Source organism: Arachis stenosperma, chromosome 10 (assembly GCF_014773155.1).
Source record: "Arachis stenosperma cultivar V10309 chromosome 10, arast.V10309.gnm1.PFL2, whole genome shotgun sequence".
NCBI lineage: Eukaryota > Viridiplantae > Streptophyta > Magnoliopsida > Fabales > Fabaceae > Arachis > Arachis stenosperma.
This window is the reverse complement of record NC_080386.1, coordinates 131,636,911-131,690,245: the sequence shown is the minus strand read 5'-3', so window position 1 is coordinate 131,690,245 and position 53,335 is coordinate 131,636,911. Positions and strand designations below refer to the sequence as shown.

Below are 53,335 nucleotides of genomic sequence, written 5' to 3'. Positions count from 1 at the left end.
TTAATTTTATATAAAATATTAATGATAAAATTAAAAATTTTTAAAGATAAATTAAAAAAAAATAAAAAAATGTTAAAAACAAAATTAAATATTAAAAATAAAAAATATCAAACGTTAAAAAAATATATTTTTTATTTTTTATTTAATTATTAGAGCGGTATGGGTTCGGAATATATGTATGTATATATGTATATTATGAATGTACGTAATCTGGTCTTTATGAACTTCTGGTCTGTACTGACCATGATACATTGATATGTATTTGCTGTATCAAGACTCAGTACATTGATGATGTATGTATACTTGTATATATTAAGTCCAACAGGCATGTGATTCATTTATTTATGGATCCGATGTGTACCTTATCTAATATTGCATTTTCTTTTTCAAGTTTACATTGTATGTGGATTATTACTTATGTTATTAATGCATGGAAGTTGGAAGATGGTGATTTTTTTTATTTCCTAACAAAAATAATTGATATTTATTAGAATTTAATTTTTATATATTGCTAGTATAAAATAACATACTAGCAAATAATATACTAATATCTTTATACAAATGACATATTTATTCTTCGTATAAATAAAATATTATTTTTCGTTGGCAAGGAGGGCATACTGGGATAGATGATGGACGGTTGGTTGTGGTGAAAATGGAATTTGGATTGGAAAAGGGTATAATTAGATCAAAGTAAAATTAGATAAAAATAGTAAATTTAAGATAAAAGTAAAATAAGATGGTTAATAAATTTAAAACACCATCCGTCATCCACGTTGTTTACACATTTCATTATTCATCTAACGAAATTGATTAACTTTTTCAACTGTTTTAAATTTTAGCCACTTAATATGAAAGTAAGAAAATGAAAAAGAAAAAAAATTAATATGAAAATTTCGCTTTATGTTTTTATAAAATAGAACTTAGTTTTAACAAGAAAAATAAGTTTATATTGTATTATAATAAAAATTTATTTTTGATGTATTGTTATTATAAAATAGTTTTATTTATGTATTTAATTAAATAATATTATTCATATCCTGAGTTAATACTATGGTCCAGGCATAGATAAACTAAAAAGGTTGAATCTAAATGTTGGCCTTCACCATCTAATCGACCTCTACTTAAAAGGTTGGACTTGACATAGACGCCCCCAAAAGAGGTCGGATAAGAGATAAACTGACAAATAAGTGTGTGTTTGGATTAGAGTTGGCCAAACTGAAGTTTGAATAAAAGTGATTTTGTAAAATTGATTTTGGATAAAAGTGAGTTTGTGCCAACATGATTTTTGTTTGGCAATTTTATTCTAAAATTGATTTTGATAAAATGAAATTGTTTGGATAATATTAGTTAAAATCACTTTTAGATAGATAATTAGTTAATTATTAAAAAAATATAATATTAAATTATAATATTATTTTTTAATATATTTAATCCTTTTTTATATTTTTTTAGTATATATTTTATATAATATTTTTTATAAAATTTTATTTTAGTTTATTATAATTTTTTAATAAAAATTAATATTTATTTATTAAATTAAAAATAAGATATAAAATAATATATTTTAGTACTTTTTATGAGTACTCTCAATAATTTTATTTTGTTTACTATTTTAGATTCTAATTTTTTATTAATTATGTTTTTATTATTATTTATAATTAATTTTTTATTTAATTTATCATTTTCAATAGGAACAATAATACATATTATAACATATTAGAATAATAAACAATGAACAAAAATTATAATAATAAATTTTACAATGTCAAACAAAAAAATATTCTATAATTTTATTAGTAATCTTAGTATTCTTTTATTTATTATTAATTATTACTTATGATTCCATTGTTGTGTATGATTAATTTTTTTATTTACTTTATTATTTTTAATAAGATCAATAATTCATATTATAATAGAATTAAAATAACAAAATTAATAAAACAACTAAAATATAAAAAAAACTAAAAATTGAAAAAAAATTTAAAATATTTGAAATGACTTGAAACAAATATGAAAACTTTTTTAAAAAATACCAATAATGAAACAAATATGAAAACGCTTTTGGAAAACACCAATAATAATAATAATAATAAAATGTGAACTCACGTTGAAGTGAACGCAGAAGCAACAATTTTTTGCTTTTAGTAAACGTGCTTTTAAGTTGCAAAATCACTTCTGCGTTTAAAAGAAAAAGATTGTCAAACATTAAAATACAGCGTTCAAAGAACTTCAACGCACTTTTATCCTCTCAAACGGGTTTGCCAAACACACCCTAACACTTATTTAAATAAGTAATTGTCCCCAAAATCTCTCAATCCATTTCTAGAAGTCATATCTCAACAACCCTAAGATAAAGGGACGATTATCCATCTTTAGAAGTGGAACTACCCCAACGGTGATTATTGGATCACCATTATAAATACACTGACCTGCTAAACTCCTTGCTAACTTAGGCATCTAAGTGTCTTTGCAGGTATCATTTCCTCATTCTTTCACATACCCAACTCGGACGGTGGCTCTCGGACGCGTACAAGTCGGAGGCCACCTCTCATTGGCGTTTGAGCCAATCTTACAAGCGCAATCCACCTATCTCAGGTTACTTACGTAATAAATAGGGTAACATATTAAATTGGTCTCCTACGTTTGGACGTAATCCTGTTTTGGTCTTTAAGATTTAAAGTGTCTTATTTGAATTCAAAAAAGTTTCATTTAGTTTCAACTTAGTCCCACGATGAGATCAAAGTTAAATAATTAGCAGAATACATGACAGCAGTACAAGAACAAGGTCAATAATTTGGAGAATAAGTACAAGCTCCAGAGGCACAAAATCAACCGTGTATACATCAATACATTTATTTATCATTCTTCTTACAATTTAAATAACATATTTTTTATAAAACTAAAGAATATGATAAATAAATCCACAGTTAATTTTGTGCTTCTAGAGTTTGTACTTGTTCTACAGATTATCGATCTTGTTTTTGTACTGCTGTTATATAGGACATTCCATTAATTATTTAACTTTGATTTTACGGTGGAACTACATTAAAGCTAAATGAAATATTTTTGGATTCAAATATGACACTTTAAACCTTAAGGACGAAAACAGAATTACGTCCAAACATAAATGACCAATTTAATACTTTATCCTAATAAATATCATATCAAAAAAATAATTATTTTTATATTAACTACGTAAATAATTATTTAAAAAATAAACATTATTATATAATTTTGTAAAATATTTTATATTATTAATATATCAAAATTAATCTCATATCATATAAATTAAGATAAATATTAAAATATATGAATACTAATATACTATTAGATTCCTAGCTTGCTACTTGATACTTATATAAGATGATATATCCATAAAAAAAAATGAAACAATATGATCTTTTTATTGTATTCAACCCTTTGTTGGTTGAGTACATTAACCTTTTGTTTTTTTAATGTTCCCAAATGAAAACAGATTGTACTAACCTAACCTAACCCTTTTTTGGTTGTATACATTAACCCTGGTTGATCTGTGTGGTTCAGACTCCACCGAATTTGACCAAGTTAATAAAGTTCAAACTTCAAATCAAATCAACTATTTAGGTGCATGTATATATAATGCATGGTACGGCACTTCAATGACAGGGACAGCAACATGATCTGATCGAAAGTGACGAATAAATGACAATTTGAATTAACTTTAATTTACTCTTCAAAGAAAAAACAAAGCTGTACTGTGTAAAACTACTACCCATCAATTTGATTTTAATTGTTGTAAAAATATTAATATTAATTGTCATATAATCATCTTAGGTTCACAATAAAATTTAATTATAAAATTAATTTTATATAAAATATAAAAAAATAAATAAAATAATATATATTTATACACCAAATATGAAGACTAATTTAGTAATTAAGCTTATTTATATACACATAACTTATTAACCTTAATTCCTTATGATATTTTTTAACAGATGTTTTTTTATAATAAATATGTCATGGATTTTAATTGTATATGTAGAATTATGTTAAATTGTATATATTGAATTATATTAATTTTTTGTTAATTTTTTATTTTTTTATAATATCCATATAGATACATGCAGATATCTTCCTTTTTTACAGAGATAATTAAATGCGGACCCATAACAAGTATAAGACATGAATAGAAGACAATTTTTTAAATGAGGATGGAGAGCAAGAAAAAAAATACCCGCCTTCACATTTATCCATTGTCATCCTTAGCTTTGGACCATATTAATTCACGCCCAAACTTTCTTCCACAACTCAAGCAATATCTTGAAATAATAATTTTTTTTTAAAAAAAAAAGTACCTGTATATATTTGCATTGATGATGTTTTGGTGCAAGTAGGTAAAAATTTTAAGAATATTAACAATATGATATAGGAATGGGAACAGTACAAATATAAGAAATAATTATGCATTAAATTTGAATAGTCACCAAATATGCGTTAACGTTGTTCGAAGTTGAATTTCGGTAAAGAAATAATGCAAAAATTATTTGGATAATTCTATCTTAGCCAACTTTGCCACATGATTTTTCTTGGCATAATTTTATCCTAATCAGTCACACTAATCACACTCTTCTTAATATGTAATTTCATATGAATCATGTAATTTTGTTTGTTTCCATGTGACAAACAACCCGTGTGAAACTGTACTATAGAAGAACATATCAACCTTATATATATATATATATAGTATTTACTCATTTTTCTTCTAAAAAATTTTGAATTAGACACTTTAGTTCTCAATTAAAATTAATTATTCGATTGGTTCTTAATAATTAACTCCGTCATCAGTTACTTAAGTCCTTTACTCCATCAACTCTAACGAAGGATAAAATAGTACGTAACAACTCTAACGGGGAATAAAATAATCCCTACTCTTCTATTTAGAAATGATACCGTTTTCTTCTTATTTCTATCGTATCTCGCATAATCCTAATAATCTAACACTACAACTTCAAGCTACACACTCTGCAACTTTAATGTTCATAAGAAAAAAAAATCTTCAACTTTTTATCAACCAATTCATACTCAGGAAAACTAATGACTATGTCTCTCAAGTATTTGTCGTCTTCGATGGATCACATGAATCTAGACAGCAAATCCGATTTGTTAAAATCTGTCGCCGTCGTCGTCATCATCTCCCTCCTCCTATACCCTATCATCTCCATAGCCACATTGTCCACCACTCCAATCGTTTTCTTCAGTTTCTTCTCCGAATCAATGTTCAGTAATCGCTTCAATTTCATATGAGCAGCAATGGCGACATTACTCACTGTACTAATAGCCTGGATACGAGGTTGAATTTGTCTGCCAGTTTGGACTCCAGGACCAGGAGAAAAAGAATGAAGCACTCATAATCCATTTGAAATGAGAATTTGCATATGATATGATGTTGAAGGAGAATTTTCTCATGATATCCTAATATCCAATAATCTATATTGCTTGTCGGATAATGGAGTAAGGCGTGTCCTTGAGATAGTTGTGGAACTTTTTCTTAAGGATGTGGTAGACGTTGTCAGGGTTGGAGGTGATGCTGTTATCGAGGACATGGAAGTTGATACTTCTGATGGGTGTAGTGCGAAAGAGGTTGGTGTACCAATCACAGAGATTTGAAAAAGTGTGTAGTTTATGACATGTTGAGATAGGTATGACACGTGTGACAAGTACACCATGGCTTGATGCCTTGATTATGGAGTTGAAGAGGAGGAAGGAGAAGATGGAAAAGAAGACTGTGAAAGTGAAGAATGAGAGTATGAATGTTAGGGTTATGTAAAATACGATGGAAATTAGGGGAGAATGTCGTGGTAACCATTTTATCCCTCGTTAAAGTTGTCATAGACTATTTTATTTTTCGTCAGAATTGACAGAATAAAAGACCTAAATAACTAACAGATTTAATTATTAAGGACCAATTGAATACTTAATTTTACTTGAAGATTAAAATATCTTATTCAAAATTTGTTGAAGCCCAAAATAGATAAATTATATATATATATATATATATATATATATATATATATATATATATATATATATATTCACATAGTTTTTGCAATTATATATACCTAAAATAAGTTTTTAAATTAGTTATTCTTGAAAGATATATATTAAAATACATAAATACACGATAATTTATTTGATATGAGAGTTTTTTTTTTTAAATAGGCCTTATTTTTTTCATTTGTTTTATTTTCTTTTTGTATTAGATTTTTTAGACACAAAATTTATAAATCATATTATAAAATCATTAATTTTAAAAATTTAAATTAATAAAAAAATAATATTAATAATTATATCTCAAACAGAAATTAATTTTCAGTATATAGATGACATTATTTTTGTTTTGCCAACATTACATTAAAAAGAACATGTGCATGACAGAATTGAAGGAAAAAAATTGATGAGATAGTTAAGTGATGCCCACATAGTTGGCCAAATTTGTTGTGATTTCTAAACCAACCCACCACACTCCCTCTTTCCAGTTAAAGGATAGATAGTGGAATGATGAGAATTCGAGATTTACCCAAAAAGAACAGGCAGCCAATATATGTTGAGTTATCCAATAAATTAAATGATAAAGTGCATAGGGTATAAAAGCATCACATTATTATTCTTTCGACTTATAAGCTAAGACATATATATTATATTGAATTATTGATAGAATATATCAAAGTTCATATATTTTTTGTTATTTATTTATTACATATATATAATGTATAATGTTATGTATGACATGATTTTAATCTCAATATATATAGTAAATTTTTATAACCATACAAAAGGAAAAGCTAAGGATATAATTAGTTTATACTTTCATTTTTTATTTTTATTTTCAGTGATTTTTATTTTTTATATTTTATAAAAAACTGAAAATAATAAAAACAATATTTTGTTTACTGTTTTTAATTTCATATATTAATACTACAAGAAAATAATATACTTTTTAACATTTTTAATCTAATATTTTAAATGGTAATTAATTGTAAAAATGTTTAAGAATATTTTATTGATTAATATATAATTGTTAAAATAAATTTTTTATTTGTTAACATAAATTTTTTTGGTAATACTTATTTAATTTTTTACTGTCAATAATACCATGTATCAATTATAAAAGGCTTAAAAGCAATATTAAAAAATATTTTTACTTGACAATTGGTAACGGTAAAGATTACTTCATTTTGGACACTTTTTCTAGCAATTAATTAATGACCACCGAAAAACTACCTAAGATATTATTTTTAATGACACTAAAAACTACTCATTTTTGTAGTAATCTTTAGTTCTTTACCTTAAATCTTAACCTTCAAATGCTTAGTAATTTTAGTCTTTCCGCCAATATAATAGAACAAGATATTTTACAGGTAGAACTTTACAATTATTTTTAACTTTATTAGATTGATGAAGTTCCAAGCTATTAATTTAGTGAAATGTATATGAAAATTCAGATTTTCTTTAAGTTGTGTTAGGTAATAATAATGAGTAATGCTAGGGGCCAGCAATTTTTGTGATTGTTAGCCATCAACTAGCCATCAATGATGATTTGATGGTGTGAGATTTCATCCAATGGCTCACATTCCTCTACTGGTTACATGCTGGCCAAAATTCAATAAAACTGCTAGCCCCCTAGACTTTTTCAATAATAATATCACCGTCCTCAATTTTGGTGGGCTCTTATTTAATCCCCAAACTATTTTTTTTTTCTTTAGATTGGAGGTGATATTCAATTATAACTGTATTTTTATTCTTTTAGAAAAATGTTTAAGAGAAAATAAAAATTAATTTAAAATAGTCTAATTTTTTTATATAATTATATTAATTAATTAAATATTATTAAAATAAATAAAATAATTTTATATTATTGTCTTTTTAAAATGATTCTAATGAAGAATTTATGTAGAATAAAAATATTATATATATACAAAAATCAATTATTAAATTTATTATTAAATATTTTATAAAAATATATTATTTTACATAAATATTTTTAATATTTATTATTAAATACATTACATGATAAAATTCACTTAGAAAAATATAACAAGAACCAACTCTTCTCTAAAATTAAAGCATAACCATAATCAATACTAATATTGTCTAATAACACTAAATATTTAAATCAATACAAATAACATAATATTATGCATTGATTAGTCTAAAATCTTATACATTTTAAATATAAAACATTTAACTTATAATCTTATAATAACTAATAACACAAAATATGAAGCTTTACAATACTTAAATTCCACATAAGAATAGCTATCATCCATCACTAATACACAAAATATTAATTGTGTAGCCACTAGTCCGATTTTAGGTGACCCAAGTCATGGCCCAAATCCGACCCGAAATAATGATCGAGTCTATTTTAAGACCCTTACCCGACCCTAAACCCAGTAAAATTATACCAAATTAGCCCCTAAAATGTTCGGAGCCGAATTGGGTCTTCGGGTCGGATCGAAAATATATATATTATGCGAATATCGAAAATTAGTTATTATATATTTATGTATAAATATATATAATTTATATTGATAAATATTTTTTTTTCTTTAGAATACAAAAATCTTAAACGTGTATCATGTCACATAGAAAAGAAATTAGTTCACATGACTACTCTAATCCAAACCAACTCTGACAACAACAATTACTAACACTTATGACTTCTATCTCCCTCAGTACAACTCTCTTTAACTTTCTCCACCACCATGTCACACTTTCACAAACTCAAACACACTCTTTTTTCCTTATTTATAGAGAATAACACACACATACCCATCATAAAATCTCCAATACCCCCTCTATGCAACAATAGTAATGCTCAAGTATACTCACCCATTCTTCAACTTCTTGATTTCTAATATAATGAACAATCTTTTATATCTCTCGCTTTTAGCGGGAGCCGCGGCTTCCGCTTATTACTACGGTTCTGGCGAAGAGTCGCTGAACCGTAGTAGGCATTCTTTAATAACTTCCTTTTGTTTAGCGGCGGCTTTCACGTACCACTATGTTGTGAGGAGAACAAGATATGTTTTTTTGGTAGACTTCGCGTGCTTCAAACCAGGCCTGTCTTGTCTTTGCACCACCGAGATGATTCTAGAACGTGCCAAGCACGTGGGTTTTCTCTCAGAAGAGAGCCTCAAGTTGGTTGCAAAGATTTTAGACAGGTCTGGTTTGGGGCCGAAGACGTATCTACCGGAGGGAGTGTTGCATATTCCACCGAAGCTCACTTTTGATGAAGCCAGGAAGGAAACTGATACGGTGCTTTTTGGAGCTGTTGATGAGTTGCTTGAGAAAACTGGTGTTCAGAGTAAGGACATTGGGATTCTTGTTGTGAATTGTTGTTTGTTCAATCCTACTCCGTCTTTGTCAGACACCATTGTTAATCACTACAAGCTTAGAGGAAACATTCTCACCTATGATCTCAGTGGTATGGGCTGCAGTGCTGGTGTTCTTGCTGTGGATTTTGCCAAACAACTCCTTCAGGTTTGGATACTTACATACAGTTATTTTCATATGAAATTGATAGTTATAAAGTGTAAACTCATGTGCAACTGATTTCATGTGAAGTTGATAGTTGAAAGTTGTTAGATGATTTGAATGATTTGACTAAATTTTCATCTAACGGTTTTCTATTATCAACTTCACGTAAAATCGACTGGACTTGAATTTTCACTTAATTATAAAATTGAATCAAAGTAAAAACTCACATGCAGATGCAGATGTTTTTATATAAAATTGATATTTAAAAATTATTAAATAATTAATAAGTTTAATTAAATCGTCATTTAATTGATTCTTAAATATTAATTTCATATTAATATAACTATATATGAGTCTTCATTTTTAGTTAAATAAATTATATTATTTAACATTTTTAATTATAAATTTCACGTAAAAGACATAAGAATTTTAACTTAACTTTGATACTACTCCATGTGAAAATAGTATTAAAATTCACTAAATAATTTGATGTTTGATTAACACTAACACATGCTCTCATTTTAACTACCATCTTTGCTTAATTATCTTCTGTGTGAATATAGTCTACCAACTTTATTATTTCATGCATCTTCATGGATTGTTTCCATTATTTTCTCACTCAGATGCCATGCATCATAATTGGATATGATGAAATAAAAGGTTGATAAAGTGAAGTATATAAATTTTACTTGTTTTATGTTCTTTTATTTCTTTTTAGTTTTTAGAGTTTGATGATTTGATACTATATGCATTAAACGTTAAGAAAGTTTCAGTAGTATATATATAACACTACCTGAATGCATGCACTCATTAATTCATGCCCATGCCACAAATTAAACTAGTAATTATGTATGGGCTAGGGTACACAAAAATGATTATAAATATTAACAGAGTTATTTTATATTCTTATATGATGAGTGATTGATTAGCGTGTGTGACAAATTTTTTGTGCCTGTGTAACATGATTAAAACTAAAAAAAAAAATAGAATAATAAAATTCTATTATATTAAAAAATGATAGAAATATGTTAATCGTAACTTTTTTTATACATCTTAGTGCATGTTTTTTTTCTTTTTTAAAAATATAAGTATGAAAATAATGAGAAAAATAAAATACAATAAGTATATATACTTTTCTTGTAAAAGTAAAATACGCATTTTAAATTTATCAAAAATAGGTTTTATCATTTTTCATGATGTTATATATATAGACTCCATTCTATATAATTTTTTAATAAAATAATTAACCACCAAAATAATCAAATATTTTATATTCAAATAATCTAACCATTAAGAGACAATAGCAGAATAATAATATATTTGAAAACAACACAATCAAACATTTTACACCAAACATTAAGCATTACTATATTTTCATACTCTTATTTGTATTTTGATTATAAATATAATCTAGTTTAATTATATTATTTTATAAAGTGCTAATCAAATTTTAATTTATAAAATTTTATTATAAATATAAATATGCGACCATTTCACATTTCAATATTAATATACAAATAATTTATTTATAAATAATTTTTTATATTTATGTAACATAGTTGATAAACTACAGGACAAAATAGGTGCTCATAATAAATACACCTATTCTATATGTGTGTCATATATACAACAATACAACATGACTTGACCCACTAAAGCGACACTTTAATGCAATAAAAAATAAAAAATATGAAGCACAAAATTATGTTTAAGAAAAATATTACAGACCATATCCGAGGTTTCCCCTTACCAAATTCCGTCGGAACCAATAAAATATTTGTACAATATGTACAATAAATTATTTATTTGGCTTAATATGAGTTAAAAAATGAACATTCAGGATAAAATATTACTAATTTTTCAAATACAATACATTCATACTATTTAAAATAACCATTCGGATATCAAAGATAATAAACATATAATATCCTACTGAATCGAACATTCCTAAACCGTCATTATATACATTATACAAATACTCCATTAGCTCCATATACTTTCCCTTACCGTTTATGTAATAAAACCAAAAAAAAAAAACCAAGATTTAAGTGTTTATAGAGATATTTACACCCCAAAACAAAAGTTTAGATATTTATAAATACCAAACCATGTGTTTGTCCCTTAAATTTGGTGGGTGTTCTTAATTATCTTGTACTAGATTTAGTGAGGGAAAAGGCTTGCTATATTGAATGTAGGTCTATCACCGTAGACTATATTACTTTATAGGTAGGAAGTACAGTGAACTCAGATTCTACAGAAAAATATATATAGTGTAATGCATTAATTGAATCTTGTATCTATCACAACAACATATTAACTATTGTTACACATTTAATGCCTAATGGCTACAACTGTTACAATACTCAACACAAAACAAAGCTTCATCATAGACACATGCAAATAGTAGTGTTTTAAGTTGGTGTAATGATGACTCATGCCTAGAACTCTTGTCCATTCTACCTTCCAAATTTATTAAGATTCAAGAGATTTCAAATCAGTCAATTGCTTCTATACAAAAATAATAAAATGCATGTGGATCGTACAATTTAAAAGTGGAAAACAAACAATTACACTTTAAAGATTTGGTGGTTGTTTTTCACTTTTCGATGATAGCTAGCGTTAATTAACATTTTTCAATGCAAAAGAAAATAAAAGTAAATAATATTTTAGATAAAACACTTAAGTCTTCTAGAAAATAGAGTAAAAAATGAGAATCTAGACTTAAATAAGATCCTACGAGATTTAACTAAGGAAAAATATAAGTGAACAATGAAAATATTAAATAATATAAATAATAGATATATCGAATATTTATTTTATTAATGTATGGATGGTTATTTTAATATTAAAATTTAGAAAGTTAATTTAAAAATGTAGTGTGTTTTTATTTGATTGGTGATTGTTCATATTATTCAATAAAATTATTGCCTCCTAACATTTTCCTTTAACTAATAACCTTAACTAATTTCCTTTATTTTTTAAACGGTGATAATGTGGTCATATATATGATTAACTATCTATTTTTGTTAAAAATTAAATTCGTTTTTTTATCACAAAAATTAATATTTTTCTATTCACTATATATTTAAACCAACATTAATCAATACTTTATTCTTTTATTAACAATATAATTATGTTATATATACATAAAAAAATTACTATTAATTAATTATTAGTATAAAATATATATTTAAAATAATTCAAACAATATGTGTATTTTATACCTAGTTGATACATATAGTTAAATTTTAATATTTTTTATTCAGTTACTAATAAATTATAACTCAAATAACATATTCTTTTCTTTTCACCTAAAAGTTTTGAGTTCGAATAGTTCTCTTGACTTAACAGATTAAACAACTAACAGAAAATGTAACAGGTACATCCAAATTCATATGCATTGGTGCTGAGCACAGAAAATGAAACTTCAAGCATTTACAGAGGCAACAACCCTTCAATGATGCTAACCAACTGCCTCTTCCGAATGGGTGGCTCGGCAGCTCTGCTCTCGAGCCACCCTTCGGATCGCTGCCGTTCAAAATACCAGCTGATCCACACGCTTCGCACGCACGTCGGCGCCGACGACAACAGCTACAAATGTGTCTTTCAGGAAGAAGACGAGGCTCATAAAATCGGCGTTTCTCTCTCGAAAGAACTCATGAATGTGGCCAGGGACGCTCTCAAGATCCACATCACTTCCCTCGGCCCGGTTGTTCTCCCGATCTCGGAGAAAGTGAAGTTCGTCGTCAACTTCGTTAAACGCAAGTTTCTCAAGATCATGATTGAGGCTTACGTCCCCAATTTCACGTTAGCTTTCGATCACTTTTGCATCCACACAGGTAACTCCTCCAATTCTATTAAGTTTAGGGTTTTAAAGATTTAATCCAAGTTTAATTGGAATTATAACGGTAAAAATTCAATTGCAGTCAATTTTACATAAAATTTAATTTGATTAATTTGACTAAACTTTCATCTAATAGTTCACAATATAAAAAGAATTTGTGTATTATTGAGGGTATTCGAGTTGTCTATTTAAGTTATCTCGAATGATACAATATAAAAGGGTATTTATAGATATTAAAAAAATCGTAATAATAAAGACGTAATCTCCTATAATAAATATTTAAATATATTAAATAATACTAATTGATCCTATTTATATTCTAACAACGTGAAATTGACTCCATCTGAATTTATACCTTATATAATATATAATAAAATATAAAGATGTTTTTTGGATTTGTTACTGGTGCAGGTGGGAGAGCTGTTCTTGATAGGATGCAAAAGAGTCTTGAGCTTGATGATTGGCACATGGAACCTTCTAGAATGACACTTTACAGGTTTGGGAACACATCATCAAGCTCTGTGTGGTATGAATTGGCATACTGTGAGGCCAAAGGAAGAGTGAAGAAAGGTGACAGGGTTTGGCAAATGGCATTTGGATCTGGATTCAAGGTAAACACTGCTGTTTGGGTAGCATTGAAGAATATTGAACCACCTTTGAAGAATACTCCTTGGAGGGATGAAATTGATGATTTTCCAGTCAAACTCAATCCACCAAAGCCCACTAGTAATAACAAATAATAATAATAATACCTTCAAGAATGTTTTATTTATTTGGAATTTATGGTATCTATCTATCTATCTATGCATGGGATATGGTTTAGGACCCCTTACTATCTAGAATTAAATTTACCTTGATTACCCAAATGTGATGCTAGGGACTAATTATGTTATGCCCTGGTAATTAAACTTAGATTAGATGTGTGTGATGTTACTCTCTTTGATATATATATTTCATTTCTTAGGGTCAATGAAATATGCGTGGATATACAAATGTCACCCTAGTTCTCCTGACTTTATATATGAATTATATGGACCAACAACTATTAGAGCAATTATGGCTACTAAAATTAATGATAAAGTTAATTTTGATGAACTAATGTAAAATGTTATTTGTCCAATCATAATGATTTTTTTAGAGGATTATTTATATAATTAATGTAAAAAAGTAGTTATTTTTTTATACGACGTTGTATAATTAGATGCACATATAGAATTATTTTATATTGACAATACATTAAAGTTATATTTATGATTAATAATCAAAATAATTTTTAAAAAATTACAAACATATCAATTTAGTTTTCAAAAGATTAAATATTTTAAATTTATTTCTAAAAGATACAATTGTATATCAAATTAACCGTTCTATAAATAAATTAAATGATAATACGTCACATCATTTTCTAATTAACAAAAATACCAATTTGATTTATCATTATATTTTTAAGTACTAATTTGAGTATAATATAAATCTTTAATAATATTTGTGGTCACACTAGTTTGTAGGAGTAGCTGGAGATAGAGGGCCACAGAGAATAGAAATGCCCTAGGCCCCTATAACACAAGGAGATCACAAACTTTGTTACAAGCCAAGGTTATGATTTGACCTTGGCTAACTAGTTTTCTCCTCTGATCTCTGTTTTGGGGTTTGAATCCATAAAAATTTGGACACACAACAACATCGTACGTAACCCATTAATGATTCTAGTTTTGCTCTTTCCTATGTTGATATAATGTTTTTCTTAAACATTCAATTCTCGTTTTATTCATTCAATGTTAACAGCAGATTAGAGATAGATAAATTGTAACAAAATTAAATTAATATCATTGATATCTTTTTATCTTTGTGGTGTGCAGAAATTAATAGAGGTGTGTTGCGATGGACAGTATCTTGGGTCTCCTCAAACTTAGGATTAAGAAAGGCATTAATCTCGCAGTTCGAGATACTTCTTCTAGTGACCCTTATGTTGTTGTCAACATAGGGGAACAGGTTAGAATCTTGTTATTTCAAGGATCTTTGTTACATGAACACTTTTTTTAATTTTGTTAATTATCATATTTCTACTGCAAAAGCATTAGAATTTTTGGAACTTGAATGCTCTTTAGTTTTGTGCCTGTTTAATTTTTTTGGATTAATAGGAAAATATTCTGAAAATAAAATTATAAATTAGATTGATTTTTTTGTCGGTTAGATAATTATAGGTAATATAGTTATTTTGTGACACATTATTGTCTAATTAACAGACCAATTAAATTTGATTGTAACTCTTTCATGGTGTGATCTCAACACATCATTTCATTACAAGGATAAAAAGAAAACAACTCATATCTCCTATTGAAATTAAGGGTGAGCACAGGTAGCGGGTACTCGATTATCCGTTCGAACTCGATTATGCATTCGAATGCGAATTGAACCAATTAAATTAGTTCTAGAATTAACGGATAATCAGGTCCAACTCGAACTAAATCAATGACTCTCTCTAGTATGGGTCTGGATAACAGTTTTGAGAGTGCAGAATCCAAACCAATCTGTGAACCGACCATGTATTAATTATACATATATATATATATATATATATATATATATATATATATATATATATGTATATATGTTGCCCTTTAATGAAGAATTATGGATTGAAAATTTTGAAAGATTATTCCTTTGAATTAAAATTAGTTCTAATTTCATCCTAAACCCGAACTAATCCGACCCATGCTCACTCCTAATTGAAATGTAGAATCTTCTCACTGAAAATACATGCATTTTATAAGATAACACATTGATTCTTTAATTTGAAATTTGATGTGCAGAAGCTCAAAACTAAGGTCATCAAAGACAACTGTAATCCAGAGTGGAATGAAGAACTGATTCTTTCTATTAAGGATTTTAATACTCCAATAAATTTGGTACGTATTAAGCATAATGTTTTTTTTTTCTTTTTCATGTTTGTCATTATTGGTCATTGCCAATTCGCCATCATCAGGATATCACAACAATAGCATAAATGCATCTTTAGCACTCATAAAGTGGTGGAGATAAAAAAAAAAACAAATAAAAAAATCCGTCTGATCATATTTATTTCAAATATTTAGTTAGTTTAACAAAAACCCATCAAACCACTCTGTATAGTTTTGTCGAACTAATCCAATCTTTAATGGATATCAAGTTAGTTTATATTTTTCATAACTAAAATTGTTTGCACTTAAATCTGTTATTAAAAATAAGGTAATTCTTGAATTACACTAGTTAATGGCTTTAGTTCTGCAATCTGTTTCTTCATGCAGACGATTTACGACAAAGACACCTTATCGTCGGACGACAAAATGGGTGAGGCGATTATAGAACTGAGGCCTTATCTTCAGTGCTTGGTGATGGGGTTGGAGAGGCTTCCAGATGGGTGCGTGGTGAAGAGGATTCAGCCAAATAGGGTTAACTGCCTTGCTGAAGAGAGCTCTTGCATTTGGCAAGATGGGACTATAATCCAAGAGATGATCTTGAGATTGAAAAATGTTGAGTGTGGTGAACTTGTTTGTGAGATGGAGTGGGTTGATGTACCTGGTTGTAAGGGTTTATCAGAGCTACGACCTTAAAGGCTGCGTTTGGATTTTGCTTTTAGGAGAGAAACATAATAATTACAGAAACTCAACGAAGAGAAAGAAAAGACAAATTTTCTCTTCGAAAGACAGAATCTTAATATTTTCTATACTTTATGAGAATAGAAAAAAAAGAGTCTATCTGTCCATTTACATTTCTATTTTAAAGACAAAATCCAAATACACATAGTGTAACTACCCAAACATACTTTTGAGTACGGTTGATCCATTTTTGATTGCCTTTGAGATTTAATTTATTTAAATAATTTCAACAGATAACAGCTAGGCAAGTTTTGGTATCATTAAAAAGTAATTAGTTTGAACTCATTTGATTTCTCAATTCTATGAAATTTGTAATGATCAATTTTATCATAATCCAAGCATAAAAAACTTGAATTGTGAATAATGCCAAATTCTGAACTCCATGCTAATTTTTCATACACCAAAGACCAAACTCTCCCATGGCAAATTTGGATAAGATTCTCGGATATTTAAGAACTAGAATTTCAAACAGAAACAGTTGGGATATGCAATAGTGGTACAGTTACATCTTGTAGTTTTGCACCAATACATACATCAGATACCGAAAACACTGACAAACCTAGGAATTAGTAGTTGTCTTCGGCCGACAGACAGATTAATAATGCCTAGTGATTCTATAACCTAAGGTGCATGTTTTTCACTCGTCTAATGCCACATACATGAAATTTACAAGGCGCCAAGAACAAATTACCGCCGTTTCTCCTAACCTGGAGAGAAAACCTTAAAGATAAAGGGGCTTGGAGGCTGATCTACAACTAGCTTTGAGTGATAGCTAAAACTTCATCAGGCTCACAATCTGTTGCCGAGATTAAGGAAGCTGATTGAATCTTTCCAGCATGATCAAGGCGCATCAAAATAACCCCCCTAACAGATTCAACAAAAACAACCATCGGTAAACCAGCAAGAGCTAGGTAACGGAATAATGATGAGACAGGTAATTTTATTGAAATTTTCCAGTGCCTGATTGGGTAACATACTGGTCACCTGCTCTGGTACAAGGTTAATTTCATGTTGGAACAGGAAGACGCAAAATGTAGCAACTAGACCAAATGCAAAGTCAAAGGAATTATATCTATGTTTTGGTTCACAGTATATTTATTGGCTTGAAGGACACACACACATTGGTACATTACATCCTCGGTGGACCCAAACCAGACATATATATACACTCAGAAACCAGTCAAAGATTCATATATGAAAGAGATCTTTGCTTGTTTTATTTCTTTGGAGGCATATTTGTTTCCCCTAAATATCTTGATTGATTTGTTTATATTAATCTACTCAAGAATTAAACTCCATTCGGAAAATTAAAACAAGCTGCTAATATAATAGAAGAAACCCTTATCTTACCTTGCAAATCGAGACTGTATAGAAATATCCCGGACCTTGATTCTGTTGACTGTACCACTTTGGCTTACAAGAACCACTTGTTCATCACTTTCGCCATCCTCTGATACAGTCATACAGATAATGATACTAAATGAAATCTCACAAGTACACAACTTAAATCACAATAACAGCACCGACATTAAACAAAAATAACTAATGATTGAAACAGGAACCAAGGATGTCATACTAAGTGCAATACTGAGAAAAAATACCTGCTAATGTGAATCCAACCACAAAAACAGCAGCCAAGCGATCCTCAGCAGCAAACTGAATAACCAACAAAGAAACACACGTTTTAAAAGAACAGACAAGTTCGTACTGTTGAAGTTGACAACAGAGTGATGGTTGAATTACCTTGTATCCAATCAAACCAACTCGATTCAAAGGTGAAATCCGGAAACTGCTTAAAGGAACCCGTTTTCCATAGCCACTTTCAGACACAAACAACAACCATGGCCCCTTTTGGCTTTTTGCACTGCAGGCATATATAGTAAGCAAATTAGACAATGACATCCGTGATAAATTACTCCAGCATTGCCTCCACAAAGACTAGTGTTCATATCAGTTCATCAAGGGACATTCAAGAGATAAAGAACAAATAAAAGTATATGATATCTAAGCATTTAAATAATTTGGTGAATAAAGACAGAAAATATAACAAATTGTTACCAAACAACTAGATTACAACCTTTTTTTTAGCTTTATTAACAAGTCTACCCAAGTCAAATAGAAACCTCAAAACACTAGCAGTTATCAAATTCACAAACAATTCAGTGGCTTGGCATTATTACTTGCTCCCAGGAAACTTTGAGGAGTTTTCCATGTCATTCCACAATGCTGCAGGTATGATATCCACACTAGCCATCCTATCCCCTTCTTTCAGTCTCATTGCTAGCGCCCCCCTTGTACTTCTTCCAAGTGTGCGAATCTGAGGTTAAACAATGTAGTTGTGTCAAAACAAAATACTGCTATTCAACAGTTAATTCTGACAGTATTTATTCACATCACATGGGCATAGCCTGTTTGAGAAAGTTACATCACATGTCATTTCTTGAAGAAACAACATATGATTAATGCCAAGCTTTAATTCTCTATAAAGTGAACAAATTCACTGACATGGAGACAATTCCATATAGTATAAGCAATCAATTTCAACAAAAAAGAACAAAAATATACACACACATAAAAACCTAAGATTAATGCAAAGCTTTAAGTAAACAATGTATGATTTGCTTATATGTCAATGTTTACAAAATTCAAAAGTTAGTTCTGCATTTAGTAGAAATAACAAGCAGAAACTTGCCTTGCTGCATAAGCTCAGTATGACCATTCCATTGTGTGAAGCCATCGCCACAACATCATCATTTGTGCAACGACGGACCCACTTCAGCTCATCGCCAGGAACCTTTCAAGTTAAACAATGAATAATACTTAAGGCAATCATGTTAACAACTAATCTAGAAGATCTACAATAGAATTTGGATGAAGAGAACTCAGTCTGGAAATACAAACCAACTGAATTGCAATGATCCCGGTCGACCGGATTGATGAAAAAGCATTCAAGGAAACTTTCTTGATGTAGCCTTGCATGGTGAGCATCAGCAAAAACTGATCTTCAGCAAACTCACTCACAGGAATAATGGACGTTATCCTTCCACCATCAGACAAAGATAATATCTGGCTCAAATGTTAAAACCAAATAACATGTAGTTATTATCACCAACTTGTGCTTCAGATCAGATTTTGACCAACAGTTGATAAAAAATGACAGCAAAATATTAGGATAAGATAATACCATTCAAAGTCTTTTCTCCCAAGCATAGAAATCACAAATGTTTCCCCACTCTCGATAAATTAGGCTAATAATTCTTTATTGGTACGAATGTTAAAATCTTAACCTCAATATCCCGTTTAGCATCCGAACCCTTTTATTGCACCCCCTTAATGTGTATGCCCACTTTTCGTTCTAGCAAATGTTCTCAAGTTTTGTAACTAGGGATCAACTTCCTCCAATAGGAACTCTTAACATACAGTTAATAAAATTGTGACATTAATCCATTCAGTAATACTTTTGCTTTTTTCTTTAAACAAAGTATTGAGCTCACTACAAAATAAATGGGTCAAGTATCTATTATTCATTTGCTTTGTTAGGGAGTTGGAATCAAGTTTTACTACAGCTACATGAGTTCATCCAAATCTTTTTGGCAATTTTAAGATATTTACTAATAATTATATAAAAAAATTATTTATATGCCTCTATTTAAACAATTAAAACTTTTGTAAAAATGGTTCATAACCTGATATTAGAACACAAATGATCATCAATTTAATTTAACCCACGTTGTCCCTTCTTCAATATTTTAAATTTCAAAACACAAACTGAACATGTGCAAATTTCTCACTTCAAGCCCAAAACCAGTACTGAACGGATGCTGTCTCAATTTAAAACCATCTATATGCCTCAACTTAACAGTTTAAACTTCTGAAAGAGTTCATTCATGATATATATAGAACTTCGCCTATGTTGCATTCATGATATATCTGTCCCAAGCCCAGATAAAGGAGAGTTGCGTTAGGTCTTCGACAACTAGCATAAAAACTTAGTCAAATATTCATGACATGAACAATATATATATATATAGAGAGAGAGAGAGAGAGAGAGAGAGAGAGGAGAGAGAGCAATAATATTAATAAATAGATACCTGAACAAGTGGGGTGCCAGCAGCAGTCCGGCTACATTCAGGAACTTTGTATGCACGAGCCGAATATACCGTTCCCTTATCACTGAAATTTAAATTTCACAAGCCATTCCATATTTGAATGCAACTACATCAGCTGAAATACAACGATTTACATACTGACAAGTAAAATAATGAGTACAATTAAGAGAATAAAAAACAAATGATACATAATGAAGTCACTATCATTTTACTCCCTTGACAAAGGGTTAACTAAACAAAGCCTACTTAGGAAGTCTGTAAACTCAGGAAAGCTGTTTAGGGAAGAATGTACATACCAATACAACTAAGTCCAGGTCCTACCCGCATTACAATGAAAAATGAAGTGAATATTTCCATTCGTTATACTATATTAATTACAGATGAAAGTTGATTATGTAATGTGGTTCCTAATTAACAATTTATGCTTCAGTTGTTAGGTTCAGACACAGTTTGATCAGGCTTTTTGTGCTTCTGGATATGCAAGTCTCTTGAAATTACACACAACAAATTTTTAAAAATCTTGGGTCTTCATCCCCTACGCTCTACACCATGTCACCATCTCAAGGGACTAAAAATTAAGCAAGGCAGCATATGTTATATTTGAAAGCATAAGAGGAACACAACCTGAAATAAAGGACATGATCATGTGCCCGACAAACAAGAAAGTCAGACATTGAATCATTCACTCTCAGTTTTCCTACTGATTTGCCAATTGTTCCACGATTTTGTAGGTTAAAAGTGCTTGGCTTCATCCGCTTTAAATAACCCTTTTCACTAAGTGCCTGAAAGTAAGAACATAATATCAGCAGCACATGAATCACTTGGTGACCAGTAAATGAATTAAGTAAAAATTAAGCATTATATTCTTGCTGGCACCTACCAATAGCATATCTTCGTTTGGGATAATATCAATATCTTCAAGTTGACCATTATCTGTGTCCTCCAACGTAGAACGCCTGGGGTTGGCAAACCTATTTTTAAGCTCAATTGCTTCTTGTTCAATAAGCTAAAAGTATGAGAAAAGTCAGATAGACATCTCCAATAAATGATTTCTTTAAACAATTGCAAAAAGCCAACAGTGAGTTGGGAGTAAGTAGAAATAATCTAGAGAGAGAGAGAGGATATGGGTCATTAGAAGGTTTTGAATAAAGTTAAGCCACAAGGAATTGGAGGGAAACCAAAAAGATAAAAGTTCCATTTGTAACTTTTTATTAATAATTAAATGACGTTTATGAGCAATGTAAATTTTTTTTGGGTCAATATACTTAAACCCTCGGGTATCAGTCAACCGAGAGCCAACGACTAACCCTAGCCCCGTCTGAGTTAACATTTCGGTGGGTAGGAGGCTGACCATGAAACTTGCATGCTGTCCTATGGATCGAACCCAGGACATGACGTTTAAGCAACCCAAACAACTATCACTCATGCTAGACCTCAAGGTTTATGAGCAATGTAGATAGTGTCACTAATAGTTTAATGTTTCATGTCTTGACTCCTTAGTCACATTAGAAATAATGAAGTTATGAATATCAGTGTGGAAAGGAATCCGTGGGTTTACAAAATCCCTTTTCAACCATTGGTTTTTACTTGAAAATAATTCAATTCCACAAATTTCCACACAAAACGATCAAGTATCATCATTATCACACAGACTAAATACTCTTAATATGCTAACACAAAAGGTTAATAATCTCCAACATGGCAAAACAATATGTAATGAGACCTATAACTTGAAGTTAAGCCATACCTCCAGTATATTTTTCCTGCTAGATAACAGTTCCTCTAACTTCAAAATTTGTTCCATCAAAGATTTACTTTCAGCCACAAAGTTTCCACTCTGCACAGCACAACTTATTATTCTACCACTACCTTTATCACAAGTATTTTTATAGAAAACTTTTTAAGTAAATTATTCTAGTGTAGCAATTGGTATGATGAGTTCAACAAACCTCACGAAGGGTCAGCCTTCTAAGGCTAATGTCCATAAGAGCTTCAGCTTGCTTCCCAGAGAGGCCGAATTCTGCAAATATATATAAGAGAATTCACATTAAAAAGATGAATGAATGAGCATTTGGAGCCACAGTTTAATGGATTTCAAGAATCAGAGGATAATTTCCAATTGATAATGTCTAGAAGATATACATTTAAAGGAGGAATAAAATCGTGCAAAATAGATAAACATGCTTCAAAATTAAGGAGTTTACCATTACATAGAGCAGCTGCAGCAATTGAGTTACTTGAAGATTCACGAATTATGTGAATCACCCGATCCAGATTATCAAACCCGATAAGAATACCCTGAGTTTTCAGGAAAAATGCTTACTTCCAAGGTGCTCATAGGGGAAAAAATGAAAGTGTAAAACAGACTAAAGCTAGTTCAATCTTCAGGCATCAGATTTTCCAGAAGCATATATTTCCTTAGGCATTTCAAATAACAGAAAATTATAAATATATTAGCAAAATGTATAGAAGAGAAAATGTTGAATGACAATTTGATATCTAGTGATTAGTTTATTTTGTATATTTATCAAATCAAATCCATGGGATCCCATTGCATGGTGTATGGAATAGCAGTGCTTAGAGGGATTTTCCTCTCAAGCAATTCACTAAATCCCCAACATAGTATATAGGAACTACAAAGACACAATCCTTGGAGGACCGACTCCTATCAAGAAAAGTTCCAGCTAACCATGTCATCACTCTCATTGACCAACGATGATGTCTTCATCCAATACAGCATATGCTGGTAATTCTAATGCAACAGCAAATGCTTTCATTGGGAAAACAATACATCTTTGGTGTCACAAAGGTTTCTACAGCTATCACTTTTAAACCAATTGAAACATGAAACACACAAGAATAACTACTCCACTGGTGGTATATGCCTGAAAACTTTATTCTCCCTATGCACATAAAAAACACAAGAAAATGCAACTGTAGACAAACGTTACAAAATCTATCACATACCTCAACAATATGTCTTCTCGCTTGTGCATGGGAAAGCTTAAATCTTGCACGCCTCTCAACAACAGTGCATCTGAAGTCTATGAATGCCTGGAGTGAAGTTAATATTAGGCAATTGGACAAAAATAATTTGCCGAATCTATGGAACAATATCAGAATATAACCAGCAGTTAGCAGCAAGTGATGTTCTTTTATAATATAGTTAGAATTAGTTAAAGCAGGCAACTGTCTTATGCTATATACTACTGCCTGGAAATTATATAGATCACCACCTAGGATCTTTTGTCCCATGAGGCCATGACATTTGAGGAGGACAAGAACAGCAGTTCATCATGACAGAACCAAGCACCTATTTTGTTGAAAAAAACTTGACAGAGAATGTTTGTCTTGAGTAAAACCACATCATCTTCTCAACAAACAGCCAATATCCTCTCTCTCTCTCTCTCTCTCTCTCTCTCTCTCTCTCTCTCTCTCTCTCTCTCTCTCTCTCTCTCTCTCTCTCTTTGTTTCTCTATATAAGTCAGCATCCATGTGGAGACTATTATACTTCATACTAGTTTTGGTCCATGAATACACTATAAGTTCTAAGTCTCCTCCATATATTTGAGTCAAGTTGTAACATTAAACGTAAATACCTCACTTTCTACAAATATCAACGAAAAAGATATGATAAGCACTATTGTGAGGTCAGCTACTGCCAGTACCTACCTGAAGTAATTCCTTCAGCCCCATTTGTTTGGGTTGCCCGTTAAGAATACTACAGAGATAGCAAACGAAAAGCGTTCATATTATGATAAGAAATATAAATGAAACATCATGATAATAACAACATAAGCACGAAGAGAGAAACAATACAACAATGATAACAAAGTCTGGTCTAATGAGTGGACACAACAACATGAATCAAAAACAGTGTATGCTATAATAAACTATGTAAATAGACAAGGTAAAAGATTAAAAAGGGAACCAGCTCCCATCTGTTTTTTTTTTGGGGGGGGGGGGGGGGGGGGGGGGGGGTGGGTGGGTTGTTTTTCCAGTCCCATTAGCAATTGAGCCTACTACTTCCCAAGAAGTCAGCTTTAGTTGTTTTCAGGAAGTCAAATATCTAGCATCACAGAAAAAAAAAAAAAAAGAACACTCAAGACAAGCACTTTTGTTATTGCATGCCCAAACACAAAAAACACTTTATCCAGATGGGCCCTATATCTCCTAGAAGAGAAAATTCCTTTACTAGATAGAGCAATTTGAAATTCCTTATGTCATCCATACTAAGCTTGTTTTCATGTTCACCTTCTGTTGCCCCAAGCTCCGCCCCATATAACATAGCTGGTTTGATAGCAATGTGATAAAAATTACGTAAACTTTGTTGTCAAATATAAAGTCAGTTCTATGTTACTCAAAGACTCCAAAATACCCCGTATAAGTTCTAAGCAGGAATGTTGGAATTAAATTTATATACCAAAGTAACACATATTCTTCATAGTTCCCTTAACTAAAATAGCTGCAATCAACCATCAAAATTCTATCCCAAGGTTCATTGGTTAGAATATTTTAAATGGACAAAATTTGTAAACTAGAACGTACTTACCCCACCATGTTGCAGCTAAATGTAGACTGAAGTGATGTTAAGCGATATAGATTATTCAAAACAATCAAAGGGTCTGCTCCCCGCTTTAGCTGCAAAGTGGATGAATTTAGTCTAACACAGTAATCAATAATATAGTTTTCTCATCTCTTTTTATAGTTTTGTCTGTTCGCAAGCAACATTTGAACAAGTAGAGGCATATATGTTACCTCAATGACTATACGCATTCCAGAGCGATCACTTTCATCCCGAATGTCACTTATCCCATCTAAATTCTGACACAAAAGAACTTCAAAATTAGCATACAAAACATATATGGTAGCTGCTATCCTGTAAATAAGGCCTATGACAACAACCACCCCAACCCCCCCCCCCCCAACCCCCCAACACACAACAGACATGCAAACAAACAAAAATAACAAGTACATGGAAGAAAAAAAGGAGAGAGAGAGAGAGAGAGAGAGAGAGAGAGAGAGAGATGAAGTTCATATACCTAAATTGGAATGACAACGAACTTAAATAAATCAAAGAGTGTAGTGTTCACATGTCTTAACAACAAAAGAATACGATGATAAAAAAATATGCAAGCTTACATAAAATCAAGCAAAATCCTCTTCCTACACTTCAGTTATTATCATGTTCATAATAATTGTATTTATCCACACACCAGGTAACCATTACTTGGCAAAATGGCTATAGAAAAGTGGACAAAACAAAAGAAATGTGGTGTCAAATGGACAAGTGGAAAAAGGCCGGCATCACTCTATATAAAGGGAAAGGCAAACCCTGCAAAGCTTTAAAACATCATCCACAAGTAAATATATTGGTGAATCGACACTAATGACAAGAACTAACCTTGTCATATTAGGTGTAGGCCATATGAATGAAATGGATTCAGTGTCTCATAGATTGTCTAAAACAAATTCATTCATATGATAAATTGACCATAACAAGATTTTGTGGAAATAAGTAAATAAATCATCACTAACTAAAATGCCAATACCTTATTTTCTACGAGTTCAGCAATCTTCTCAACTAAAGCTGCTTTGTTTGTCTGGTAAGGAATCTAATTCCATCATAAATTTCTAATCAGCTTTCACATAAAATAAATCAAGTATTTCAAAAGACAGTATCTAAGATAACTGGGAGAGTCACCTCTTTAATTATTACTGCAGCCCGTTTTGTCTTAGAATCAAGCAATTCAATATCAGTTTTCCCTCTCACAACAACACGTCCTCGGCCAGTACGATAAGCCTCTAAGATCCTTAAGAAAAGCAAACATATATAAAACCATAGATCAAACTATAAAATAATTTTCTGATAGTGCATACATAAAAGGAAGCACAAATGCAATTGAAAAAGCTTGATAAACCTATCAATAAAAAAAAATTAAAACAAAAATAACTAACATAAAAAATCATGATCAATACTAGTTACAAGGGTTTCAAATTTTACAAGCTCCAGTTATAGTGATATAGCCAGATATTCTCAAGGCTCATTGTAGCATACCTATATGAAATTCATTAGTCATAACTTATATTAGATCATCAACATTTCAAATTAAAGAGCACAACAGACAAAGTGCAAAGAGCTTATTATGGCCTGTAAGCCATCTGCATATAATCACCAACATATACGCCGCATCCAATGTAATAGAGTATAGTAAGCACAGGTGCATGAAAAGCATGATAGACTCTGGAGAATATAATATCTCTGCCCATGACAATTGGCAGTTATGACAACTATCACCAACAAACCTTTAGCTTATGATCAGGTGACCCTTTCTACTCAAACTTTTTAATCAAAAGCTTTATTCTCAAAAATTAAAGATGTGTAAAACGTGCACTAAAGTTTGCAATGCAACTTTTTGTCCTACCGTCTAACTTCACAATGTAAATTTTAGGATAAGATTAACTAGAACGTGACTTGGAGTACAGTAAATTCAACCTCTCCTATTAAAAGTTCAGTGCAAATGATGTTTGTGTGAGTTTTATTACTGTGACAGACGGACAGTTTTTTTTTACTTTTAAGTGAACACTAGAAAAAAGGGACAAAAGCAGATAGAGTTGGAAAGTTCAGCAACTATGTTGCATTTTCTTTATAAGTTTTAAGGATTAAAATTTGAGTGCCCTGAATTTGGAGAGGGAGTAAATTAGAACTTTCCCCAAAAAATATCAAATATATAATATAATAAAATATGCACAAAAGAGGCATACTGACAAACATCTTTAAAGCTTAATAAAAGACTCACCCAAGGTTTCCCATAATCAGCCCTCCCGTAGGAAAGTCCGGTCCAGGCATGTATTCAAGCAATTCTTGCAGCTACAAACACCAAATGTAATCGGAAATTTGATTAGAGAAACGTAGAATAGTGAATGAAAAAAGCATATTAATAAAAGGACTGGCAACTGAAAATCTGAACTCCATACAAATACAATAGATATGAAATTGGGTATAGTACAACTAAATCACCATGGAAAGGAGGGAGGGGAGGTAATGTATGGAGAGAAACGTCAAATTGAGGAATTAGATAGAGACTAGAGAGACCAAGTTCGAAAAACATCTAAGGTTATATGTTTTTACTTTCTTTTTCAGCTTTACCATACCTTCTCACTACTTCTTTACTGATATTGAAATCAAATAGGTTTCAGCAGTAGGAGGTATAAAACAATAGCCAAATCCTTTTAAGAATGTATGCTTTTGACAATGAATAGATGATAAATAGATTCCATTATTTCCTTATAGGATATAAAGAAACTCAAGATTTTGACAATGGCACTCACAGTAGCTTCTGGATTGTGTATCAACACGCACAGCACATCTACTAGTTCCCCAAGATTATGAGGAGGGATATTAGTCGCCATGCCAACCTAGTGAACGTAAACATTGACAGCTCTACATGAGAAGATACAATTTATAAGCAACAGTAGCTTTTGTTAATTCAAATAAGCAAAAGGAAACCCAAAATCACCGCAATCCCAGAGGAACCATTCAATAATAACGTTGGAAGTCGAGAGGGAAGAAGTGATGGTTCCTTCTGTGAATTATCAAAATTTGGAACAAAATCAACCTGTAACCAGGAAGAAATAGAGGGAACAAAAAGAAGAGAATCAGTTACACTTTAAATCAGGGGGAAAAACTAAACCATTAATCACAGGGCTAAAGGAACACAAGTGACCGACTGTATCTTGTTCTATATCAGCCAACAACATTGCCTCAGTCAGTTCCTGAAAATTCAGAATAAGAACAATTTAACATACTCCAAAATGTCTGCTAATAATAATTATCAACTGAACACACATGGAGGAAAACTAAACCGACGACAACATAGAGGACAAAAATGCAAGACTAAATGCAATGGATGCTGATTCTTCAACAGTCCTATTGATTAAAAAATTTATTGTAAATTGAAGTATCTGTTCAACAGCCCCTGCAATAGGACTAAAATCATGATATAGGAACAGGATATCTCGAAAAACCCTTTTTTTACAACTCCAATTTAAATTTACTACATACACAGAAAACTGATCTCATATATACTTAAAACTACTAACAGTTGACCACAAACATGGATAAAGATAAGCAACCATTTGCCGACATCAGAATCCCAGATCAAACAATAATTACTATATCTTTACCTATCAGGGGCATCTTTTATGCAGAATGGTTTTCCTTTACCAAGATTAGCTTTCTCATGAATGACATTTAGATGTGTTTGGGATGCAAACTGAACATGCAGAACTTGCAAACCATACCAGGGTACAAATCCATTTTTGTTTAACACCCATTAATGGGAATATCATACCCCCCCCCCCCCCCGGCGGCTAATTGGTGCCAATGGAAATGGCAGAAGCCAAAATGCCCTAGTGGGCAACAGGAGTTGTCGTTTAGGAATGATGAGCGATGACATGGCAGCCCACTAGCAGTGATGACAGTCCGATGTCCAAGTGTTGGCGATCCAAGGCAAACATGGTGATCCAGCAGAGATGGCAATAGTGGTCCGATGACAGCAATGGTTGGACAAAGATGGCAATGGCAATCTGGTAGCCGCAGTAATGTAGTGGCAATCCAACACTACCAGCAACCAACAAGTGATGGCCAATTAATAACAGGGACAATTTTGACACTTTACTTTTGCATAAAGATTCTCTCCCATGCAAAGTGATCATTTCCACAAGGTAAGTGGGAATAAAAATGGATTACTATTTACTCACGAGAATCGTACAAACTCATTTTCACATTCCTCTATACTGCAAAACCATTCCACATATCAAATGCCCCATTGGTAGCTAACAAGTACAAACTTTTATGGATTAAAGAATCTATGTCACACACACACTCTATAGTAAAAATGAAGGTGATAGAATAGTAGAATCTGGATTCAAAAGCCAAATCAATTTTTTAAGACATACTTCCAGTCTGCACTCTGTGTAACGCATAGCAGCAGGAGGGTCAGCATCAACTGACCCAAAATTCCCATGACCTTGAATCAAAGGACAACGTAGCGAGAAATCCTGAAATAAAGAGACGTAAATTACAATAACAAAAGGAGAAGAAAAGAGTGAGTTGGAGAAAATATATTAGCTCACAAAAATATATTAGGAAATAAAATACCTACCAAAATACTAACAGAAAACAGCACTCTCAGTAAAAGGATATTTACAACTTCTGAAGCTCTAGAACTCATAAAGGAAGCCACATCAATAAGTTATATGAGGCTAAAATACATCAAGCCAACATCAAGTATATATAAATCCTATCTCAACATTCAAAGAAAACTTAAAAATGAAAAATTAAATTAGGATAATACATTGATTACTGTTATCTTTTTGTGTAAGAAAGAGAGAAATAGAGAACTTTTTTGAAATGAAGAGAGGAACAAAATACAAAAAATTATCGGAGGGCAAGGGACCCCATTTAAAAGAAGATTAATAGGCAATAATTTAAAAAAGAAAAGATGAAGAAGAGATTTCTAGACTCAAGATATCCAAGAGGGAAATTTTCCTAAGATTATGTGATTTTCACCAAATAGAGGCCAAGTGTGAGCACCCAATCATATCCTAGAAAACTAGCTTCTCAAAATCTGTTGATAAGGTGTGACAATTATGTTCTAACCAAATACACCAAACAGTAGCATATGTAGCAGATGACTACTAAGTACTAACACTTAGCATTCCTCCTCTTCCCAAAACCAGCATTATTTGTCATAATGAATCGATCTACGTTGAAACATGCAAGGACATCTGGAACCCCACATGCAAAATATGATTACTTATGGCTTAGAAACCCATATTATATGATACTATAGATAAACTGCCAACATCCCAGAATACAAATCAAGATGAACAACAAATAGAAGGAAATTAATATTTTACCTGGGCCATTCGCACTAAGGAATCATATACAGCACTGTCTCCATGAGGGTGGAACTTCCCCAATACCTACCATAATAGCATCAAATATTAGGATATCAATCAATTCATGAAAATGACATTACACCTCCCAAATGCACTTCTTTTTTACAAAGAGTTTAACATCTAAAGCTAGGTATTAACCTCTCCAACAACTCTTGCACATTTCTTGAACGGTTTTTTGGATGAAAGGCCAAGCTCATGCATTGCAAATCTGCATTCACAATATTAGCTTGTTTTGCAATCGTATCTCAATAAGAATTGTGAAATTTCACTTTCACAGTTGAAGCTGGACGCAAGACTAGGACTATATGTACTCCCAATTTACTATTAAGCTAACTACTTTGAACTATAATTTCTCAAATTTCTCTAGGTATAAAAATATGCACAAGTTGATTCATTTATTCATCTATTCACATGTAGTTTAGGGAAACCTTTAAAACTACAATCAAAAGCAGTTATTGTTGGTTGTCAATACAGCAATGCCACAGATTTCGTTATTGCCAGACTGCAAACTATAGAGAGAACATGACAGAAACTTCACACGATGAATGAAATATGGAATGATAGGCAAAAGCGGAACATGAAGTACAACAAACATTATTAAAATTCATTGGCCAATGCAACCAAAGATGCATTTCATTGAGAAAATTCAAGACAGGTGCAAATCCATGGACTTTTTCAATCAATATTCGATTTGTATGAAACTAAAAACCACCACCAACAATGAATCTATTTTACCTAAAAACAAACCGAACAACAATAAACAAATAAAAAGTTCAAAGAAAAAAGTAGGCTAATAAATAATATGTTTATTAAAAAAATTTCAGTTTGTAAATTTTCTCCCACAGAAATTAAAGAGACGATACTAACAGAATCCTTCTATGGACGGGTTTCAATCCGTCACGAACATCAGGTAAGGCGCGACCGAGGAGCACTGACATAGCATACGCCATATAAGCTTCAGTTGCCTCTTTGTGAAGCTCCGTCAGCACAATCCTTCCGTCGCTTCCGCTGTCCTTCACCATCACACTCCCATTTCCGTCTTGTGCTGCTGCCGCCGCCTCTTCGCGGCGCCTGGCTTGGACAGGCGCAACGGGCCGCCGCGACAGCCGTCTAGACGAGACGGAGAGGAAGCGGAGGTCGGCGGACGGGGTTTGGCAGAGCCAGGGAAGGCGGGATGGGGCGAAGGGGGAGAGTCTGAGGATGGTGGAGAGTCTGAGAGCGGAGGGAAATGCCATGGCGGAGGAGCTGAGGATAAGGGTTTGGGTTTGGAAGGAAGAAGAAGAAGGTTTCATAGGGTTGTCATTGGGAAGTGTGAAAGGCAAAGAAGGAAAGAGTGGAAGCAGTAAGTGGTAGCAAAACACTCAAACAGTGACTCAGTGACTCAGTGAGCGAGCTAAAAGCCTAAAACCCTCACTGTGAAGAGGGTTTCCGAGTGAGTGTTCTTGCGCGCCAACTCCTGGATTTGGATAATTTGATGCCAAACCAAGCTTCACTTTTTGGTCCAGTGTATGCAATTTGTGTATTTAGGGAGAAAAAAATCATTAATAGTTTTTAATATATGGGCTAAATTTTAATTTCATTTTTAATATTTTAAATAAATTAAATATTTTAATATAGTCATGTTAGTAATTATGTCATTTTCATTGCTAATGGCATGAGAGGACTAAATCCCCATTTTGGTCTTAGACATTCACGCGATTACTCATTTTGATCATCGAAATTTAAAATTACCTATATTGGTCCTCCAGATTCAAGTACGGGCACCAATGTGGTCCCTCGACTATTTTCGGCGATGATAAGGCAAACAAAGCGTTTAGATGACACCTTCCCTATCACGCTGGACACTGCAACGGCTAACTGACGTAGCGAGAGTTGTATTTGTATCCAATTTAGTCCCTGAAACCCTAATTATCTTATTATTTATCTAAATTATAATGACAAAGTTTTAACAAGGTGACTAAATTTGATACAAATACAACCCTCGCTACATCAACTAGCCGTTACAGTGTCCAACGTGATAGGAAGAGTGTCATCTCAGCACTCCATTTGCCTAATCATCACCGGAAAGAATCGATGGACCATATTGGTGTCCAAACTTGAATCTAGAGGGCCATTATAGGTAATTTTAAATTTCGGAGACCAAAATAAGTAATCGCATGAATCTCAAGAACCAAAATGAGAATTTAGTCGGCATTAGAGTTTGCGGATGAGACACTTTAAATGATACCGCAACATATATCTAGTAATTTTAATTGGCGAATAACATGATAAGTTTATGAAATTATATCAAATCAATCTCAAATCGAGCAATTCTAATGTCTGATTTCATGAACTTATCATATTAATAATCAATTAAGACTCCTAACTGCTAAGTATGTGTTGTGATATTATTTAACGTGTCACGTTAGTAAACTTTGATACTGTCAACAACAAAAAAGTAGTGAAAAGACCAACGTAATTAACTTAAAACTTTTGAAAGACAAATTTAACTAAAAAAATTTGTGAAAAACCAATTTAAAAAATGAATATCTATGAATGAATTTAACCATTTACTCCGAGAAGTTATTAGAAATAGTGACAAAAGACTAAATAGTATTATTAATTAAGTTATATCTTATTATTTTTGTGAATCAAAGAAACAATCAAAACCTTTTTACAATACTTTTCTTTTTCATTTTTCTTTTTATACAAAATCTAAAATGCTACTTTACTCGATATAAAAAAAAATCAAAGTAACAGTTATTTTATTTTAAAATGAAGGAATATTAATTTGGCCCCAAAAGTTATATTGTTGACCTTAATATTCAAGCAAGGTCATACAAATGTGGGAAGTGTAAAACTGTAAATTAATATTTTTATGATTTTATCATTGACATCTTTGCAAATTACTCTTCTTGAGAATCCACAATAGGAGTTACGTTTAACAAAATATCCCAAGATATTCCTTATTTTTTGAGGGATGTTTCTAAAAGTCCTTTGTGACTTTCTGTAATATACCATTGCGGTATTCAGGAGGAACAGCCTGTAAAAGTGTATGTTCAAAAGCAAGCATATGTCAAGGAATGTTAAGGATTTGCTTGTTCTTTTTTTTGACATGACTATGTAACTTGAACTTCCTCAGCGCTGATGGTGTGTTGAGATTATGTAACTTGCTTTTTTGCCATGCTCTCTCTAATTCCAGATACTATACGGATACAGAGTTTCCCCAATTTAGACCATCGTCACTATCACCTCCAGAAACCAAATCATTTTGGAAATGCATACTCTCAATTTATTCTATTCAACATATTCTGAGGAAAATCAGCATCAAAACTTTAATATTCATTGAGCAGCAAAATCAGCATATCCAACTACATGACCTAATTTACAAAATCTGAGGAACATAACAGTGAAAACAAGATAAACAAGAACCAAAATCCTCTCACTTAATCAAAATTCAGTCACTCACTCACTCCAGTACTTCTCATCAGCATCTTTACCCTCTTCCTCCTCACTATCATGATCTTCATCAATCAAACTCAACCTGAATTTCTTCACATCTTCCACAGCAGCGCTTCTAAACAACCCAACGTCAACGGCACCAGACACCATGTGATACCCACGTGACTTGAGATCCCCGGGCCCATCATGCGGCATAGCGAACCCAGACAGGTAAGTCCCAACGCCGACGCCACCGCCGCTGCGGCTTTTCAGAATCTTCGCCTCAGCCTCCCTCATCAACTGCCTCACTTTCCTGTTCCCTGGGTCCCACAAGTACCCCATACTGGCGCTCAGATCCAACGGTCCCATTTGGATGCAATCAACTCCATCAACCGCTGAGATCTCACCAACGTTCTTCACTCCCTCAACGGACTCAACCTGGCACATAATCAACAGCTCTTCTTGGTAACTACCAAGGTAACCTTCATCGATGCCGTAACCGGAAGCCCGGACGACGGAGTGAGCCGAGCCACGGATCCCGGCGGGAGGGAACCGGCAGAACGACACGGCGTCGATGGCGGATTCCGCGGAATCGATCATCGGAAACATGATCCCCTGTGGGCCTAAGTCGAGGGCTTTCTTAGCCCAAGTGGCGGAGCTCTCAGGAACGCGGAGGATTGCGGCGGTGCCGGTGGCTGCGAGAGCGTGGAGACAGGGGAGCGCGTCGGAGATTCCGCCGTGGCCGTGTTCCATGTCGACGACAACGAAGTCGTAGCCTGCGAGGCCGGCGATCTCGGCGAGCGTTGGGGAGAAGGAGAGGAGGAAGAGGCCGTAGAGTGTGTCGCCGTTTTGGAGGCGTGACCTGAGGTTTCGGGGAGAGGATGCGGCGGTTGTGTTTGTAACAGCGGAAGAGGAGACATCGGCGGCGTAGGATTTGGGAATACAGGGAGTATTATTGGGTGTGGTGAGGGTGAGGGTTTTGAGGGGTTTGGGTTTGAATGCGGAATAAGAAGGGATGAGGATTGAATGAGGCTTTGGGTTCGGGAGAAGAGAAGAGAGGAATGCGGTGGTTGTTGGTGTGAGCTTCATGCTGGCACTGCTCTCCATTTGGTTTCACCCCTCTCTTGTCTTCTTCACTCCCACTTTTTTTTCTTTCTTATCTGCACCTCCTTTATTGTGCCAAAATCCTGCAAGCCCATAAAGTTAATAATAAACTAATGAACTAGAGTATATACATATATAAATTCCTTAAAAATTTTATATCGGTTAATGTTCGAATTCATTTCTAAAACATGGATTATTTTTTAAATTCGTTTTTGAAAAATGTTATCAATTAAATTAGTTCTTTAGATTGGATAAATTATTAAAATAATATTTAAAAAATTTTAATATTGACAAAAAAATCTTAAAAGACGCAAAAAATAAAATAATTTTTAAACGATTTTAAAATTTGATAAAAATATTCAAATATAAAAGTATGACGTCATAATGAACGAAAAATACTGATTTGTTCATCGAAAAGCTTCAGTAATGGCAACAGAGAGTTCTGATGGTGTTTCCCTCCTTTTCTTTCAATCAAAAACCTTTTTTATAATCGTTCGTTCATCATCAACCATGAGAGCTTCATTGGCTTCCCTCCTTTTCTTCCAATTCATATCTCTTTTTGTATCTTTACAAGGGAGTCTTGCTCCATAAAATCCATGATTGCTTGCTCCTTCAAGAGAAAATCTTCTATGAGATCAGTGAACTCTTGTTGTTGTGGTTGGTGGAAGTGGCAGTAGCGTCATTGTTGTTCTTCTCGAAGGAATAATTCGAGAAAAAATTTGTTGAAGAGAATGGTGTATCATCTCTTTCATATAGAATGAGCTCGAAAGCGGAGAAAGGGAGAAAAGGCGAAGACGCAATAGATGAGCTTCTAACGAAGCTTGATCCATATTTTACTGTTCATCCATGGTGTGTTACTGAAGGTGCTTGTTGTTGCAGCGGTAGTGGTGGTGCCGCTCGATGGCTAATGTGTAAGAAAAAAGGGTGGGGATGGTGATGAAAACCTTTCATGATTGTTTGATAAGAAAGGTAATAAGGAAGATAGTAAAGGATGTGATTTAGAAAGTATCTAATTACAAAATTAAAAAGCAGTATAGAGACTAAATTAAAAAGAAAAAATATAAGAATCTAATTAAAAATTTCGATAAAATTATAGGAATCAACAGAGTAATTTATTTTCTATTTATAATATAATAGTTAAGCACTACACGAGACTTGAACAGTGTTCCCACAAAAAACACCTAACTCTAAAGCTTCGGAGGTGATGACATGTCACCCGACATGAATAGTGTTTCCTCCATTATGATGAAAATGCAAACCCATTGCAATGCGTCGGCTTATGCATAAAGAAGCCTCCAAAAATTGTCCACTAACAGTGTTACCATCCAAAAAAAAATGTCATCCTTTTCAGCAGGGCTGGTCACGAAAGTAACATCCCAATGGACGAGGTAGCTGTAGTGTTCCCTCCGAAAGAAGTGCAGAGGTGACAACTTCGTTGGTCAGAGGTCCTGGCAAAATTGAATTCCAGATGCAAGTAGCATATCTTCCCGCCCATGTGTAAGGACCTGTGGTTAATAAATGATTGGATTTGGAACATCCCACTTTGACGCTCACTGGTGCTCTTTAAAAATTCCAGTTTTTTTTCGCCCATTCTATTTATTGATAAAGGAACAACTCTATATAAATTTTAGAATGGTACATGTTACATGAAAAATATAAATCTATTATTCATTGTGCCTGGTAGAACTTTTGCTTGAAGTAGTTTTAGAGTGCAAAGAATGGTTGCAAAAACAGACTTGATCAGAAACATCAATCCAACCAAACTTGCTTGGTCGATGGTCATGGGTGTTGCCCGATTGTATGAGTTTTTTAGCCAGTGGAACTAGAATGAGGTGTTTAGCTTGGAGATGGTTTTGCAAAATGAGCAAGTATTGGATGAGTGATTGTTCTATGTTGCATCTTCTTCTTTAATGCCTTTCTAACAAGTTTTGGTTTCTTGGGTTTCAAAATATTTTGCAGGATGATAGAATTCATGCAACGATATGTAAGCCTGTATTGGATTTGTTCAGGGAGAGGATAAAAGAGCATGTCATGTATAGTATGCAAAATTTTATTATGAAAATTAACAATGGAAATGTAAGAAAAACTACTCATAAGAACAAGCTTAACTTCTATATAAAGACAGAGGTGGAAGTCCTTCCTATCGAGACTTTCGCTTTTAACCCATTCAAAATTTGCCCATTTGTTGAACTTGAGGCAAATGCTCCAATGGAAGGAAATCTGTTGTTTGGTACGTTACATCGATATACTTCTTATTTTGTTAAGATATGATCTTGAGTTTTATTACAGGTTTAGATTTAAATGGCCTTATTGTGGCATGCAAATTACACAGGAGAAGTTGTTGGAAAGGAAGAGGCTATGGGGATGATTACATGCACGGGTGAAGAAAGCAAGCGTATTGCACTACAGTTGGAAGACCTAGAATAATATTTACTATTTACTATCTCCTTTCAGTTGTACATTTTGTTTTTATTTTGAAGTCATTTAATTTAGGCATATGCTGGATATTAAGTGTCCGAAAATACTGTTAGAGTTGTATTATGCCGTTCATTATAGGAAGCACAAGATTAAATGTACATTGTTTGGAGAATTGGTGGACCAAGTGCTTCCACACCTTGAACGAGATGATGGGGAGCCTTTCATAATGGTTGTTTAGCTCTTTAAGTCGAATGTATACTTAAATTCGGTGAATGTTCAAAGTACTTACTATGTCTCCAAATGTTACTTCACTCCAAACGTTCTCGAAGTTATTGACTTCAAGAAAAGGTGTGTCTCTGGAGTGCCCAAATTGCTGCTTTGTTATGAGTTCATAAAACATAACTTAAAAATCATATTAAGTTATACAAGTCTTCTTGGACTCTCTACAAATTGGCAAAGGAGGTTGTGCCCTATTCACAACGAACAACTCTTCTTCAATCGCAGCCTTAATACTCTGTGGCAGATGAGATCAATGCAGGCATTGTCCCAATATGCACCATAGAGGAGGTTTTTAATATGACACAGGTGAGGTTTGTAAGTGATCACTTAAGCCGATAAAGTTTTGTTAATAATTTTGAAACATTTTTTTAGGAAACCTCCTGCTGGATTGTGGGGAACATTGTGTCTTTAGAGGTTGGTAAAGATGGCTGGTCCTATACGTCGTGTAAGACATGTGCAAAGAAAGTTCTAGAGAGTAAAGATAGGTATTGGTGTGATCATTGTAGGCATGTAAGGTTCAAGGCTATGCTAAGGTCAGTTGTTTTATGTCCAATCTTTGTTTGCTTTTTTTTAAGGTCTGCTTGATATCATGAACTATAAAATTCAGTGTAGTTGCATATGGCCATGTTTTTATTGTTAGCGGTGATGTGCTACTAAGATGTTATTCCAGGTATAGGCTGCAAGTAATCGTGATTAATGAAAGCGGTTGTACAAAGTTCCTTCTATGGAACGAAGAAGCAGAGCAAATGGTGGAAAAGGCTGCTAAGAAAATTAAGGAGTTATGTGTAAGTCTAATTCATATGAGTTTAAAATACTTTGCTCCTGTAATATATGTTTCTTTGACTGATAAAAAAAATTATTATGTGCATGTAAAGAAGTGGAAAAAAGGAGAGTCGTATCCTAAATACTTTTATAATATTGTCGACAAAAGGTTCTTATTCAAGCTCAACATCACCTACAAAAATATTAATGTCATGGAAGGGGTATACAACGTTTTAAAGATTTCAGATGATCAGTGCCTCATGTCTAATTTTGGTTCTGCCAACTCTTTTTTCGATGCTTCTATAAGTATAGCATGTTGCGATTGGAACTAGAACTGAGCTGTATTGATTAGTATATTGTAGAAACTAACATGTTACCTTTAAATGATCTTGGTTCCTACAGTGTTCTCAACATGTACCTAATAGCCCTACAACTGAAACAGGTGATAATAGCAATGGACATGAGGCAGTTTCTCTGTCCAAGGTAAGAAGTTTATGTGTCTTTTTTTATTGATATCCACCTTATACAGAGATAATTAGGTCTGATTAAGAGGTCGCTTATGTTTTAGTTGCTAATTGTCGAGTTTCTGTCAACAATAGGATTGATCAGTTGAAAGCAACGGTGATAGCTCCTATGAGACTCTAGCCAAGAGGTCCTCTCCTGATACAGGTGATGGCACCACAGCAAAAGCAGGTGTGTCAGCAAATGTGCAAGCATCAGCTAACAAAACTTTTAAGAGGAATTGTGGACAAAAAAAGCTGAATTGAAAACTTTTGATGTTAATTAAAGTGTTGGTGTGTTTAAGAAGCTGTGATGACACAAATGTTTTCTTAGCATTCTAGCTAAGTGTATATAGTAACTACAATCTAATAGTGATTCATGTATTCAACATGGTTAGTTAGTTTGTTGTGTTAATTGGATTGTTAGTGTTTAAGGTCTGTGTGTCCTAGCAGATACTATGGTTGTCAAAACCTTTAAACCTTACAAGTAAAATTTTCTAGTTTACTATGTGACAAAAAATTCTTTGCACTTATTGCTCATTAACATGATTGCAATGTTACTTGGTTCAAAGGATGCCTAACTAATCTATCATAACTAAATCAGTTCTTGCAGAAAATTTTTGCCATACACTAAAGCTTTTTAGCTTTCGAAACTGAAGTATTAGTATCAATAGGAATAGGATAATTCACTTATTGCATAAGTTAGAGACACTTTACATAAATAAAAGGAATTAACTAACATTGAAATCTAGTTATTGGCATCTTTTACATTGTTTGAATATTATAATTATATGGTTCTATTCTGAGTCAATTCTGTAATGGGCTAATGTCCCAAAATTTGAGCAATTGTTGTAGCAGTTACCAAAAAAAATCACAACAATGGATAGTCGAAGTTCTGAATAATTACCTGCAACAAAGTGCACAAATCTGGCAGTAGCAACCATTGCTTATTAACCCCTGTCCAACACTTTGATCAATTAATGAAAATTAAAGATGAAACCTTTCCATTGAGGTGTGCAACTGCCAAACAAAATCTGCTTAACAAAATTATCATTTCATTTTAGCTGACAAAAGGTGGAACTAATTTAATTAATTTTGGCATATGTTAATCATGATACGAATCTAATATCATACCAAATGTAAGAATAACTATAAGCGCTACTTAAAGAATATACTATACTTTGTTATTATGCAAGCGCTACTTCTACTAAATTATTTCAATCATTAATTATTTATGGTCATCTCATATATCATGAATATCTACTACAGGTAATAAATTATTTCTTAGCACATTATACTTTCATCATCCATAATATATAATAATACGCTGCTCCTTCGGACAATACATATAAGTAATGCTATATGGATTTCAATTTAGTGTATGATTGTTACATTAAACCACATATACTATGTTGTTATCCATAGTACCTCAACTAAGTCAATTAGGCTAGTCTTCTGTATAACCAACAACTTTGTACATTTTGTTCAATTTCTTAGGTGGCTCAATTTCATCTGATAAAAAACTCTTTAAAAAATGCCCTAGACACAATAGTGCAGAGTCAATTAAATATACTTCAAATTAGGTTTTAGATTTTTTATTGTGGTTTCGTTGTTTAATTTAAACTCGAACCCTCCACAATTAGTCTAGCTGAATTTATCAGCATGGTGCCTCAATCAATTATTGATGCAACTTAATTTAAATACATTGGAATGGGATGAAGAATTCACACTTCTGCCAAATTGTATCTTATTTCGGTTGCTTCATTTATGGCATTCTAATTACACAGATAATTATCTATATATCCTATATAATCAGATTTTTAAAATTTTATCTCATAATGTGTTGTCATTTCTAAGAAGTCCCTTCACATATTTATTATGGAAGTCTGACGTTATTAAAGTAATGGAGGGCTTTCCTGTTTATGTTAGAGGAACCAGATGGCAAGGAAAAATCGAAATGAAAAACACACTACCCTCTTTACAAAGTAGAACTCATTAGAAAGTAAACAAACCAAGCAGAGGGATAGAATAAAGAATACACACACTTAACCCTGATTTGTTAGTCATGTCACCATTAATGGTAAATCTTCACCGAGATTAACTTTGATTATATTTATAGATAGAATTAAAACTTCTCTTTATTGTATCAAGATATGTCTTGGAAATGCTGAGATTTCATCTTATCAATTTTGCAAATAATAAACCTCTACTTACTCTCCATTTATTTTGCCATCATCACTTCGAGATCAGTGAGCATAAAATAAAAGATGTCAACAGTGTAAGTGCATTGATTGCTAAAAATGGAACATGCCAAAATACTATTTACTGAATGAGCATTAGAAGATCTTTAAGGGATTCCTTGCCTCACTCAAATTGGCCTCACAAACTCTGACTCCATTGACAGTAGCAGAGCTGAAAGTTGTTCTCACTATTTACTGTGAGATATAGTTTATTTAACAGCCTCTAATATTACCTAAAAAAGACACATCAAATCTGTATACTTGAATTTAAAGGAAATTAAATTGGGTAAATACATCTAAAAAATTCAATCATGTTACTAAAGCTATACTCCTCTATAAATGAAGACCAGTCCTCACAGCAGAGGAACACATATCATACTCAGCTAAAACTTCTATTCTGAACTCTCATATCTTTCCACTCCCACAAATCTAATTTGTACGATCCCTATGTTTCAAAGAAGATGAGTGATATTCCTCCAGTTTCTCTTCCCCTACTAGAACTCCCTAATGAGGTTTTCTTAGGCATATTCCACCTTATTGATGCTTTAACCATCTTAAATGCCTGCTGCACATCTCGCTACTGGAGAGCGAAGCTTAACAGCTATGAATTCATGTCAATCGTTGCTGAAAGGTGGAAACATCATGGCTGCTCACTGATGTTGCATTTTTTATATCCATCCTCTCTGCTGAAGTCATTTGATTGGGTCATGAAGATGGATTCTTCAAGTGGTTACACTATTTCATTTCACTTTTCTTTTTTTGTTGACATATGAAGGTTAGTTCCAAATTATTAGCATTGAAGATAGCATCTTTTGCATACGATACTCCTCTATGGGAAGGAAGTTTTACCTGCTAGCTTGGAACCCTGTTAGCAGAAGGTCCAAAATCATTCAAGATCCTGTTTGTATTTTTAAACCTGACATGGTATATCTATATGCATTTCTGTACTATCCGTGCACTCTTGATTATGTCATTATGCATGTCTTCAAGCATAGTTTAGAAAGTACTACATGCACACTAGCCATCTATACAAGCTTTACAAGAGGCTGGGCATGTGGTAATGACATGTCCACCATAAGTGCAAACTATAGATGCAACTTATGCTACACTTGATGGGTGTATTTATTGGGTAACATACTCACATGAGGATGTTGAAAGAACAAAACCTTATATTGTATGCTTCTCTATATTATCTAACACTTTTCAGCAGATTTTTGTTCTTGAAAAAGCTCTGGCTCATTGCTACATGCTCATAATTTTCAACCAAAAGCTTTGTCTTGCTGCATCTGATCACGACGAGAAAGTGTTCCACATTTCTATTTGGTATGTTCATGTTATCGAGGAAGACCCAAGGAGATATAATAGAAATCAAGGAGAACTCTCTTTACTCCTACTATGTTTGTTGATGAAGATATAATAGAAATCAAGGAAAGACATTTTGAAACCAAGGGTGCAGATGAATCACACTTTTCATACTTTCATATATGCCAATATACTCCCATGAATGACGCAAGGAGAACTCTTCATTGGGTAGAATATAAAGATCAAGTAAGGCTTAGGCTACTGCATGTGTACTATGAGACAATATACCCAGTGTGAAGTCGATCTCAGAGATTGCATTCAGTTCCAGCAAGGTTATAAGAAGCCAGATGTTAGGATACCTCAAAGTTACCTCTGTTGTTTGTAATGACCTTAGTTTTAGGCCTAAGCATGGTGCATGTCTCATATTAGTCTTTATTTTATGTCATTAATGATTAATCAAATGGTCTAGGCATCCTTATTAGTAGTACAAGGTATATATTAAAGCTAATTATGCAGTGGCATGTTAATGCATCTTTCCTACGACACATCTACTACAATATCATGTAATTTTATACAGAGGGATAGGTGTTGTATCTTAGTTTATTTTGATTTACTTATATAATATTTATTATTATTATTATTAATTATGTCATTATCATTACCCGGTGATCTTTGATATAAGATTTTTAATGAATTGAAAACAATTTTATGGCATTTTCTTAAAGATTAAAACGCGATATCGAGCTAAAGGCTCCATATCATTTAGTAACATCTTACTTTTAGTACAATCATGACGTACTAGAAGTTGGGTCGTTACACTCGACGCCACGGACGCGTGGCCGCAAACGATACGGCGATCGGAGCTCGGAGTGAGGAGATATGGTGATTTGAAGTAGAACCAAGGGTTTGAGTTCTTCTTCCCTTGCTCTCCCTCCCAAGAATGTGTTTCCTTTGATTATGGGATGAAATGAGCTGAAGCTCATTGGATTAATGGAGTGTAGGTTAGGCCTTGGGCACAATACGGGCCCGGTTCGCCCACTTCGGTCCGTTCTGCCCAATCTTATGCCAATTTTTTTAAAATTAGTATCAAAATTCTTATTTTAATTAACTCTACCTCGTTAAAATATAAAATTCATATTTCTAATTTCTTTTATTAAAATTGAATTTATTGAGTAATTAGTCGCTAATTTCACGGGATTTACAGGATGGCTATGAAACTATGCATAGAAGCCTGATAAAGCTATTTTGCAGTATGATTTCAATTGTCATTTGATGTCAATTAATCAAAATTACAATTTCATCAATTCTGCTTTATCACACACAAATATGAAAATAAATATCCAGAAGTTAGTGGATTAAAATAAGAAATAAAATACTCAACCAGGCCACATAAGGCACACAAAGATGCCATTGATCCCATGGGTGCGACATTAATGGATCTTGAATTGTGTTCCAGTAGAAGTTGCTCCCACTTAGGTCTCTTTATGCTTTTCTTCTACATTTGTTACCGACATCATGCATACCTTTAAGTCAACTTAGAAAACGGAAAGTGTATTTGCAAGCTCTGATTCGACTTCCATTTTTCTTCCAGAGAATGTTATCCTCTACATCTTCTGCAAAGCTAATACTTCATCAATTTGTAGATGCAGGGAACTGAATATATTTTGGTGTTCTGCTTTGAAGGAATATAAGTTTCTATCGCAACATCACCAAAGTTTTCCTCCTTCTGAACAAACACTGCTATTACATATTTTGTTCCCGCAATGGAGAACCACTAATAATGCAATTGTCATGGTTAATACTTCAACAGGTGCACCAACAACATTGTGCCTCCCAGCAGAGCTAACAAAGTGTGATTATTTTAATCTTGTGGGTTCTTGCTTTGGAAACCTTTGCCTAACATTCATTATTAGCTACCACAAGAACATTTGCTCATCTGGAACATCCTCAGAAGCAGTGTCCGCCAATTACCATAATCACGCCCTTTTAAAGTACCCACATGCGTCTCAATTTTTGCTTTTGCATTCTATCCCTCCAGCACACAGTACTGCATGGTGCATGTGTTCAAACAGAATTTTGAAGACAAAAAAAATTTGTATACTCTCTGGAACAGCCAATTCCAACACTGGGAACCAAAAAGAGTTTCCAATGGTGATATCACGAAGTTAGGCCCTGACTATGTTTCGCATAATGGATTTGTTTTTTGGATTAATTTTAGTGTCCTCAATTTAGGAAATCCAGAATCTGTAGTAGTGTTCTTCATAAGTAGTTATCTATGGCGTTGTGTTCGAATTCCTAGAAAGGCAAAATCAGATTGCAATGCACTGGTTTTGCTGACGGATAAGCCTTGCTACATGTCATACACAACCAATAATGATCACTATAGCATATCGATTAGGTTTATTGAAATGAAACAAGAAACTTGCTTTCAATTGTTCCCACTTTATGAGTTTGAAAGCTTTAGACTATATGAGCAACTGAAACTCTTTTTGGACGAGGACATTATAACTCTAACACAGGAACAAAGGCAAGCGGAAATGGCTATGAATGAAATTGTGCTCTCAAAATGCTCATGGGGTCCATATCAGCGATGACATGTGCTTTCTCAAAGCTGGCCAACAGATATCCAAGTAAAGGGTTTCCTCCTCTACATTCCAGGGTTGTTCTTGGTTTAACTTGAAAAATGGGCTGCAACCTGTTGAGAAAGAAGCCTTCTATCTCAAGTGTACTCTACATTTTTCGTTAAAATTATCATGTGTGTACAATAAAATGGTGTAATTATTTGGTATGATATAGTAGCTTACATGCATTTAGTATTAGTTTTTATGCTACTAAAACTTTGTTGCATCCCCAATTGATTTACAAAAAGGTCCCAAATATATCTACACATGAAGGCAAGAATAATCCATTCCAAACCAAGGTTACACTGAACTTTAAATCATAGTCCTTAAAAGAAAATTGCTTTGTCACATGACTTAAGCATAATATAGAGGATAAGAATCAATTGCAAGCATAGTTAATTTCTATAGTCTGTAAAGGGATAATCTAATTAAACATACAAAATGTTGCACTCCATCTTGGAACTTGCATTTTCTACAGTGCAAAGTCATGTCATTTTAAATTTTCACTCAGTATCTATTAAATTATACATGCCAAGAGCTGCACTAAAAGAATGGATTGTCTTCAGTCTCAACGTTGTACTCAAAGACATATGTCACTACTTCTCTATAGCAGTGAAAAATGCGGCTAGGTGCCAATTAAGTACAACTAGCATCATAAACCATTCATTTTCCTATGTTTCTTCCTAAGAAGCGACACATGTTGCCTCCTCATCGAAGCAACCAAACCATGGGGTCATGCCTGAACTTCATCTGAAGCGCAACGTCAAGATTCCAATTGCATTTCCATTCTTAAATGTAAAATAGCATAAATCTCACTAATTCTCAATAAACACCAAACAATTATACTCAATTGCTTTTGAACCATTTTTTTTCATGAGCATTCAAACCTCCAACATTACAACACTAACATGAGAGAGAGACAGAACAAAATCTTCGCAATGCCAAAGAAGCTAGGCGGAACAGATTTGAAAAGTTAGCCGAAAAAAAAAGAAAGCTAATGAATTCCTGCCACAAAGATGCTTCTAAAGTATATGTTTAGATTGGATGACACAATTTCACTGTTGCTTATATGCTCTGTTTGTACATTATCAAACTTTATCTCATATGTGCTAACACATTGCAGAAAACAATGAAGTAGCACGAGACCTTTTGCAAAAGCAACATCTATCCACAATGCATCAATCTTGTGAGTGTGTAGCTCAACAATGCCAACATAGAACCCCCTTAAAGCAACTGTTATTATCTTTGCTACAAGATATGTCATGTTTATGGTTTATATATGCAAGAAAAATAATTAACGAAAAACAATAAGTAATGTTGTCTTTAGTTACACTGTACAAATATTTCAATTGTTTATTATTTTTTCAGATAAATCTTCTAATTATGTTGTAAAGTTAACGTTCTTGCCTTAACTATTGGATACCTCAACTAATTAGAGAAGCTTATCATGTTGAATTATCACAAAATGGCATCTTCGAGTTACGACCACTCCATCGTGTTATTCTTAATTGTATTTGTTAACTAATGAAGGTTATACAAAATATGCATATTTCATACTCCAACTATAACCTAATCGATACAATTTCTCTAAATCTATCAACCAGTGCGACCTTTATAAATAAGCTGACATCACTTGTCAATATTATGTGATTATCTATAGGCAAGACCAAAATATGTAATCAATAAAGGATGTATTTTTTCTCTAACAAAAAAGATATTGTTAATAAGGTACATGATGATATTCAATGCTGAAAAGAATGTGTTATTGAGTGACCGCTAGATTTTCGTTTGAAGATCCTAAGAATGAAAAAGATATTATATTAAAAGATTCAAATGAACATGTGAAAAATATTAAGAAAAAAGGTAATAGAATGAAACAATTTAACCTTGTCTTTTTTATTTGAGTTAATGCATACATATATAATTTTCTTTTATCAATGATCCATAATAAAGTTTAATAGTGTTGTCTAATTCATGTAATCGATTTTACCTATTAGAATAAAACTTTGTTTTTGTTATTGATTTATTATTTAATTGTGCTATTATTTAGTCTTGTCTATGGCACAGCATTTCCCTTTTAAGTTTTTTTCTATGTTTCTCCTCAAAAAGTTGTGATTATCTTAACAGAAGTTGTGTTTATTATTACAAACTTCTATGTATATCGTCTAAAAAATTTCTGTGTTTTCTCCATTTATTTCCTTTAAAAGATTGTATATCTAAGTTCAAAAAATTTCTACGTTTTTCTCAATAAATTTCTACAATTTTGCCTGTGTTGATCTATTAGAAAAAGTTGTTATTACCTCAAAATTTTTTGCATTTATCATAACAAAATTTATGTTTATCATCAATAAATTTATTTGTTTTTTTCAGTTATTTATCTTTAAAATATTTGTTTTCTTCAATACCTTCAAAAAATTCATGTATTTACCACCACAAAAATTTTATGTTTAACATCAATAAGTTTTCATGTTTTTTTCTTTGTTTTTCTTCACAAAATTGTGTCCTCGCTTTCAAAAAATTTTATAAGTTTATTTAGTATTTTAAATTGCAAAAGTAAGAGTTTTGAGAAAAAGGAAAGTGAAAAGGGGTGAAATATAAGAGGTGAAAAACTCATAATTAAAATACTTTTGGTTTGTGTTTTTATTTTTTATTTTTATTTTTAATTTTTTTATTTTTAAATTTTGTGAAAGAAAAAATAAAAATAAGAGATGAAAACAAAAAACAGAATTTTATTGTTTTCAGTGTCTTTACTTTTTCTTTTACAAAATTCAAAAAATAAAAAACACTAAAAATAAAAATAGAAAATAAAAATGCAAACCAAACACACCTTTATGCTTTTTAACTTTAATAAGTTAAAATTAAAATAATAAACAATCAAACGGTTTACCCAATTTTTATAAAATATATATGGACACACGAACATTTCGACTTTTAAACAATAATATAAAGATGCGGTCTGTGGTGGCATTAACTTGCCCGTGCCTAAGGTGACTATGAGCAATTCACCAATCCGGTTGTGACATTTGGCATGTTTGACTATAGGTGAGGGACTATTTGAATTGCTTACACGCAATAAGTTCACTAATGATGTGCGGTAAAAATATAACATATTAATAAAAAAGGCTCATTTTTAAACGCTCCTTGTTAAGTATGGAGTGCTGCATACCTTGTGAATTCATTAAATTTGAACTCTTTATTTATTATATTTTATTTGAATGGTTTAGATTTAAAAAGACAACCTGTTAATCAGGTTAATCATTTTTTTACAAGTTTTAGATTTTTTTTTGTAAATCTCAGATATTGGGCTGAAGTTCAAAATAAAAAAATGGTATATAAATATTGAAAACAACATGTCTATGTCTGTACAAAAAAAAAGTTATTAGACTTTAGAATTAAAATAAATAATACATAAAAAATAAATTGAAAATTCATGTACTAAATCCAGAAAAAAAAGATATATTAGAATCTTTAAAAAATAATATTAAATATATATTATGTATATAATATTAAAATTTAAATAAATTTTGTTTTGTGTGAAATAAAACTATAATATTAAATATAAACACAATGATAAAAATTTTTTGTGTTATATATATATAATATTAAAATTTAAATAAATTTTATTTTATGTGAAATAAAATTATAATATTAAATATAAAGACAATGAAATTTTTTTTTGTGTTATATATATATATATATATATATATATATAATTTTATTTTGTGTGAAACAAAATTAAAACATTAAATATGAATAAAATGATAAAAAATTATGTATTATATAAATTTAATTAAAAAGAACATATATACAACATAAAAAGCAAACAAACATATAATAATTTTATTTTGTGCGAAACAAAAATTTATATAAAAAATATTTATATAATTTTTTATTAACAATTTTTTTATTAAAATACGTTATTTTATTATATTTATAATATATTATTTTGAATAATTATATTATTTTAGTTAATATATATTATTAAAAAATATTTAAAATTTATTATTTTGTATTAAGAATATTATTAAAAATATATTATTAGTTTTTCTTAAAGTAATATTTTCTTTTATTTAGTTCAAACACTATGACAATAAAAAAATTTTACGTCTACTCAATAAATATTATATTCATTTATTTATATATTGCATGTAAAATAAATAATTAATGTTTAAAAAAAGTTAATAAAAGAAAAAAGTATTTTTTTTTTACCAACTCTTAGATGAAAACTATGTCATTTGAATTATAACTCGTTGATAAAGAAAGAAATATTCTTAATTATATATTAAATAAAATAATTATTTATTAGGCTCATTCTTATACAAATAAATTTTTTTTAATTTTATATTTGTAATATTTTATACCAATTAACTTTAAAATTTAATTATTTTTTGAATAAATTAATAAAAAAATAATACAAATAATTGTTTAAATATAATTGCACTTTAATTTTTCATTTTATTACGTACAATTTGAGGATAATTTGAAATAAAAGATAATAAACTTGTTGTAACTGCCATCTATTTTGTGCTTTGACTATGTCGTCATCTGAGAATCATGGCGCATGGAGATCGGAGTTCTTCTACAGAATCGATTTTGCGTTTGGAGTTAGCCAACCAGCAGCAGCGACAGACATGCGTCTTCCTTTTCTATGGCAGCAATTTTTCGGACTTTGAAGGTCATTTATGGTAGAGGTGGAATGTGGTGGGTTTAAGAGCGTTAAAATCTGTGACTAGTCAGAACGATAATGGAAGCACCTGCCAATAAATAAAACAGTGAAAATGTTTAAAGATATCACATCGACAATAACAGAGTAATGGAGGAATTCAATCAAATTTTTCTGAGTATTTTTGTGGTGTAAAGGTCGTTCGTGTGTTAAATGAGGGAATTAGTATTTTTGTTAGTATCGATTTGTTTGTTCAGCCCATGATAAAAAAATAATAACAATAATAAATAAATTTAATTTACCTGATAACTTTTGATAGTAGGTTAACTTTTAAAGAGTGTTGCACTCCCTAGTTTACCTGGAGTGCACTAGCTTTCGCCAATAAAAAATAGTGTTTAACAACAAATTATTGGAGAGAGAATCTGAAAATTTAAAAAAATGTAATATGGAAGGAATGTGAAAAATTGTGCACAAAATCGATGAAGAGGAAAGCCATCATTGGAGAGGCTTGTTGTAAAAAGGGTTTATGGAGAACTAGGGTTTAAATAGTAGATCTTCATCAGGTATTGGAAGGTGGTGCCCACTTAGTTTCGATGACATGTTATTCTTGGGGCGTCGTATGGGAGAGCGGGACGCCAGGACGTGGGGTAGTGGTCCGTGTTAAAGTTATTGGACACCGAAAGGAGCACAGGAACCGTCATGGGGGCTGGATGTATCGTGTTTTTTTTTTTTTCTTTTGGGCCAAAGACTGGGATCGTAGGTTGGTCCAGATCTAAGAAATTGAACCCTAACTTACTATCCAACCTGGTTTCCAAATAGAAGCTACACGCCGATAATTTCACCATTATTGTCACACAGTCGGACTGGCGGCGGACTTGAAAGAGGCATCGCCACTTATTCTTAGTAGCAACCATTGTTGGAGTAGTCACTATCACCGTTGGGGGTGTGAAACCCTTATGTTGTGCCCATGGCTTTAATCCATTCAGTTCAAGGTCTCGAAGAAAACAAATTTTTGGGTCTCAAAATTACTATATTGCTAACACGGTAAAGGACCATAAGTTACAGCACCTAGTTTAGCGTTAATCTTTATCCCTGCTTCGATTGATTGATTCGAACAAAAACAGCACTACCACACGTCGCTTGACATTGGCGGGTCAAATATTAGGCACCTTTAGACACTACATTCTTAGTCACTAGAAAATTGGCCTAATATAAATGCGCGATAACACCCGTGACAGGTGCAAAAATAAAAGACGATTTAAATTTATCAACGACACCCATTGAAGATATTATTAAATTCAAAAATCAATTTAACCGATTTTTATAAAATAAATCTCGATGCACGCACATGTCATCAGTAAGACGAGAATATAAATGTGCAATAACGCACGTAAGAAGGCGCAAAAAAGGTTAGACAGCTTAATCGTAGACTTTAATGTTTTATCTTTAATAAAACAATTGTTTGACATGCTGCCAAAAATTATTGATGGTCTTGAGGGTCTTTTCGTATTTTCATCCATTTTTACCGTATTTTTTTTAATAGAAACTGATGTAAATTTTAAATCGGTCTGATTCAATTTTCTGACCATTTAAATATTTAAACCGGTAAAACAGGTTCAACCAACTCGCAAGTTGATGATGTCAGCGTATGTGAGTAATGACCTCAACATGACATCAGCCTATGAATTTGTTGGCAAATTGTTAAAAAAACTTGCCCCCTAGTTTATATTAATTACATGAACTAATTAATGAATTAAATTGTTATTTGTTATACATAGTATTTTTATTAAATAAATCACATAAATAAAATTAAGTTATATTTATAAATTTAAAAGCAATATTTTTTAATTGCTATTTTGTATTTTCATGATTATGATCTTTATTTTTTTATAAATTAAATATTTTAGAAGTATATTAAATATAAACTAATTAATGGGTTATTAAAATATAAATATAATATTTTAGTTAATACAAAATAACTAAAAAAATAAATTAAATTTTATATAATTATTTAATTATAATTAAATTAACCAATTTAATTTGTAATTTACCGCTTAAATTAATATTTCAATAGTGACCGAATAGTCTTAATCGGTTTGATTCTAAAAACTATAAATAAAACAAATGATTTGTTAAGTTATGGTGATTTATTAGGGTTTTATTTGAAAATGTCTAATAACTAAAGAAAATTTGTCAAAAATAGCTGAATTTATCTTATTTAACATTCATTAATTGTCGCGACAATTAATGAATGGTAAATAAACCAAAATTTAGCCCTTTTTTATGGCGAAAGCTAGTGCACTCCAGGTAAAGTAGGGATTGCAGCACTCTTTAAAAATTAACCTACTATCAAAAGTTATCAAGTAAATTAAATTTATTTATTATTGTTATTATTTTTTTGTCATGGACTGAACAAGCAAACCCGTACTAACAAAAAAAACTAATTCCCTCATTTAACACAGGACTACCTTTACACCACAAAAGTACTGAGAAAAATTTGATCGAATTCCTCTATTACTCTGTTATTGTCGATGTGATATCATTCAAGCATTTTCACTGTTTTGTTTGGCTTCAACTATCGTTCTTGCTAGCCACAGATTTTGACGCTATTGAACCCACCACATTTCACCTCTACCATAAATGACCTTCAAAACCCAAAAAATTGTTGCCATAGAAAAGAAAGATGCATGTCTGTCGCCGCTGTTGGTTGGCTAACTCCAAACCCAAAACCGATTATGTAGAAGAACTCCGGTTTCCATGAAGGCACCATGATTCTCAGACGACGACGTAGTCAAAGCACAGAATACATGGCAGTTATAACAAGTCCATTATCTTTTATTTCAAATTATCCTCAAGCGTGTATGTAAATATGTAATAGAATGAAAAATTAAAATACAATTTATTTAAACAATTATTTGTATTATTTTTTTATTAATTTATTAAA

At 31.9% G+C, this 53,335-nt stretch overlaps 4 protein-coding genes and 1 pseudogene across 4 annotated transcripts; 3 read left to right on the top strand and 2 right to left on the bottom strand.

Moving 5' to 3' along the window:
• Positions 1 to 8,907: 8,907 nt before the first annotated feature.
• On the top strand, positions 8,908 to 14,221 carry LOC130956554 (3-ketoacyl-CoA synthase 20-like). The gene is made up of 3 exons (XM_057883602.1): positions 8,908 to 9,528; positions 12,905 to 13,364; positions 13,781 to 14,221. The coding sequence occupies exons 1-3, from the start codon at positions 8,908 to 8,910 to the stop codon at positions 14,107 to 14,109; spliced, it is 1,410 nt and encodes a 469-aa protein (XP_057739585.1). The 3' UTR covers positions 14,110 to 14,221.
• A 661-nt stretch (positions 14,222 to 14,882) lies between these two features.
• On the top strand, positions 14,883 to 17,043 carry LOC130956555 (protein C2-DOMAIN ABA-RELATED 7-like). Its single transcript, XM_057883603.1, has 4 exons — positions 14,883 to 15,054; positions 15,229 to 15,361; positions 16,183 to 16,278; positions 16,657 to 17,043. Exons 2-4 carry the CDS (start codon positions 15,251 to 15,253, stop codon positions 16,960 to 16,962), a joined length of 513 nt encoding a protein of 170 aa, XP_057739586.1. The 5' UTR covers positions 14,883 to 15,054; positions 15,229 to 15,250; the 3' UTR covers positions 16,963 to 17,043.
• A 335-nt stretch (positions 17,044 to 17,378) lies between these two features.
• On the bottom strand, positions 17,379 to 32,563 carry LOC130956171 (DNA gyrase subunit A, chloroplastic/mitochondrial). The gene is made up of 27 exons (XM_057883213.1): positions 31,950 to 32,563; positions 31,221 to 31,290; positions 31,041 to 31,106; positions 30,078 to 30,179; positions 28,848 to 28,892; positions 28,637 to 28,735; positions 28,449 to 28,535; positions 27,917 to 27,987; positions 26,821 to 26,929; positions 26,669 to 26,731; positions 25,875 to 25,940; positions 25,669 to 25,757; positions 24,789 to 24,837; positions 24,084 to 24,170; positions 23,321 to 23,414; positions 23,066 to 23,136; positions 22,864 to 22,953; positions 21,997 to 22,122; positions 21,741 to 21,898; positions 21,099 to 21,180; positions 19,909 to 20,073; positions 19,700 to 19,801; positions 19,188 to 19,324; positions 18,751 to 18,871; positions 18,609 to 18,663; positions 18,358 to 18,457; positions 17,379 to 17,871 (listed from the first exon to the last, which is right to left on the bottom strand). Exons 1-27 carry the CDS (start codon positions 32,372 to 32,374, stop codon positions 17,763 to 17,765), a joined length of 2,838 nt encoding a protein of 945 aa, XP_057739196.1. The 5' UTR covers positions 32,375 to 32,563; the 3' UTR covers positions 17,379 to 17,762.
• Positions 32,564 to 34,016: 1,453 nt separating this feature from the next.
• Positions 34,017 to 35,691, bottom strand: LOC130954608 (uncharacterized). The gene has a single exon (XM_057881365.1). It carries the CDS (start codon positions 35,607 to 35,609, stop codon positions 34,527 to 34,529), a length of 1,083 nt encoding a protein of 360 aa, XP_057737348.1. The 5' UTR covers positions 35,610 to 35,691; the 3' UTR covers positions 34,017 to 34,526.
• A 672-nt stretch (positions 35,692 to 36,363) lies between these two features.
• LOC130957774 (uncharacterized) lies at positions 36,364 to 40,056 on the top strand (annotated as a pseudogene).
• Positions 40,057 to 53,335: the final 13,279 nt, after the last annotated feature.

Excerpts from the sequence above, each read along its gene's own strand:
- LOC130956554 (XM_057883602.1), top strand. The coding sequence starts at position 8,908 with ATGAACAATCTTTTATATCTCTCGCTTTTAGCGGGAGCCGCGGCTTCC. Across the intron at positions 9,529-12,904 it reads TTGCCAAACAACTCCTTCAG|GTACATCCAAATTCATATGC; the intron begins GTTTGGATACTT and ends AAAATGTAACAG. Across the intron at positions 13,365-13,780 it reads TCACTTTTGCATCCACACAG|GTGGGAGAGCTGTTCTTGAT; the intron begins GTAACTCCTCCA and ends TTACTGGTGCAG.
- LOC130956555 (XM_057883603.1), top strand. The coding sequence starts at position 15,251 with ATGGACAGTATCTTGGGTCTCCTCAAACTTAGGATTAAGAAAGGCATT. Across the intron at positions 15,362-16,182 it reads TTGTCAACATAGGGGAACAG|AAGCTCAAAACTAAGGTCAT; the intron begins GTTAGAATCTTG and ends TTTGATGTGCAG. Across the intron at positions 16,279-16,656 it reads TTAATACTCCAATAAATTTG|ACGATTTACGACAAAGACAC; the intron begins GTACGTATTAAG and ends TTCTTCATGCAG.
- LOC130956171 (XM_057883213.1), bottom strand. The coding sequence starts at position 32,374 with ATGAAACCTTCTTCTTCTTCCTTCCAAACCCAAACCCTTATCCTCAGC. Across the intron at positions 25,758-25,874 it reads GAATGCGTATAGTCATTGAG|CTAAAGCGGGGAGCAGACCC; the intron begins GTAACATATATG and ends TCCACTTTGCAG. Across the intron at positions 18,872-19,187 it reads TCAAAGTTTCCTGGGAGCAA|TGCAAAAAGCCAAAAGGGGC; the intron begins GTAATAATGCCA and ends ATATGCCTGCAG.
- LOC130954608 (XM_057881365.1), bottom strand. The coding sequence starts at position 35,609 with ATGGAGAGCAGTGCCAGCATGAAGCTCACACCAACAACCACCGCATTC.